The sequence below is a fragment of the Capsicum annuum genome, chromosome 8 (assembly GCF_002878395.1).
Source record: "Capsicum annuum cultivar UCD-10X-F1 chromosome 8, UCD10Xv1.1, whole genome shotgun sequence".
In the NCBI taxonomy this organism is placed as follows: Eukaryota; Viridiplantae; Streptophyta; class Magnoliopsida; order Solanales; family Solanaceae; genus Capsicum; species Capsicum annuum.
The window spans coordinates 125,311,410-125,383,498 of record NC_061118.1 but is presented as its reverse complement, the minus strand read 5'-3'; the positions used below and the strand labels follow the sequence as shown (position 1 = coordinate 125,383,498).

General features: G+C 33.2%; 1 protein-coding gene across 3 annotated transcripts; it reads left to right on the top strand.

The window, feature by feature from the left end:
- The first annotated feature begins 34,622 nt into the window (after nucleotides 1-34,622).
- On the top strand, nucleotides 34,623-41,676 carry LOC107838817 (glycolate oxidase 1). Of its 3 annotated transcripts, none has more exons than XM_016682033.2 (12): nucleotides 34,623-34,927; nucleotides 36,148-36,311; nucleotides 36,444-36,568; nucleotides 37,402-37,448; nucleotides 37,594-37,671; nucleotides 39,043-39,167; nucleotides 39,297-39,363; nucleotides 39,479-39,541; nucleotides 39,626-39,695; nucleotides 39,823-39,923; nucleotides 40,511-40,615; nucleotides 41,130-41,676. In XM_016682033.2, the coding sequence occupies exons 2-12, from the start codon at nucleotides 36,160-36,162 to the stop codon at nucleotides 41,313-41,315; spliced, it is 1,119 nt and encodes a 372-aa protein (XP_016537519.1). In that variant the 5' UTR covers nucleotides 34,623-34,927; nucleotides 36,148-36,159; the 3' UTR covers nucleotides 41,316-41,676. The 3 variants fall into 3 exon arrangements, with proteins under 3 accessions (XP_016537519.1, XP_016537521.1, XP_016537520.1); XM_016682035.2 differs by having other exon boundaries at nucleotides 34,768-34,927; nucleotides 36,155-36,311; XM_016682034.2 differs by having other exon boundaries at nucleotides 34,922-35,137.
- Nucleotides 41,677-72,089: the final 30,413 nt, after the last annotated feature.

Below are 72,089 nucleotides of genomic sequence, written 5' to 3'. Positions count from 1 at the left end.
GTAAAGAGAGAGCTAAAAGTTGAATTTAATGGTCTCACTAAGAGGAAAGCTCAAAAATATCCTTGCTCTTTTTCAAAAAGAAAACAATATTTTTTATTTTTCTCAAAATTATTTTTTTTCTCTTGACAATGACATTTTGAAAGTATTTTGGAACTTTTGCCTCTTTCTAAACAATTAAAGAAAAACTTAGGTGAATGCAAGGCAATATTATTATTACACTTCATGGATTCTTTGCTCACAACTTACCTTATTATCCATTTAGCTTGTAAAAAACTCATGGCCCCAATAGAAATGCAAACTACCCTATGGTGTCACCCAATCTATCATAGGGAAAGGCAAGCATTCATATCTCTCGGGTTACTTAGACTTCACATGGGGATGCTATGATACGCACATTAATCGATCAAACCATGGACGCAACCTTCATCAACAATTTCAATCAAAAACCACGGTTATCAAATATTTAAGACCAATTGGACTCAAAACTATGCTCCAAAAATGATCACATAACACCCCTAGAAAGTTTACATTAACCTTTACAAACATATAAGGCATTTCTCTCTTATTAATATTTTAACAAATACATGGTGTGCATGAAAGGTAGGAGCTTGAAAAATAGAATAACAACATATGTGTACAAGATCAATGCACCAATTCATCACCAAACACATCATTTGTAATCTTACTAACCCAATTAAATCACCCACCACTCATTTAAGCAAACAAACTATAAGTGGATGTTTTCTCAAACACATGGTGTGCACTAGATTATGGAATCAAGAATTTTTCAATTGAGCATTTGAAACAAGACCCACATTCAAAAAATTTCATCCAACAACTACATTCAACAAAATTAAGCTCAAATGAATTAAATTTAAACCAAAAGAAATCATTGAATGTGATCACTATTCATAATTTAAAGAAAACTTAACTAAGGATCATACCTTCTTTAAGAGAGGAAAATAATAAAATGAAAGTCCAATATACTTATCCATGGTTTCATTCTTGAGATACCCTTTTCAACTTATGCTATAACCTACAAACACCCAAAAATAAGCTAAAAATTAAATCAAAAACATTAGAAAACATCAAGAAAAATTCCTTGGGTTGCCTCCCAAGAAGAGCCTTAGTTAAAGTCGTGGCACGACATCTTTTGACTATCATTTATGTCTCCATTTAGAAGATTTGAATATTTTACCGAACTTTTGATCAACACATCTTCGAGATACTTTGGGTAAAAATAAGGGCACAATGATACATATTCTATCTCTCCACTATGAAGACTTGAACCTTTTACCTAAATTTACATCAAACTTCATAGTAGGCTCATTGGATATTGGTGAGAATATCAAAAATACACTTGTCAAATATTGGATTTTGCATTTATTGACCTTCAAGTGAGGGACGTCATGTCACCCTTTTGGAATGACAAATTCCAAAATATAAGGATTTTGTAATTTGCTTGAGTTGTTCGACTTTCATCATATCCACCAAGCATAATATCAAAAAGTGGTTGGAATAAAGTTGTCTTCCCAATTCTGAAGTCATATTCTTCTTAAAATTCTCACTTGGAAATGAACTAGAACCATCACAAAGGATTTTATTGGCTTTTTCATTTGACGCTAGTATCATTTCATCAATTTTGGCATTCATCACTATTTTTGGTTCGGTTGGTTGGCAATTCACTGAGAATGCTTCGACATTAAGCTCACCATCAACTACATGGCTTGATATCTTTTCCTTATCAACCCCATTTTGAAGATTGGACATATTCATGATACTTGAAATATTGGCCACCTCACCCACTTCTTTTTTTCACTCTTCTCCAAATACCGTCATGGATTGATGCAAGCAATGCACATCCTTGTCCATTACAGTCACCCACTCCAAGAAAGTTAGAAGTATTTCTTATGTTAGCCTCCAAAGTTTATGTTTTAATAATGACAAACTAACAAGTGAATCTTTGCAGGATATTGAAGACTACAGATAAAGGAAGCCGGCTCCAGGAATAGAAGGACATCAATCTACGATTCACGACATTAAATAAAATCAATTAGGATGAGAACAAATGGAAGAAAAATCTCAGTCCCATTAGTGTTGACAAATTAGATCAATCATGAAGAATCTCTGTCCCAAAAGCCTCAACAAATCAGATCAATTATGACTAAATAAAAAGAAGAAAAGATCACTAGCACATTTTGAAAGGCATCAATCTATACAAGACCAAAAGAAAAATAGATCATGGACATATCTAATATGGATGTGATCCAAAAAGTATATGAACATATCTGATATGAACGTGATCGAAAGTTCTATATGGACATATCTGATATAGACATATCACATAGCTATATTTCTCAATCAAGAAATCAATTTAAATCAATGATTGAGAAGAAATCTATTGTATTTCCTTATGAAGAGTAGCAGCCAAAGACTATAAAAGATGAAGACTGAAGATAAACACAGGTTACGCAACTTCAAGGAGAAAAATCAAAGCGTCTTAATCTTAGTCTCACAAGGCTTTGTAACTATTAGTTTACAATTGTTATATAAAGAGTAGAACTGAGTCAACTTTGTAATATCAACTGAAGTTATGCCACAAGATCTGAAGATCAAAATAAGTCTTTAGAACTTGTTTCCTTTTATTATACTCGAATCTGACATTGAACAAACTAAGGAAACTTTAAAACCTAAGGGGACTGGAAGTAGGCACCACATTGGTGTTCCAAAATAAGATAAATCTTTGTGTCTTTACTTTATGTTTAAATATTTTTTTGCTTAATTGTGTTAAATCTAATCTATTTTGTGAAGTGTACTGATCTGCAGGCGAGTCGACTATAAGGACTCAATAGTCCACTCACAAAATTTTTTAATTAACCCCCCTCTTGAATTTCAATTGGTATCAGAGCAGGTCTCACCAACATCATTGCTTAACCGCGAGTGATAAAGTTCAAATGTCCAATTATCAAATTCTCAGTGCTCTTCTTCAATATGGTCACTCCTCCACAATACCACCATACTTTAATGGACAATATTACTCTTACTAGAAGAATAAGTTCAGTATCTTTATCCAATCAAACGCCTTCCAAGCCTAGGTTGTCATCAATAAGGGTCAAAAATTGATTCAAGGACTCAAAGAAAAGTCAAAGGACAAAGACAAAGAATCTAGCAGTTCTGACATAAAAGACCTTGAAAACTTCAAGGTCACCAAAGAACAGCAAGAGGTAATTCAAACTAATGTATGTGCTATAAGTTTACTTTTATGTGTAGTTAGCAGGGAAGAGTAGAACATGATATAAACTTATGAAACTGCAAAAGAAATGTGCGACAAATTGGAGGTAACCTATGAAGAAACCTCCAGAGTCAAGAAGTCAAAGATTGCAGCCCAGGTCAATGAATATAAGTTGTTCAAAATAAAAGAGAATGAGAACATTGAAACAATGTTTGCCAGATTCAGTAAGATTGTATGCGAACTGAAATCACTGGGGATGACCTATCTACATAGCCTACAAGTACAGAATCTGGTCCGAAGTCTTCCAAAGATATGGGAACTAAGGCCTCCATTATGAAAGAAGGAGATCTACACAACATAACATATTACAAACTACGAGGTAACCTTATTGCATATAAAAGAAATTATATAAAAAGGTACCACAATGATGAAAAGAAAAAATAGTATCCTTCAATGTTGTTCCAACTGAAGAGGAGGGTATTCTGGAAGATGCTAATAGCAAAGAAATAGCCCTCATTAATCTTGGAGTAAGGGAAATCATGAGATAGAGATACCAAAGATCCTAAGGAGCCACAAATAATGACTCCAATAGAAATGATGATCGTTGTTATTACTGTGGAAAGCCTAGCCACTTCAAATAAAATTGTCCAGAATTAAGAAGAAAAACATCTAGGAAGAATCAAAATATTGGAGCCTGGAGTGATGAAGATAAAATCAAAGAAGAAATAGAAGTGTTTAACATATAATTCATGGCAATAAGTGAATCTAGCAAAGTAAGAAAACATAACTGTCATAACTGTGATATTCTTGAATCCAACTTGGATATGATAACCGACGAGCTTCAAAAAGTCATAGATGAATATAACAAACTAGCTCAAGAGAAGAAAAGTTATGAATCATGGTTTAAATAAAAACTCAAAGAGGAACGACAAAACTGGAATATAGAAATTGAAGCATGTCAAGTTAAAATTGACCTACTTCATAAAGTGCTTCATGATGCAAAAATAAAACTAAATAGTTTTAAGACATCCCAAAGCCACAGTTTTGTAAGATCAAATTCTTTCAAAAAATATTCTAGTTTCTCATCAAGGTTGTTTAAATTAGCTAAGACCTTTTTCTCCCCTTGAGGACCCATCTGTTTTATCTGTGGACAAAGAGGGCACAAATCCTACAGGTGCAGGCATAAGCCTAAAAGTGTGTGGCTTTAGAAACCCAAATAAATCACATATAACCCATAAGGACCCAAGATTACTTAGGTACCTAAGCAGAATTAATCTTCTCATATTACAGGAACATGTCCACAAAAATCATAAAAAGGAAATATGGGCTCCTAATGGGGGATGTTCCAAATATATGACTGGAAAGAAAGAAATATCCTCTGCTTTGAAGAATGTAGGTGAAGGAACAATCAAATTCAGTGACAACGCCAGAGGTAGTGTCACCAAAGTTAACTCAGTAAAGCTCAGCTTCTCATATAAATCTACCAAAGTATGTCTGATAGATGGACTCAGGTATAACCCACTCAATATCGGTCAGCGGTGTGACGACTAGTTTGTAATCTCCCTAAAACAAAAAATAGTTCATCAAATATGATAACATTGGTATCTATCTCTTTGGTGAATGCCAAAAATGGGAATGAGAACACGCAGCATGTCACATCATCAATAGATGTTTCATCCAAAACAATGTAGTGATAAAAAACTGGTAAGTTATTTATAATTAGGAGATGATGCTCACATAATCTTTGAGCCTTCACAAGATGAGTCGACTATACCCTCTTTAGAGTCAAATTCTAAATCTAAAATAATGAGACTAAAATAAAGATAGGTATATAGCTCAAGGTGATCCCTCCAAGAAGGTACTGACTTCAATAAAATCTTTGTGACAAGGTTAGAGTTAATATGAATTATCATTATCAGTTGTTGGCCTCAAATGGTTTTAAACTGCTAAAGCACTCCATAGTCTCAAGCGAGCTCCAAAGGCTTGGCATGAGAAATTGAGTACTTCCCTAATTTTTTTTTAAAAAAAGGTAATGTTGATACAATTCTAAGTCCTAAAGAAAAAAAATTAGACTTCTTACCATACATGTTTTAATATTGTTCCTGATAATTCTAACATATTCTTGTGAGAATTTTTCTATTCTGAAGAAAGTTTTTGTCACATGAGTGATGTCCCAAGTTCATAACTCAACAAGGAGAAAACTTTAGATGACTCTCCATCAACTAAAGTAATATTCACAGCCTTTGGAAGTTGTTGTACTTAAATTCTATGAATCATACATCAACTACTTGATTTTAATGTGTCTTTTGAGTCAGTTCCCAAATTGTGTGACAATACTAGTGTTGTTAGTCTATCTAAATGTTTTGTGCATCTAGGGATAAGCATATGGACATTAAGCATCATTTAATTCATGATCATGTAGAAAGTGGAGATTTTCTTTAGAATTTGTTGACTCTAAAAATCAGCTGGCAGATTGTTTTTTCAACCATTGTTAGAAGAAAGATCTTGTTTTCACAGAAAAAGATTTGGCATTAATGATTTATGAGTTATATTTTCGGACATAAATCAATTTACTTAGTCCAATCGTATTTTTACAAAACTATTGCTAGTAGAAAGATTTTGTTTTCTCAAAAAAGATTTGGCATTAATGATTTATGAGTCATATTTTTTGACATAATCTTTTTACTTAGTTCAAATTTACCTATTTTACCAAATAAAAAAGTTTTTTTAAAGGGAGTCATTATTAACCTCACCGTTTCCCACGCCTCCTCTTCCGCCCTTTTCCCTTCTACACGCAATGTCCTTTCACCTCAATTAGTCTACTTTCACTTAACGCCCCTTCACTTTCCTTTTTTATCCCTTCTAAATAGTCACCTCTTACCCACTTGCTTCTAATATCTTCATAGGTTCTTCCCCTCCCCTTCTCATCTTTTAAATCACATCCTCTCACTCTCACTCATGATAAAGACTCGCTCTATGGCTAACGTATCTAGAATATCTTTTGATGATCTCGTTCTTTTCTTTGAGTCCTCAGACAAATCCTTCTCTCAATCCACTCTCCTCAGGAGATGACGACACTCTTCCATCCTGATCTCTTCTACCAAAAAACCTTGTCCAAATCCTTTTAACTCTCTCCCTCCATAAAAGATATATCAATTCTAGACAAACTCTCACAAAGAAAAATTCCTCTCGTTTAAAAATCGCTTTATTGTACCTGGTCGCATTATTAGTCTCAATCAATTAAAAGATGCCTCTTGCAATGTTAGTCACTTTTTTAAATTTCAAGATCTGTCCTTGCTTTTTTGCCTCTGTGGACTTCTAGTTTATGGAGACCCTATCCGCATGTTTTATGCTAATCTCTAATTTTCCCCAGACAATGGTGAATTCAAGACTCTTGTGCTAGAAACAAGAATTTTTTTGAACAACTTCCTGTTTGAAAACATTTTTGATACTAAGTTTTCTTGTGTGGTCCCTTTTATAAAGTATAACTGGCCCAAGTATTTTAAAGTAGTCTTTAAGGAGTCCAAGAAATTTTTGTTTAACACTAACTCTGTGTCAACCAACTTTGGTCCATTGTCTTTATTTATTAAGTTTTGCATCATGGGCCATATCATTGCTACCACTCTGATTCTGCGAAAAGGATCCCTAAGTAATATTACTTGTCGTGATGTCTTCGTGTTGTACTGTCTGGTCAAAAGGATCAAAATTGATTGATCAACCTAGATATGAGAGTACATACTAGATAGTGCAAGAAAAGTCCATGCCTCTGCCAGTTTGCCATACGGGCTACTCATCACCCTGATCCTTCTATTCTACTTCATTTATCTCTCTATTTATCCCCGGTAGAATTTGCTGTAACTTATGATTCAAGAACGTTTGGTAGCATGGGGTATGTCTGGTTGGAAGATGAATGGTGCAATAAAGAGTCTGCTCGTGCTAAGGTCGAACCACCAAATGTAAGTAAATCTATTTCTAAACCCTCTTCTCTTTGTTGAAGGAACTCGAAGAACTCCAGAAGCGGTTCAAATCCATTGAGGAAGGTTTCATGCAACTCCAGGAGTCTACTACCAAACTCTTAGACCTTGGGAAAAGTATAAGCTTTGAAAGAAGTGTGGTCTGGCTGGCACTCAATGGGCTTAAACAAGAAGGAGTCAAGTTGTTCTCTTGAGTGCTCTCTCTCATGGACTCATTCAAATCCCAAGTCTCTTCCTCGAATGATGATCTGGTTATTTCTATTCTAACCTCCTACCCTTCTTTGTCAAATATGTTGAAAAAATCTTTGACAAGTTTTGTCATAATATGCATAATACCCTAACCTACTTTTTGGCAAAATGGTAAATTATGAATTTTTATTCAAAAGGGGGTCCTGTCCCTTATGTTGATGGTTTGTAAGATCAAAAGCATATTTGGAAAAATTGATCATAAAAGAAAAAAAAAAGAAAAGATCACAAGCACATTTAGAAAGACATCAATCTATACAAGACCAAAAGAAAAAATAGATCACGAACATATCTGATATGCATATGATCCAAAGTCGTATATGGATATATCTGATATGGACATATCATACGACTACATTGTTCGATCAAGGAATCAATTTAAATCCTTGATTGAGAATAAATCTCTTGAGTTTATTTATAAAGAGTAGCAGTCGAAGACTATAAGACATGAAGACTAAACACAGACACGGCTTACGGAACTTCAAAAAGAAAAATCAAAGTGTCTCAATCTTAGTCTCATAAGGTTTTGTAACTTTTAGTTTACAATTGTTAAATAAAGAGTAGGATGAGTCAACTTTGTAATATCAACTGAAGTTGTGTCTCAAGATCTGAAGAGAAAAATAGGTCTATAGAACATGTTTCCTTTCATTGTACTCAAGCCCGACATTGAATGATCTAATGAAACATTGAAACCCAAGGGGACTGGAAGTAGGCACCACATTGGTGTTCCGAACCAGGATAAATCTTTGTGTCTTTACTTTATGTTTAATAATTTATTTTCTTAATTATGTTAAGTCTAATATATTTTGTGAAGTGTACTAATTTTTAGGTGATTCAACTGTGAGGAGTCAGTAGTCGACTCACAATTTTTTTCAATTCCCCCACCCCTCTTGAATTTCAGCTTCAACACCATTATTTTCGGCACATTGTTCTTCCTTTATTACATCATGAGACCTATCAAACTCATAAGAAAAACTAGCATATTTTTTAGCATAACTAGGGGAGGAGACATTTGAACGATCACTCCAATGTCCATCTTGACCACCACATAAAGAACAATCATACTCCCAATAGAATTGAGATGGTGCACACACCTCTTTTTGGGGAGCATATTAACAATTTTTTCAAAAGTGGGGTCCACCACAATATGGACATGAATCATCAAGATAAGATTTGCAACCACCAAACTCATATTCATTCCAAGATGCCATAGTAACAAGCAAACAAAAATAAAAATCTACCTAACACAAGAAACAAAAGAAAATCATAAACAAATATTTACAAGTTTGAATCCAAACAAGTAAGTTAAAATTTCAAACTAACTCAATATGCTAAATTATTTCCCAACAAAGGTGCCATTTTTGGTAACGCTCAACTTACACATCAAATTAAGTACAAGGCGATCATAGTCAATACAAACCCAACAAGAGTCGGGTTCGAATTCATGAGAAACAATGTGAATGGTGATCGAGCAAGTTCAAAATGGAAGTTTCTTTCTAAATTCAAACCTAAGATACAAATATTTGGGATTTTGAATGTTTTTGAAAATTTCACAATTTTGGGGCTTCTAGAAGACAAATTCGAGGCTAAGAATAATTAGAGTGTAATCAATTAGGAACAGATCTTGGGGTGATGCCATTCTAGGTGCAAACTCATACATGGGTAATTGAAGATTTATCCAAATTTATCTATAATCATAGGTAGGCTAGATTTAGAGGTATTAGCATCAATCTTCCAATAAAACACTAAATTTCATTCGTGGGTTCTTTCAAACACCTTATGAATATGGCCAAAGAACTAATCCCAGTACCTCAATTAGCACTCTTATTTCTAAGATGGTATTATCAAATGAGTTAACTCAAACAACACCCTTATTTCTAAGATATGCCATCCCACAAGCTAACTCAAGTTATTGTTTGTAAATTCCCTTCACCCAATACCCCTCTTTCAAGGATGGTATGAGATCCTAAATAATTGGGGTTTTCGCCCACAATTCTTAGTTCAAGTATGGAGTAAAAGCAAAACCCACAATAAATAGCTAACTAGATAGATAAATTAATAACGTCCAAGCACTATTCACAACCAATTCAAGCATTACCCGAAGAGGAAGAACTAGCAACTCATAAAGATAATACATAAAAATATATCAAAATTTCCCTTAAATAGATTCATGAAACATAAAGAGAATGTCAAACCACACTTTAAATTTCAATAAATCTTCAATGTAGTTTGTCAATTCTTCACTTAGGAGTTACTCTAATGTATTTTTAGCTCAAGATTAGTGTTAATTTTTGCTCCAAGCTCCCAAAACATAGGATAAAAGGTAAAAGAAAAGATAGGATAAGAGGTGGATGTTAATTATAAACCCTATTTTCTGCCCTAATTTCATATTTGACAAATATTACAAAAATACCACCTTGCTCTATTTCTGCCTTTTTATGATCGCCATCTTTTAACTGCGATCGTGATACCGCAATCGCGGTGATCATCTCGCGATCACCATTGGTTGACTTAATTGTTGATCGTGATCGTGACCCTCAGGCCATGATCACGGTAATTGAGGATCGATTCTTGGGCCTAATTTTCAGCATTTGCCTCTTTTCTACCATATTTCATCTCTTTTACCTTTTTCTCGGCTCATTTTTATTAAGTTTTCTGGTTCATCTTCTCGTTTCACATTTTACCTACACCAATGAGCATTTAGTGAGAAATTAATGACAAATCAATGGAAAAGCATGATTATTTAGGCTTGAAAGATACTAGTAAGTTGTCAAATTAATGACTCATAACTCTTTAACACATGAAGTTCTTTTGCAAAAAAATTTGTATGCTTTGCTTGTTGAGAAGTAGCCTACTATCAATCATCATGTCCTAACAATCTCTATGAGAGTCCTTGTTCTTTTTTCAACAACCTATTTTGTTGAGGAATCCTTGGGGCAGAGAAGTTATGACTGATTCTATTTTCAGCACCGAATCCTGCAACTCATGAGTTCTCATATTCAGTTCTATGATCAGATTTGAATTTAGAAATCTTACAATTCAGCTTCATTTGAATTTTCTTGGCAAAGGTAACTAGAACTTTGTAGGTTTTATCCTTTTTTCTCAAGAATATTGTCCAAGTGAACCTTGAGTAGTCATCTACAATCACGAACACATACTTTTTTCCTCTTATACTTTAGACTTTAACAGGTCCACATAGATCCATATGCAACATCTCAAGGAGTCTAGAAGTACTCAACTGCTTCTTCAGCTTAAAGGAAGACCTGATTTTTTTGCCCTAAACATAGGCATTACAAACCCTGTTGTCTGGAAATTTCAACTTTGGTATTAATGACGTCAAACTACACCTCTTCTCAAAATATGATACAGTCGTTGTCAAAATATAGTAACCCAATAAAGGTTGGGGTTGAATCCCAAGGGAACATATAGAATCGTGGGTCTCAGGAGTTATAGTCAGCGAGCAGAACAAGGAAAGTAAATGCAAAGTTTTGATGAAGTAATCTCGAGCAAGTAACTATATTAACTTTGGTTGAAATCAGTAGTAAGTGAACACTAAGATTGTGTTCCCCCTGGCTTCTAAATTTCATAGACTTATCATGTTTTGTTGAACCAACCCAATACTTTGCATGTAAAATCGATAAGTTATGTACCTTCTGCAGTCTTTTGGATGAGCAGAAGGATTTCAGCCTTTACCTTTCGAGTCTCAAGATATTGCATTACTAAACCTTATCTTGATCCCAAATAACTATTATCTTTTGAGTCTCTAGTTATTATACTAATCTAACCATCTTACTTAGATATAACCTACAAGCGTGGATCAATAGGTAAACTCTATCACTATTGTCTTTATCTTTTCCTAGTCATTATTCCTCTTTTGGAGTGAGTAGCAATATCTAGGTGGGATCCTAATGTGTCCATCCATTATTAAAACTATTATAATGAAGATAAAGCAATGCATGCATAGGTATCAGTTCAAAACAACAACAGCACTTCCCCTACTTTGTTAATCTGATAGGGTTTCCACAACCCTAGATATGGCTTTTAGTTGCTCATGCTTGTAAAGAAATCAATAACATTTGTAATCAAAAGAATGTATGAAATAATAATAAGAAGAAGTATAAAAACCCACAATTGTAACTAAATTAATCAACTAAAGTCAATATAAGAGAATACCAACATCAAAATTGATCTTGGAATCAAAATATGTTTTTGAGTATCAAAAGTGCATAACTCCTACTAAAAACACATAAAAGGTATTTATAGTACATAAGTAAACCCTAAAACCAAAGCCCAAATGAAATAGGAAAAAATAGGATCGGTGGCCACATATGGTTTGTACTTGCGCCCTGACCCTGGGCACAGGTAGTACCTACAGTCAGTAGGGTAAGTGCAGGTACAGGGGGCATGTATTGGATGGAAAAAAATCCAACAATTCAGCTCTCAATATTTTGGACTTTCGGCACTTGCTTTGCCTACTTACAGTTCGTAGGTTGACTTAGTAAGTGCTAGGAGTCATTTTTTCAGTTCTTCTTCAATTCTCAAACATGTTTTGATCACGCACAAGCTAAAAAGTGTCCCGAGCATCCATAATTTCTCCATAAAGTAGCCAAAAACACCTTTTCTACCTTTTTCATGAACTTAGAATCCTAAATATGACTTCCTGGAAAACATACCCAAAACGCATCATATCTAACAAACTAACCTCAGAAACTTGCAAATTTTCCTAGTTTTATGCGTCGAAAGTGCTATATTTGTATAGCACATCAACACCCTCAACTTAGAATGTTTGCATATCCTCATACAATAAAATAAAGCAAAAACAAAAGCAACGCTTAACTAGGAGAATCTAAGCTATTCAAGGTAGTCAGTCAACACTTAAATCTCAAAACATAACACCCTCTCCAATCTTATTTTTCAAAACCAACTGTGTATGAACATAGAGCATAACAATGTGACACAATGGGATCAAGGTATGGCAATTACATTAGTAATAGACAACCACTCATATATGCAAGTAACACAACCCGAAATAAACAAATAGTTAGCAATGTAACTCAAGTGCCCTCACAACAAAGCCCACTCACTAATATGAGATAATGCATGTCAATGTAGGGATGATCAAGAGACACTCACACTCAGAAGAGAATTTTAAATCAATGTACATCAAATACCATAGGCTTGCCCTTAGTTTCTTTACCTTAGCATTCAAATATTCAAGTTAGGATCACTATAGGATTTTTCTCGACTAGTAATGTAGACTTAGGGGCTGGTATCATACATATGGCCATATCAAGTAACTAAGCCTCCTTGGAACTATACTAACCTCGGGTTCTTACTTACTAGACAATTTTCTTTTAATTCCCCCCTTATTTCTCCTTTTTTATTCTTTAGTGAACATTCAGGTTGGGTGTGGTCTTTTATTCTTTCTTTTTCTCTTTTTCACAATTTTTCTTTTCTTTTTCTTTTTTTTTTTCTACCACACCTATCCCTACTAACTTTTTTCTCCTATTTTACCCTTCTCCAAACCCATTTTACATGATAGTCACCCTTAACTTAGGTATTTTACCTGAGTTGAGGTGTACTATGTCTAAGGAGGATCAAGGCCAAAACAGGTTTATTGTAATATAAATAAGAAGGTGAATGGTAAAACAAGAATAATAGGCTTATAAGGCTCAAAATAAGGATCAGGGGATATAGTTCACATATGGAAGGTTATTTAGGCTAAAAGTGGACTAACATAAAAATGGCCTATGATCCTTTCCTAACCGACTATCCTTCAACCTAGGCAATACTAACCAGGCAAGTTCTGAATTCAACAAACAAAGAAAACTAGGTAGTAGCTCACAAATACATGTCACAGAGTCAATATTACCAACTACTACCTAACCAGTTCATGCAATTGTTACCAAGAAATTATCTATCCCTAATCATAATGCCATAAAAAGATCCACAATGTTCACACATATATACATTCACATAGTTCCCAAACACAAAATTTTGGAGGGGTATCAAAAATTATTTAAAACATGACTACTACCCTAAATACTTTTAAAATCTCCTAATTACATAAAAGCAAAATATAGTATGAAGTAAAACACAATACGACACAAAATTATCTTAGACATGCCAGTTCTACAACCATACCATGGCCAACAGGAAAAAAGAAGCATGGCAAAAAAAACCCAGGGCGGCATGGTATGCCCCTAACTAAAAACTGCATACTGTTCTTAATGCACTAAAGCAAAGTAAAATGGAGGAAAGTGAGAACATACCTAGGATGCACTATGCGCCTGAATCATAAGCATCTACAGATGGGGGCATATCAGCTAGTGAAGGCAATGGCGGTGGTGGTGCATTACTCGATAATGCACTCACTTCTATAGATATATGTCTCTGCCTATCGATGAATACAGACTCTATCAAATCATATCTATCCTTTTTAACAGCCTGGTCATATAAAAAATTAGGGTCCTACAAGTCATCTATATGACCTCTCTTGTCCTCAACTGTTGGGACCTCTTCAACATCCTCTACGAAGAAGTCAAACTATCTTAGTGAGTGCAGAGGTGATATCTAGACCAAAGAGGGTATAACTAAGGGAGTGACTTCTACATGCCTCTCTATGAGATAGATTACCTCTGCTCATAATATATAAAACTCCTCTCTCATCTTAGCTAGATCTATCATATCTATCTTTGTGAATAGGTCTATAACCCATATATCAAACTCATCAAACCATATTTGGAAATCAGCATGTACCTCGAATAGTGTATCTTTTGGTGTAGACTCCCATCTTTCTTCTACCTACTCGAATCTAGTCCAACCCCTGATCTCATTTGCTCGTAAAAGGTAGTTATCTCAATCTTAATAACCCTTAACCTAGAATCGATGGCCTCTAGATATCCTCTAAGCTCAGCAAAAACTCGCTAGATATAGTAATCATACCTGAAGTAGGAGTTATAGTAGATGGGTGAGTAGGCTCTGAAGGTACACTCATTATATCTAAGGTTAAAGTCGAGGCTGAAGAAGAAGTAGCTAGCGTCCCCTCGCCCTACTTACTAGAGTCGAGAGCGTCTCTCTGCTCCCCTATCTATATATTAATACTAATACCAGCATCACTCGATGTGCCTTATTAGGCTCTGTGGAAACTGTTGGTCCCTCAGTCTGGGCCCAAAGAACTGTTGCCTGATATCTCGATCTGTAATACCCAGCATTTATGGGCTAGTTTTTGAACTGTCATTTCTACATGTAAAAGTTATAATACAAATGATTCTCATGTGAATATAAGTTTCATGATCTTTATCCTTATGTTTTATGTGCTTTCGAGGTGAAAAATATTCATAAAAATCACTTAGAACAAAGATGAGCTAAGAGCCTTTGATTCATCTAAATTTCGTATTCGATTCTATAGAGGTCTACTTTGAATGTGTATAACTTTGTATATATATAGAGTTTTGTAGCTCAAGACCCACCAAATTATAGATAATTGAGTCGTCTTTCCAAAGATACCAATTTTGCCTTAATCTGATACCCAAGTGAAAAGTTATGGCATTTTTTGTGTGAGGCAGTAAGTCGACACGATTGGGGAACAATGCACTCCCCGATGCAATGAGTGATGTGATGTGTTGCTTTCCCTAGTATGATATACGATGCGATATAGAGCTCTTTCATACACTGTTTTAGCTCCTAAAGGGTTTAGGGGCACTTTGGTTACTTTTCCTCACCCAAATCCATCCATAACACATAATTTCAGCCCCCAAAAGCATTAGATAAATTCTTATTCATCTTTTTCTCTCTAAGAAAACCCTATACCCCTCAAGAATACCAAGAAATTCATCAAATTTTCTTTAAGACAATCAAGAAACTAAGGTTCCTAATCCAAGAAGTTCAAGAAAAGCATTCAAGAACATTCCAAGGCTTTCAAGTCAAGCTTTCAATTTCAAAGTCAAGCTTTCTACATCAAATTCATGATTTCTTCAAGAATCCATCCAATTAAGGTATGTGGGAGTTCATCCATGGGTCCCTTTTCACCCATGGAGCCCAAAAACCCATTTTTAAGTTTAAAATTTTGATCTTTACATATTAATATAAATTATATCCATTAAACCTCCGTGAATTACGATTATGTGTCATGTTTACAAATGGTTTCATTGAAATTGCCTTGATATGTCCAAATGGGGATTTTCACATATTAAATCCTTAACCCATGTTTTTAATATTGAAATTTATGTGATTTTTATGGTTTAACTACTCCCATGTTTTAACTCATGATTCTCATGTGTTTAATTAATTTCCCCATGTTAAAGTCTTAATCTCCATGTGTTTGATGAAATGCCAAAATGATGGGTTTCCTTGAATAATGCTTTCTTACTAGGGTTTTGAAGCTTTAGTATGTCTCTGTTGTTATTGCTATCTAGTCTTGGGGGATATGAATACCCAACATTGAATTTTGACCTAGATGCCTTCAATCCTATAGATTTTTCCCTTAGACATGATCACATGAGGTTGTTCATGATTGCGGCTAATGCGATCGTAGTGGTGCTTCCGTGATCGCATTCTCTTAACCCTCTTGACTGATCGTGATCGCAGCCTATGGCCCGCAATCATGGTAACTGAGGATGATGACTGCTCCAAGTCTTTAATTACACTCATTTTCATCTATGTGATCTCTTTTAGCTCCAATCCACATCTTTCCATCTTACCAACTCTATTCCTGCTAAATGTGGATATTAGTGCATTCAATCACAATTATGTCTCATTTATTTATACAAAACATGGTAGTGTGCACGAATTTTAAGTACAAATGAGTGATAAAATGACCACTCATCAACACCCCCAACTTATAACCTTGCTTGTTCTCAAGCAACACCACCCCTTATTATGAGACAATTTCACATGTATGCCTACATTCTATTACCCAATGATCATGATGACTTTAATTTATTTTGTGATTTAATTTTGGCATTTTATTGATTAATAGAAAAAACAATAAAAAGTCTTTACAAATTGGGCCTACATATTAAAATTGCATGACTAAACTAAGACTTTAGACACCAACAAGATAGGCCCATTCCAAATCGGTCCAAATCACTAACTTGGCCTGTGTTGTTTATTACATATACCCTTATAAATAGGGTTTGTGTTTCCTAAAACTCCTTCCGCCACTTGAGCTCCACCTGAATAATGTTGTCAACTCCACTGATGAACTTAAGCTTCGTTTTAAATATGTTGTGGATCATTAATTCTGTGTCATGGCCATGTTGTAGACTAGCTCATATATCAGCTATTAGAAGTAAGTATTCTGTTCTCTTTTCCATCACTCCATTCTCTATTTTTAACTTTTTAGTATTTTCCCAGCTGTGTTCTCCGGTTGTTGGGATTATCCAATGTTTTGGTGCTTGATTGAAGGGTTTGGATCCCTGATAGTGCATGAACATACAGGTAAACCCCATTCTAATACTTTTTTTCTGATCCATGTTCTCTATTTCAATATATAAATAGTGTGTTGCTTCCTGTAGCCACTGATGGAAGGGAGATAACAAGAAGCTCGGACCCGCATATGGCTGTTCTGTGTGTATCTCTTCAGGTGTTTCATTTGAAGATCTGATAAAACCCTTTCTTTACACTGTGAGTCCTTTTTGTTGGCTGTAATAGTATAGGCTACATAGCTTTGTACAGCTTTTATGATTGTATTTTTGTATATATTGTTTTGCTCACTTGAAACTTTTGCCTGGACAACCCTCTTACCCCTACGATGGTGAAATCCTCATATTAGGACACTGTAGTTTGTCACTATTTAAAATTCCCTTTTCTTTGGCCTGTAGTTATTGGAAGCTTGTAAATATGAACTCCCTTTATCAATTGCCTGATTTGCAAGATGATTTGCTAATTGGTTACCCTCCCTCAGTATATGTTGTACTTGAATATGCTTGTTACTTGTTAATCTCCATATCTGCTCCAAATAATTTTCTAGATACCATGGGCATGCCCAATCCTTATTGATTATCTTCTATACAAATAGTGAGTTTGTTTGAAATATTATTTTATCATAACCTGAATTACAGCAATGCCTTACTGCTTGTAAGATGGCCATGATTTCTGCCTCCACATTAGATGTATCCTCAATTTTGGATCCTTGGGCATAGATTAGATCTCCCTTAGTTTCTTTTAGGCAGAATGCATATAAACTCACCCCAGGGTTTCCCCTAGATGCTCCATCAGTGTTGTACTTCATCCAACCTTCTTCAGGAAATCTTCATAGTACTCTAGTGATCTTCATTCTGATTTTTCTCTGCTCCAATGTTGTCACAATGTCTGGGCAGGATATAGGATATTGTTGAGCTGGTCTTCTAACTTTTAGTAACATACCAATGCTTCTATTGACATTGTATATTAGTTCATTCTTGATAGAATTCCTTCTTTACCACAATTCCTACATAATCATGCTTGGGACTGCCATATAATATGTTTTTGCTCTTTTTTAAATCTGCACATTCCACCAAGCAAGTATGGTTTCCCTGACACTTAATCCATTCATAGCAATACCTGTAAAAGAAACAAAATAGGACCAAGTCCTGTTAGCATGTGGAGCCTTTAGAAACACATGTGAAATAGTTTCTTGCTCCGGATTAGTGCAACACCAACACATAGTAGGTCCCTGCATACCCCATCTTCTCAAGTATTCATCTACTGGAACCTTTCCTTTTCAAATCCTCCACATTAGAAATGCCATTTTGAAAGGTGGTTCTTTTATCCAAATGCATTTAAAACATTGTTCTTTGATTCTCTTTGTTTGAAATACTACCATGTTGACCTTACAGTAAAGTCCGTTGTAGATTCCAACATCCAAATAGGTCTATCAGTTCCCGCACTTCTGCTTGGAGGCTGTATTTTATCAATGATCATATCTTTGACATCTTTATTCACCAACTGATCTAGTAATTGCTCATTCCAGCTAATATCACTCACTAAATCTTTCACTTTTTGATATCTGGGATCCCACTCTCTACTCTGATCAGATATGGTATACAAATTACCATATCTAATCCAATTATCAAACCATATACTAGATTCTCTATCTTTGATCTTCCATAAAATCTAATTTTCAATCAAATCCCTTGCCTAAAGCATTTTCTTCCAAACCTGTGATCCATTGCCTATCTTCCACATCACTTCATTAGGGCGATCATTCCTACAATACTTATTATGCATATAAGTGCTCCATATCGACTCTTTGGTCCTAAAGTTCCACCATAATTTATACAACAGGGCCATTGATACATCTTTAATCCTTCTGAATCCCAATCCACCTTCATCTTCAGGTAGGCATAAAGAACTCCATCTAACCCAATGCCTACTTTTTCCACGTATATGACTACTCCAAAAAAATTGAGCAAACATCATTTGAATAGTAGTCATAACATTTAAAGGGGATTCATTACTAATAAACAATGAATAGGAATGCTCTGTAATACATGCTTAATTATAATTGCTCTCCCACCATAAGAAAAAATCTTACCTTTCCACCCTTGAAGCTTAGACCTGACTTTATTCATCAATGCTTGGTAAAAGAGTTTATTCTTCCTCATGTAAAATATAGGACAACCTAGATAGATGAAGGGAAATTCCTTCCAGAAAATACCTAGTGCCACCTCTGCTCTGAGAATTGTGCCTTGAGATACTCCCTTGTGCAAATAAATTGCACTTTTTTCTTTATTCACTTTCTACTAGGATACCCTTTTATATCTTTCCAATGTTCTTGCCACTATTTTCATAGTACCTAGTTCACCCAAAGTCGCCTAAAGTCCTATGTGGATGTAAGGTAAAGAGACTTGGAGTTTGACATGGATGATTTGGTATTCTTGAAGGTGTCTCCCATGAATGGAGTGATGCGGTTTGGAAAGAAAGGAAAGCTCAGTCCCCAGTATGTTGGTTTATTTCGTATTTTGAGCTGAGTGGGCAATGTGGCTTATGAGTTGGAATTACCTTCGAGTATGAGTTCTATTTATCCGGTCTTCCGTGTGTTAATATTGAGAAAGAGTGTGTAAGCGATTCTTCCTTGATTGTTCCTTTGGAAAGAGTAGGTGTCTTGGATTCCTTGTCCAATAAGGAAATCTCGATAAAGATTTTGGATCGACAAGTTCATCGGTTGCATAATAAGGATGTAGCTTTGGTAAAGGTTCAATGGAGGAATCAAAAGGTTGAAGAGGCCACTTGGGAAGCTGAAGAGGACACGAAGTCCAAGTACCCATTCTTGTTTCCTTCTTCGGATAATCGTGCAAAAGGGATGTGTATTGCATAACATCTTTGTTTTTTGACATTGTTAAAGGGAATTGTGATTTCCTTAATATCTTTGTTTTTTCTCTTTATTTAAGGCAAGTGTGGTTGTGTTTTGTGTTAAATCATGCCAATCAATGCTCCTATCATTTGAGGACAAATGATACTAAGGGGGTAGAATGAAACACCCAAGGTTCTTGGAAAAATTTTCTGAAATTTTACTCTCACTGTCCTGATACGACTTACCCTACGAGTCATAGGGTGACTATACGGGTCATAAAAACCCAGTTGTAAGGTGGCCAGTGATATTTTCTTGAGTTACTATTTTGGTGAAGACTTGGGGGTAATGAGTTGTAATGACTCCATATGAGTCGTAAAGGGGGCAGTCGTAGTGTGTCCAGTGTGAAGTCCAAAGGTTACTGTCCTGAGTACAAGAGGCGGGTATGAGTCGTGAGGACTGGATATGAGTTGTATGGTATGACTTATAGTCAAACTAGTATCGAGACCTGGTGACTCTATCTTGACTATGACTCATGGAGATGAGTCATAAGGAGTCCTAACGAGTCATTAATAGACCCGTAACGACTGGAGGCATTTTTCAGTCTCTTAATTAAGGGTGCCTTGGTAATTTCCCTCTTTATCCAGTTAGACTGCACGTCCATAAGACACCTTAGGGGCATTATTTTAACACTTTAACAAATTAAGAACCCTCTTTACTCACTCAAATTCCTTCAACCAAAGCAAGCTAGGGTTTTCTTATGGTTAAGCATCTAGGGGTCAATTCAAGGTTTTTTCTCCATAATTGAGAACCCTTTAAACTTGTTACTCTTCCCTAATTGCTACTTCGTTAAAATCATGTGATTTAAAGTATTATTCATATGGTTTTGATGTTGGTTTTCAAACATGGTTTGAGGATTTTGAATGTTTGATTTGAACAATGTTTTCCCATGGTTTACATATGATTGTTCATGCTTTAATTATGGTTTTAAACTTGTGGGGTGCATGGGTATGGTGAATAAAATAGGGGATTGTGATTTCGCTCAATTCGTGAATATTGACAATTGAAGTGGTAATGACCTCAACCCCTATTATGAAATTTATTTTGAATATGAAAAGTATGCACATTGAACTGCTCTTGAACTATGGCATAATGTGAAAAGTTAATGAAGCATAATGATTTTGAATTGAACCATATGGGTTTGTATAATTCTCTAATCTAATATATATTTGAACCAAAAGGGTTGTAAATTTTACTTAATAATGATAATTGGTTTGGCATGTTGATGTTACCTTGAAAGTGTAGTTGGTATGAAAATACCAACAATGTATGCCAAAATATGTATCACCGTTCAATCAATGGAAATATGTGTGAAATATTTTAATTGAGCTTTAAAAAGGGTTGTGTAGCTGAGTCGTAAATGTAGAGGTCCCAAAGGACCAATAGTAGAAACCGCGGTTGCCGACGTAGGGGTTTATATGATCGGGTGGTTTGAGTCCCCCTTATTATTATCATATGATTGAGAGGTTTGAGTCCCTCGCATTATATTACATGATTAGGTGCTTCAGTCGCCTTGGTATGCCGAGAGGTTTGAGTCCTCACCTTTCATATGTATGTCCTCTGGTTTGTGTGGCTACATGTACTGGGGCCCTTCCAAACAGGGGGGAGTTTGGCCCATATATCCCATGGGTGCCTTCTTATGTTATGATTGTTGAGCTACACAATCCAGGCTAAAGTTTTAAAGCTCATGTTAAGCCTTGTTCCCATTCCCAAAATATTATTTATGTAAGTATATGATGATGTGCACATAGTTTTGGTTTGGATTTGACTTGGCTTTATTTTACATGTTACATGCTAGTGCTCAATCCACTAACCATCTCCGAACGTTGTATCCTCACATGATTCAGGCCCCGGAGATACTTCTACTTTTCTTGCATAGTGTTAGATAGATTGGCTCGAGTCGTTGGTGGTGAAGAGGTGAGCTTTCATTATCCAAAAGACTTAGAACTTTCACCAATTTTTCTTCTTAGATTAGCATTGAGAATTTACATTATCATTAACATTATCATTGTCATTGTCATGGTTGGGGGTATGTCCCAAAACTTAATTGATTTTGGTTTTATTTAGAAGGCTTTGTGGATTACTGTGGACTTGGGTGATGTTAGTTGGTTGTTTTTGGTCGGTTATTAAAGAGTGAAAAATTTACCACTCATTTATACCCAAATTATTGCACATTACTATGATTAAATTGTATAAATGAGGCTAATTATCCATTGGAATGCATTAATTTTGAGTGTTGTGATCTTGCAGGTCCTATGGTAAAAATGAGTTGAAATCAACCTGAAAAGAAAGGAAAAAGGACAAAAAGGAGCAAGAACTAGAGATCAGGAAGATCAAGCAGCCCTCAATTACTGTGATCGCGGTCCAAGGATCATGATCGCGACCAGAGTCATGAGATCGCAGAAGTCCTATCACGATCCAAAATAGCGCGATCGAATAAGGCAGAAAAGTTTAGGGGCAAGAATGTAATTTCACAGAGTTGAGACCCAAATCTTAAGGGGTTAAAACCCTTTCACAAGAGGATTTTTTTATGTTTAATCTTTCATCTTCAATTTTTAGCTTATCACTTGGAGCTTGGAGAAAAAAAATTACCAATCTTGAGCTAAGAAGACATTAAAGTAACTTCGAAGTGTATAATTTTCAAATTCCATTACAGATTTATTGGAATTTAAAGTGTGGATTGACATTTTCCTTATCTTTCATGAATCAATTTGATAGAGATTTTGGTATATTTTTGTTTATTATCTTTATAAGTTGCTAGTTCCTTCTCCTAGGGTTATGCTTGAATAGGTTGTGATGTATGCATGGGTGTTGTTTATGTATTTACCTAATTAGCTATTTGTTGTGGGTTTTTCTATTACTCCAAATTGAATAAGATTTGTGGGTGAAAACCCCAAATTGACTTGGATCCTATATCATCCTTGAAAGAGGGATGTGGGTGATGAATAACTGTGAACAACTATTTGATACTAGTTATTTACTTAGCATTAACTTAGAAATAAGGATGTTAAGTTATTTAACTAGCTTGATAGGCATCATCCTAGAAATAGGGATGCTAAGTTAAGGTTTTGGATTGGTAAGTAAGGCATGCTCATGAGATATTCAAAAGAATCCATGAGTGCAATTTAGTGTTTTCTTGAAAGACTAATGCTAATACTTTAAATCTAGCCTACCCACGACTCCGAGCTAAATTTGGATAAATTCTCAATTACCCATGTATGAATTCACACCTATAATGGCATGGCCCTAAGATCCATTCCTAATTGATTGTACTCCAATAATTCTTAGCCTCGAGTTAGTTTTCTAGAAGCCAACAATTATGATATTTTTAAAAACATTCAAAACCCCTAAATATTTATATCCTAAGTTTTAATTTAGCAAGTAACTTTCATTTCAAACTTACTCGATCACCATTCATATTGTTCCTCATAGATTCAACCCCAACTCAAAGTTGGGTATTATACTGACAACGATCACCTTGCAATTATATCAATGTGTAAGTTGAGCTTTATCAAAAATGGCATTGTTGTTGAGGAATAATTTGGTGTATTAAGTTAGTTTGGAATTTTAGCTTACTTGCTTTGATTCAAACTTGTAAATATTTATTTGTGAGTTTCTTTTATTTCTTATGTTAGGTCGATTTTTGTTTTTGTTTACTTGTCACTATAGCATCTTGGAATGAATATGAGTTTGGTGATTGCAAATCTTATCTTGATTATCTATGTCCATATTGTGGTTACCCCACTTTTGGCAAAATTATAAATATGCTCCCCGGAAAGAGGTGTGTGCACCATCTTGATCCTATTGGGAGTATGATTTCTCTTTATGTGGTAGTTGAGATGGACATTGGAGTGATTGTCCAAATGCCCTCTCCCCTAGCTATGCTAAAAAAAATGTTAGTTCTTCTTATGAGTTCGATAGGTTTCATGATGCGATAAAGGAAGAACAACGTGTCAGATACAATAGTATTAAAGCAATATTTCTAACTATCTTGGATCAGGTGACTACAACAGGGGAGAACACGCATCAATCCATGGGGGCATGTGGAAAATAAAGTGAAAAAAAAAGTGGGAGAGAGGGTTGATCTTCCAAGTACCATAAATATGCCCAATCTTCAAAATAAGGTTGATAAGGAAAAGATATCAAGCCATGTGGTCGATGGTGAGCTTAGTGTTGAAGAATTCTTTGTGATTTGCCAACCAACCAAACCAAAAATAATGAAGGATGCAAAAATTGAAGAAATAGCACAAGAGTTGAACAAAAAAGCCAAGCAAATCCTTTTTGGAGGCTCTAATTCATTTTGGGGTGAGAATGTCAAGAAGAATGCAACTCCGAAATTAGGAAGACGGCCTCATTCCAATCACTTTTCAACATAATACTTGGTGGATGTGATGGAAATTGAACCAGCCAAGCAAAAGATGAATGTTGGAAATGAGGAACAAAATTCTTACATTTTGGAGTTTTTCATTCCAAAAGGGCGAAATGACGTCCCTCACTTGAAGGATAATAAGTACAAAATCCTATGTTTTACTAGTGGCTTATTGATGTTCTCATCAATACCCAACAAGTCTATTCGAAAGTTTGATGTGAAGTTGAGTAAAAAGTTTAAGTCTTCAAAGTTGTGGGATAGAAGTAGTATCGATGAGCCCCCACCTTGGAACAGACTCCATTGAGAAGATTTAAATCATCAGCCCAACTTTTGATTAATACGTATTGATCAAAAGTTGAGCCGTTGATTCGAATTCGCTAAGTGGAGACATAAATTCCATAATTTTAGAATGGTGTTGTGCCTCGATATTAAATCAAATGCTTGATGGGAGGCGACCCATCGTTTTTATGTTTGAACCATGTATTTTTTAATAAGTCATATAATTTTGATGCCTTGTAGTTGTTTTGGACAGATTTGGAGCCAAAAATTAGGGCAATACCAAGTTTAGAAGTGTGGAAGCCATGAAAAAAAATAGGGAAAGATAGGGGAGCAGAATTCCTCAGGTATCACAATCGCGGCCTGAGGATTATGATCGCGGTATCGTGATCGCGATAGTATGTCTAGCCTGCACATTGGTTCTCGATGCAGTTTCAGGGAGCCCTTTGACCCTTCTTATGCTTTTATGTTATGTAGTAAGGACATTATAAGTCTTGAAGTTGGGGGTGTATTTCCCTTGTGTGCGTGCACATTGATTTGCAATATTTAAATTTTGGTTTACAATACTTGAGCTTAGCTCACCCTAATCATGGAGATTTTATGAATTAACTATTTTATTTTTAGCTTTATATTTCATTTAATTAATGATGTTGGATGAGCCTCTCCCTATGATAGATTGAGTGACATCATTCTTAAGGAAAAATTATCATGCTAGGATTTTGAGTCATAGATGCAGGGGAAGTCTAAGTAACTGTAGCATTATAGAGTTGGGATTGCTGATATTCCTATGGCGAAGTTTAGTAGCCAGATGGTATGCCCTTGTGAGAGCCTAAATATGATATAACGGCTTGATTTGGTGCTAACGATAGCAATATTGCATAGTAAAATACGAAACACACATCCCCTCCAACCAAAAATTTTTGTGAAAACCAAGGGCACGGACGTGAACATTGTTGTAACAACACTTTTTCTTTTTTTGTGACTCCAAAGTCTTTAGTTGGTACTGTATAGTAAATAGCTTCTTTTGTCTTTAGTAAGAAAGGCAAGTGAGCCTCCTTGAAAAGTTTACATGTCGTGTGCGGTGAGCTTAGTTGTTTAACTCTCATGCTTACTTGTATCATCTAGAACTTGTCCCGTTAGTCTCTCAAAGCTACTTGTGATTATTATTGGTTGGTGAAATGATCTTAGGCCTTCTTTGTGAACATGAAAATACACTTTAACCTAAAAAGCCTACCCGTACATAAATTGTATCTCTAGTTACCCACTTAGAGCCTTTGAACCTTTCTTTGGCAACCACATTACAAGCCATAAGCCATTTTACTTTTATCCCTCTTTTGAACCCTACCCTTCGTGAACTTGAAAGTGCAACTTGAGGCTAAAAGCCTAAGTTAGGGATGGTAAATCTTGGAAGAGGTAACTCTGGGCAACGGAATTGTAAGTGAGTGCCTAAGAGCTAAACAATGAGAAAAATGAATAGCAAAAAAAAACAATTCAATAAAGGAAAGAAATACATAAATTGTTCAAAGAAAAAAAGATGAGAATAAAATGCTTTCAAAATATGGGTGAATCAAGGTAGTAAAAGTAGGCACATGTGTAAAGTTGGAAACAAATGAAGTGGTCCATGTTCCAAAGTTTGATTTAATAGAGTCATGTCGATGTTCAAGGAGGGTGTAGTCAGTTTGTTCCCAAATGATATCATACCCTTCCCCGAGCAGACATTACAAGCTTGAAAAGGTCCTTCGAGATCTCCAATCAAGTATATTCATAGTAGTGACAATTAAAAATAAGGACAAGCATACAGTATGATACTTGTTTGCATTGAGAGATTCTTTGTGAGAGAGAGTGTTTGCACTTAAATCCCTTGTTGCATGATATATAATTTGGTGTTGGATTTTATTTTTTAAGGAAGCATGTAGACTAATTGAGGCAGGTGAAATTGGCATCTTCCAACAATAAGGCAAAGGAGTATAGTTGAGTCACTATCGATGGGGAGTCACTTCTAGAGAGTTAGTGGTTGTTTCTTAGTTGTTCTTTAAAGTCTTTGCATCCTTGAAAGTGTGATCTATTTTGAGGGAAGTTGTGAGAATAACTTTTCCCATGCTTGATGGCTAATTGTTGGTGCTAATTGAGTTCGACATCATTGTGATCATTTGATTGTATGAATGGGCTTATAATTACATGGTCTCAAAGAGTAAAGAGTAGTGTTTCTGGAGGACAAGAAAATATTTAAATTGGGGATGTTGATGAGTGACAAATTTACCACTCATTTATACCCAAATTATTGCACATTACTATGATAAAATTGTATAAATGAGGCTAATTCTCTATTGGAATAAGTTAATTTTTAGTTTTTGTGATCTTGCATGTCTTGTGATGAAAATGAGTTAAAATCAAGATGAAAGGAAAGGAAAATGGATAAAAAGGAGCAAGAACTATAGATCAGGCAGATCAGGCAACCCTCAGTTAACACAATCGCAGTCCAAGGATCGCGATTGCAACTAGAGTTATGCGATCGTGATAAGACGGAAAATTTTAGGGAAAAGAATGTAATTTCACAAAGTTGAGTCTCAAATCTTAATGGGGTTAAAACCCTTTCACAAGAGAATTTTTTTAATCTTTTATCTTCAATTTTTAGCTTATCACTTACAGCTTGGAGCAAAATTTTGTACTAATCTTGAGATAAGAAAACATTAGAGTAACTCCAAAGTAAAGAATTGGCAAATTCCATTAAACATTTTTTGGAATTTAAAGTGTGGATTGACATTCTCCTTATCTTTCATGAATCAATTTGATGGAGATTTTGGTATATTTTTGTTTATTATCTTTATGAGTTTCTAGTTTTCCTCTTGGAGTTATACTTGTATAGGTTGTGATTTATATATGGATATTGTTTATGTATCTTCCTAATTAGCTATTTGTTATGGGTTTTTCTAATACTCCAAATTGAATGAGATTTGTGGGTGAAAACCCCAAATTGACTTGGATCTCACATCATCCTTGAAAGAGAGATATGGGTGATAAATAATTGTGAACAACTATTTGATACTAGTTATTTCCTTAGAATTATCTTTGAAATAAGGATGTTATATGATTTAGCTAGCTTGATGGGCCTCATTCTGCAAATAGGGATGCTAAGTTGAGATTTTGGATTGGTAAGTTTGGCATGCTCATGAGGTATTCGAAAGAATCCATGAGTGTAATTTAGTGTTTTGTTGAAAGACTAGTGCTAACAATTTAAATCTATCCTACCCATGACTCCTAGCTAAATTTGAATAAATTCTCAATTATCCATGTTTGAATTCACACCTAGAATGGCATAACCCCAAATATTTGTATCCTAGGTTTGAATTTAGCAAGTAACTTTCATTTCGAACTTACTCAATCACCATTCACATTATTCCTTATGGATTTGACCCCAACTCAAAGTTGGGTATTATATTGACAATGATCACCTTGCACTTATATCAATATGTAAGTTGAGTGTTATCAGTTATCGGCTATAGACATACCTTAAATTCCTTGAGCTTATCTTATGCTATTTTATTATATGTTTGGAATTCGTCCGATGTTGGGTGGTATTATGTTTTGTATGTGTAAAACCCCGCAAAAGTTCCCTCATAGTCTGAGCCTTAGAGCGTGTCAAGTGTAGTGTAATTTCGGCCCTAAAAGATTGAGAAGTGACTTCCCAAGTAATTAGTGTTTTAATCTTGATTTAATTTTCCTAAAAATGACTTTCTATCATATGGAAAATTGAATTATCTTTTCAATGATACCAATTTCGTCCAAATCCGGTATTGGGGTGAGAAGTTATGGTCGTTTTACTAATAGCTATCGAAACCGTCCAGGTGCAACGGGTAGGTTGACGGACCGTTGAGCTTGCGACAGACCGTCGCCTAGACCGTCGCAACCTAAGCAGTAACTCCCTCTTCTAGCCCAAGTGCGACGACCAAGATGATAGACTATTAAGCTAGCGACGGACCATCGCTAAGACCATCGCAACTGATGCAGTGTAGCCTTTTTCTGACCAACATGCAATGGATGATCTGACGGGCTGTCAGACTAGCGACAGACTATCACTCTGACCCTCACAAATCCCGTTCATTATTTTTAAGTCATTTTAAAAGGACTTTTTAGCCTTTTTCCCCTTTTAACACTTAGATATATGCAAAACGAAGCATATAACTTCATTATCTCCCAAAACATCCAAAGGCTAGGGTTTCTTCCTCAAGAACAAACCCAAAACCCTTCTCCAAGAAATTCAAGAACTCACCATAGATTCTACAAATTGAGTTGAGATTTGAGTTTCCCAAGTCCAAGTCTTCAAGAACCCTCTCTCAAAGAGTAAGAAAAAAGTTTCAACTAAGCTTGTTTATCTAGTTTTACAATTTAAGGTATGTGGGGTTTGAACAAGGACAATTCTTTCATCCTTGTGCCCAAAATTTATTTTAAATTACAAAGATATATGACTTTATGAGTTTTTCTATGAATTTGAAGTGTGGGTTCATACCCAATATTACTATGCGTGAGATTTTGAGATTTGCCAATGTTCTAGAAATTGAAGTACAGAGTATGTTGAAATTTTAAGACAAATTGTTGAACATTCCAGATTTCTATATGATTTTTATATCCTTATGACATCTAGTATGCATTTTGATAAATCTTAACTTAAGATTGGATTATAGGTCATTAAACCCTACTTGAGATTTCAGTTTTTATGAACTTTTGTGCTATAAGCACCCATGGTTTGAGTATTTTGAGATCATTGAGAAAGTTTTGACCTTTTTTGACCTTAATGGTTATAGTAGCTTTGAAATCCACTTTACCAAATGAGATTACAAATTTTATAGTTGGGTTCTTATGAACCATGAGATTATTTTAAAGTGGATTTCCCTGATATGAGCGTAGCTAACTAAAGAGAGTAGTATTTAGCACCGAGTTGGGTAAGTTACTATAATTTCATACCCCAGAACTATGTGCTACTGTAAGATTGAGATTTATAGGCCTAAGGCCGAGATAAGTGATCACTGAGTTGAGGTTATACTCCCGGGCAAGAGTATGATGTCTCTCCCCAATGTGAGGTTTTTTCCTTAGGAGGACAAGATGTTGGACGCCATGTAGCTTGCATGGTTTATGTCGGTTAAGATAACCTCCCTGAAGCTTTGAGATAAGTGATTTTCCTAATAGTAAAGTTTGCAGATTTGCTTCCTAAAGTATTTTCCCTTGAGATGAGATGTTTTTCTTAAGAGAAGTTATTTTTTCCCTACTAGTAAATAGTAAATAAACAGCTTATGAGTATTTTTCTCTATTAGTAAGATTTTTCAAAATAGTTTCTTGAAGTAAAATTTTCCAAGAAGAAAGTAGTTTTATCTACTAGTAAGAGTTATATAATTTTGAGTTCCAAGTGTCTTGATTTAAAAGAAGTTCTAATCTCCATGAGATATATCATGAGTTGAAAGTATTGTTTAAAGCTTCTTCAGCCTTCAAGTAAAGAGAATAAGAGGAGAGTATAGATTTTAAAGCTAAAGTATAATGACTCATGAGATTTGTGTTACAGGATTCATTCTACATGATTTATGAGCTTATTATATTAGACTTATTCAAGCTACGTGAGTCATTCATATTTGCATGCATGAATTCATTAAAAAGAATGGATATTGTTTTATGTACATGCATACACCCCCCATATACTCAGTACATTCTCAAGTGCTGATCCACATATACGTCTATGTGCTACATTGTCTTACAATAAAGGTTCAGGTGCTCAGTCCCAGCCTCGTCAGTGATTTCCAAGTACCTTTGTCTACATCTCTACAGTGGTGAGTCCTCATGGTTCGAGGACCTATCTTCAAACATTTCAGTATTGTTAGTAGACATATTATTGCTTTCAGTTCAGTTTGAGTTAGTTGGAGACCTGTCTCAATGGCTCTCTAGTAGACTTGAGTAGTAGAGGCTTTGTCAGACTAGTTATCAGATTGTTAGTATGTTGAGATTTCTAGTATTGTGGTCGTTTGGACCAAGTATTTTCTTTGTATTTTTTATCATTTGATACAACAATGCTAGTGTTTTTTTATTTCTTCTCAAAATGAGTTATTTTATGTAGTGACAGGCTCAAAGGGTTAGATTGGGGCTACTTGTAGCCTTCAGCACCGTGTGACATCCTGGGAGTAGATTTTGGATCGTTACAGTATGGTTAGGTGCAGGAGGTGGTCTCCAGTTCTCGTTGGACTTGAGATACACATCACGGCCAGACCCTGGTTCGAATCGTGACACCGGGTCAGGTAGTGGCTTTATTGGGTCGAATAGTGAGTTAGAGTTAATTATTTGAGATTAAAAAATTAAAATAAAAAAGAAACAAATATACCCCCAAACTAAATGAAACGTATATACCCTTTGTCATATTTTGGGTTCACATATGCTCCTACCGTTAGTGTGAGGGGCATATATGTCCATTTCATTAATGGTAGAGACATATTTTTATCCAAAATATGATGGAGGGTATATAGATACCATTTATCATAGTTCAGAAATGTATTTGTCCCTTTATCATATTTGTATATTCAATTAAGGAAAAATGGTCAAATTTACCCATCTAGTTTGAAAAATTTGCTAAATATATCCTTCGTCTTACTTTGGGATCAAATTTATCCTTGTTGTCATACTTTGGGGCCAAATTTACCTTCTTACATTGACAAATTGGATAAACATATCTTTCGTCATACTTGGGCCAAATTTACCATCGATATCATACTTTGAGGTCAAATTTATCCTCATTGTTAAGAAACTTTTCACATGTACCTTTTCTTTAATAAAAAAATCAAATCAACATTAAATGCCTCTCTTTTAAAAATAAAACACATTCTAATCTGAATCGTCCGACCCGACTCGAGTCATAAAAAAGACACAAATAAATATACTTTCTCGGTTATGTTGGTCAAATTTTTTCAATGAGATTAAGCTACTGAATATTGTAAGTGCATAGCTCATAAAAAATGGGTCTGCATCAGTGCAAATATAAATAAACATACCACTCTCTGAGTTCATGGATCTGTATTAATACAGAGCTCATGAAAAATGGCATTTAACTGTCAAATCCAACAGAATAGACCAACTGAATATTTCTCTAGATGATTGAGTCAAGAGGTCCCCTATGTGCCAATCGTGACATCTCTTCATTCTTATATATTTATATATAATTTGTAGCTATATAAATTTTTCATCGTGTCATTGCTCAAAAAACTTATCCGCCAATTCTAGAATCTAGATACACATAGAATTGTATACCAAATTTTGAAATTGAGAAAAGACATCAAATACACTTTGAATTTATCCCGAAAAGTCGATGACAAACTTAAACTATTGTTACGACCTATTACATACATATTCTACTTGAAAGTGAATTTACTTCCACCGTAAAAGCTGATGTGACACAAAAAATAAAAACATGACCGTTTATTAAAATTTATTTGTGTTATTTTTAACTTCCAAATCATTTTATATTTTCTCTTTCTTTACTTATCTTCAGCATCACTTTGTCTCGCTTCTTCAACACCCATGAACCACCATTTCAAATATTTAGATTCAAAAAGTTCCATTTCTTCACTCCTTTCATTTAATATTATTTCAAATTTTCATATGTACTTAATCATTAGATATTCCATCTTCATTCTTATTTTTTTTCATGAAAATTTATATATCCATTTCACGAAAAAAAAATGAAACAAACTAAAGTTATTAATAAATCACAGGTTAAGAAAATATAGCTTTTAGTGATGGAGAATCGTTGTTTTATTGGAAAAGTATAAATTTTTCAACAGTCCTTTTATGAGATTTTTATTTTTTTACAGACCCAATTCAATGAAATTTTATTTTTTTGGCATATCCTGTTCAACGAAATAATTTTCATCAACTCCATGGTCGAGTACCTTTGTATTATTGATATAATTTCTCTAAATATGTAAAATTCTGATAAAAAACGACATAGATCTAAATAAAAAGAAAAATTGAGGTACTAAGAACAAGTAAACACTGATGACAATTTTGTGATGGTGTTGTTGTAAATGTTTGGTTGTGGATGGTGAAGAAGAAGAAATCAGAGATGGTGAGGAAGAAATCGAAAGTGACTTTTGACGGCGATGATGGTGATTTCAATGATAGATTTGATTATGGGTGTTGAATTTTGTGGTATTGCTTTTCATTTTTTGTGGTGACAATAGTGATGGTGTAATTTCAATGGTGATTTTATTGCAATGGCTGAAATTTGTGGTGATTACTTTTGTGTTTTATGCTGAAATATATGAATTTAGTGATGGTATGGCAGCAATGATGATGGTTTTATGGTGGCTTTGTGGTGTAGAATGAAGAAGAAGCAATTAGGTGATGTGGAGAGGAAAAAAAAACTTGAAATATGACATAGCATCTGATGTGGCAGTTCCCATCATGTGACTGGTTATATATGCGTTATGGTGAAAATAAATTCAGTTCAAAATAGCATATGTGTGTAATAGGTCGTCATTATTATTTGAGTGTGTCATCGACATTTCGGGACACGTTTAGGTGTATTTGATGCATGTCTTTTCCCTTTTGAAAGTTGAACATAATTAAAACAAGAGCAGAGTTTGTAATAGACATTTTCTCTAGTTTCATGCTTCTTCGTTATCTCATTCCATTTTACTTTTTCTTCATTCGTAAGCAATCTATCAACACTATACATTAAAGAGAGAAGTATATTTGTTTGTTGGAAAATTCGCCCAACAAAACTGAGGGAGGGGTACATTTGTTTTTATATTTTTGGTGGGTCGGATCAGGTGGGTTAGACTATGATGTGTTTTATTTTTAAAAAAAGAGTTATTTAGTATTGATTTGGATTTTTCTGTTAAAAGAAGAGTACAAATGAAAAGTTTCTTAACAACAAGGGTAAATTTGATCCTAAAGTATGACATTGAAGGCAAAATTGACCCCAAAATATGAACAAATATATTTAGTCAATTTTTCAATGTAGAAAGGTAAATTTGATCCTAACATATGATGGTGAAAATAAATTTAACCTCAAAATATAATTAAAATATATACTTAATTAATTTTTTAAAATAGATGGATACATTTCACCCTTTTCCTTTCAATTAATGAGTGAGACAAGCAAAGCAAACTAATGCAGAGATATATATAAAAACAGTTGAAGAATAAATCCGTGCGAATGTCTGTCAGCAGCATGACTGTAACTAACGCATGTGAATAAATTAAGTGAACATGAATATAAAGTAAGAGAAATCAGATACCATTTTGGATCTCGAGAAAATACATCAGATATAAGTAGTAGTACATATTTAATGGGAAATTTTCATATAATAGCCACTCTTTAAGCAAAGGACGTTCTTAGTCCAATTTTAAAAATTATCATCTATTGTTAATGTATTAACTATAGTATATTTGATATAAAATATAAATATCGTAAAATTTGATTGATTGTATTCAATTAAATGACTGTAAAATTCAGCCAACGTATCAACTTTATACAACTGTATTTATAAGTGGTACATTTGTAATTTTATCATTTGATAAAAATATTAGTGTATTATATACAAATGAAAATATATCATTTAATGCAAATGTATCATTTGTATCTGAATGTTTCAATTTACATTAAACATACAAAAGAAAAGGACAGGCCATACAATTTATACATATAATACCACTAATATTATAGGCACATTCAGTATGCATACACAGTGGCGAAGTCAGATTTTCATTGAGGGAATTCAGAAGTAAATATACGAATTAGTTGAAGGGGGTTCAATATCTATTATATATACATAAAAATATTTTTAATCATATAAATATAGTATAATTTTCCGACGAAGGAGATTCGGATGACCCACTAATACATTTAGATCCAATAATGAATATATACATATACATACATACAAATAGAATGTGAATACAATGTAGCAAATACATAGCCAATGTGAAATGTGAAATTCAACAACAAAATTAGTTCAATTGAAACCATACATAGCCAAAATTCTAAGGCAGAAACACATGGCTACACTTATATGAAACAACTAGTATGAAATTGAGCTACAAATTAGGAGCCTTATGTTTTTTTAAGATATATAGTTATTCTTTCAAAATAAGGTGATTTTAAAATTTTGATCAAATAAACTATATATTTATTGTGAACCGCTTTATTTGGGCGAATATAGTTTTAACAAAACATTTATTACGTTTCATCTGAACACGTGGGAATTTAACTAGCCCAAAATAAATAATTCCTCTGTTTTAAAAAGAATAATCTATTTGCAGTCATTTTTTTTTTAAAACGAGGGAGTATAGGCGAAAGCAAATATATTTGTCCACGTAATCAAATAATTTCGGGTTGAGTATTTTTTTGTTGGAGTTTTCCAATTCTGAGTTACTTTGGAAAAGCCACACCGTTTACGAATTCCATGCAAGTGCAACCCCTTTTTGCCTAAGCCTGAAGTCATCAGACAGCTATCACGGTCCATTCTTGTTTTGTTTCTTTGCTAAGATTCAGTGTTCTGTTGAATTTTTGTTTTTTCTTTTTAATATTAATCAGTATCTGATGTGATTGATAAGTGATGTTTCATTAATTCCTTCTTGGATTTGGAAAACAGAGAAAGTCTTTTAGTCTGATTCTGTTTGTTGGATTGGAGTTTAGGTTTTGACCTCTGGTGATCTGGATTAAAACGGTGACTTTTTTAGATTTCTATAGATCAACAATCCATTATACCATTCCTCTGTTTTTTCAAGTGTCATTTGATCATCCTTATTGGAAAACAAGATATTGATTTCTTATAAACTATCTGTAGAATTATGTGTTAGAATATGTGTATGCTACATTATACACCGATGGTTTGTTGCAGATGGAAACCTTGATCAGCTTATAAGTTAATAGTATATACTATAATCTAATATCTGTAGAATTTTGGAATGTCCATGATAGTATAATAGTTAAATAGAGAAAATGATATGTCATTTGCTTTTTAGATGATCATATCATGTTGTACTTGGAGGGAGCCTTGGAGTAACTGTAAAGTTGCTGCCATATGACCTAGAGCTCATTGGCTCAAGCCGTGGAAACAGTCTCTTGCAGAAATATAAATGTGAAGTAAATCCAGCCTCCTGATGTAAATGTAAATGTAAACAGCTCCTGTGTGTACAATAGACCCTTGTAGTCGGTCCTTTCCCAGACTCCACGCATAGCCGGAGCTGTAGTGCGGTTGCCATTTTTATATCATCTTGTACTTCTTGTACTATAATCTCTTCCAAATTTTTATCAATATCATTGGTTGGATATGAGATTAATGAGCATTGCGATCAATTACGAGATTACATGAGGAATTGTAGGCCCGTTGTATTTTTTCTTTGCTAGCAGTATCAGCCAAGTTATGATTCTGCTGCGTTAGGAAGTGAGCCTAAACTAGTCTTTGCACTGAACTGGGGAGCCATTTTAGTGTTAGTGCTTTTATGTTTATGCACACACATTTTCCTAATTGTTTGAATGTTTTCATTTTCTTCATCTGTACTTCTGTTCATTTTATATTCTTTTCGTTTTCTGAATTTAAACATGTATTACTCTTTTCTGTTCCTTCTCATGATCTCCTAAATCATTGTTTCGCATGATCTTTCTTGATTTTCCTGTCAAATGATTTAAATACCAGCCTTATTGATCTGAAGTTGATTATGGTATTTGCTTCAGTAAACAGCATTAATGTTCCATAAAATGGAGAGTGTTACCAATGTCATGGAGTATGAGACCCTAGCAAAGGAGAAACTACCCAAAATGATATACGATTATTATGCCTCTGGTTCAGAGGACCAGTGGACACTCCAAGAGAATCGAAATGCTTTCTCTAGGATTTTGTAAGTATTTCTATAAACATGTTGATATTGTTAATGTTCTGTTGACCTGAATCATTTGAAAATGTCAAAGTATAGCAAATTTGAAAAGAATTTCTTCTATATGCTACTGAAATTTCCTCTTATTCCAAACAGGTTTAGGCCCCGTATTCTTGTAGATGTAAACAACATTGATACAACCACAAGTGTCTTGGGATTTAAGGTTTCAATGCCCATCATGGTTGCACCGAGTGCAATGCAGAAAATGGCCCATCCCGAAGGTATCTGCTATTGTTTGTTTGAATTATGGCATAGAGAGCTGGTTGAGTTCCATCCATCCTAGTGATTCTACGTTTGTGATTAGGAGATGTATGAGACTTCATTCTAGTAGAGGAGCTAGATTCTGCTGTTCTTCCTTTCTTTCGTTTGGACAGGATGATTACATATCGATACTAAAATGATGTACATAAAGAAAGTTTGGGCGGTAAAACATTGTTTATTTTGAAGGGGAAACAGTCGTGAAAAGTCAGAATTTGAAATAGTTGTACATTGCTGTTTAGAGTATGGAATGCTACAAAGAGAAATTATTCCAAATTGTTCACTTGCAAGTGCTTCACATCCTATCTTGTATCGTACAGTTGTGAGCTCTGACTGAGCACATCTCATGGAAAATATAGCAAGTGAGCTCTTTTTTTAAGAGTTCTTTTTTGTTACAAAAACTCTAGGGGTTCACATCAGAAGCTTTAACTTGTTTGTTTGCTTTAATAGCTTTACATATAGGTAGACAACTGTTTGAATGTGATAGCTTCAGTTAATAGCAAATTCAAAGCTAAATAACTGTCAACTTCAGACAAACTTGGCACATGGTTAATACTGCGAATTTTGAGATTGTATGTGATACTCGCTGGAATAGCAGCATATTTTCTCTTATTTTCACTAGATTGCAGGAACTTTTTTTGCATTTCTTCTTGGACTCTGTATTTGGTTCATTCAAATATCGGAAGTTTTCAAATTATTTTTGGTTTAAAAAAAAGAAGTTTTACAAATTGCTTAAGTGACCATAATCTTGTGGTGATCAGCGACGCTTGTCTTAGAATCCAATACTTTGATGCAGGAGAGAACGCAACAGCTCGAGCAGCATCAGCTGCTGGCACCATCATGGTTTGGATTTCTATACCTTCACCCCAGATCCCCTCCCAAAGTGATTAAGCGTTAGCTAAGTGCTATGCTTTTTGCCCTAAATCCATTATTACAAATTTACAATGCATATTCCTGCTATCAAGTGAAAATTAATTGGTAATTGTAGACATTATCCTCATGGGGTACTTCCAGTGTAGAAGAGGTTGCTTCAACCGGACCAGGCTTTCGCTTTTTCCAACTCTATGTGAGTTTTCTGTTCATTGTTCTATTAACTCTTATCTATTTTGTGAAACATAGATCAAAAAGTAGGAAGTTTTTTTTTTTCTTCCTTCAGTGGGTTAATTTTGTTGCTTTTCTACATGTCCATCATAATTCATATTACAGAAGCAAATCATGGGTATGTATTAATATTGTTCTATCGTGTAATTAAACACTGCAAGAAGAGAAGAAATAACATATGAAATGTCTTAAGATTTGGCTCATTAATAGCGTGCAGTAGTTTGAGCTAAGTGAAATTAGGAAGTTCCCAAATTAAAAGGACATGCTCTACTATTTATTAAGAATATTGAATAAAATATTCTTAGTGATTCTCTTGACTTTCAGCATGCTCATTAAGAATTTTCTATGGAATGCTTCTAGTGGTTCTCTACTTTAAGCATGATGCTTCAAACTTGAGGTAGTAAAGCAACTTAAGGACGCAACTTAAGTCAAGTTGAGTATGTCACAGAAAGTAGCTAATGATCAAAGAAGCATTCATTAGGCTAGTATTTGTCTAAAAGTATTGTAGTTGGAAATAATTCACTTGATGCTTCCATGACAAAATTTAATTGTGGTTCTGTGAAACTTACTTGGTTGTGTTGAATCCATGAGTTAGGATTTGCATGCTACTAGTTTGACTAGATAACAAAGAAAAATTGGCTGCCAACCTGACCAAATTCTGAAAAACAAGATTTGGCACTGACTGGGGGATGGTTTGATGATGACATGACTGAACAATGACAGTGTTGATTTTGCAATAATGTATCGCTGACTGGACAAAAGTTAATTGATGACTTGACAGGTCAGTTGGTGTGAATAGATAATATTAAAGATAAGACATTCAAAAAAGGTTTGCCATTGGAGTGGTGATTGAAAATAACCAGAATAGTAAAACGAGAAAGGAAAATGATATTGGTCAGGTGGGCAGCGTATGCGACCATCTCATATGCAGAATCTGTCTAGATCTCTACCAAAATCGTGGAGGCTCTTATACCATATGAGAAGAGAAGAAATAAGAGAGTTTCTTATAAATTGGTTCTTAAGCCTTTCTTTGTGTCTTCACAAAATCTTTCGTCATGCTTTCTCTGGTTAATTTTGTAATTCTGCTTTTTCCTGTGATATTGTACACAACTAGCCATAAAGAACAACAACATCACACCCAGTGTAATCCAGAAGTGGGGTCATGGAAGGGTGGTATGTACGTAGTCTTATCCTACCTTGTGAAGATAGAGAGCACATCTAGCCATAACTACCAGAAGTTTATGTGAAAACGGATTTGCCATGTTTTCCATTTTTGGCTGAGGTTATTATCTAGAACACAACCTGGAAACCTTTAGTTTTTCATTATGTATTTTAGGTATATAAAGACAGGAATGTTGTTCTGCAACTCGTGAAAAGAGCGGAAAGGGCGGGTTTTAAGGCAATTGCCCTTACTGTGGATACGCCAAGACTTGGCCGTAGGGAAGCTGATATTAAGAACAGGTATTCAGCAAAAGTATTTATTTTGGCCGTTCATGATCTGAAGGTTCTGATTGTTAAATTTGGTCGTCAGCTAGTCTTTTGCATAAGCAGAGTTTATTGATATGGTACTTTCCATTTGGCTTCTGACAGGTTTGTTTTGCCACCGCACTTAAGGCTGAAGAACTTTGAAGGACTGGATCTTGGAAAGATACATAAAGTAAATGATCTTAAAATCTGACATAATTGAAATCTTAAAATCTGACATAATTGATACTAAGTTTTTTAAGTTGTGCAATTTTTATTGACTGTAGATTTGTTTGGTAATCCTGCAGACTGATGACTCTGGACTTGCTTCATATGTTGCCGGGCAAGTTGATCGGTCTCTTAGCTGGAAGGTATGCTACTGGTTTACCTCATTCTTGCAGGAATTACAAATGTATACTCATCATCATATGAAACCTCTCGTTGAATTTTAATAGGATGTGAAATGGCTTCAGAAAATAACACACTTACCAATCCTACTGAAGGGTGTATTAACTGCAGAAGATGGTATGCCAAAATAACATACGTGAACACTCTGGTTTTTCTTTTTTTCTATAAGCCTCCCTCTTTCTTTATACCTCAAGTTTCTTCTGGCCGACTGCATTTAGTGATTTCCCTTTGTTGACAAGTTTAGCAAGGCTAGGTGTAGAAGCTGGAGCAGCCGGAATTATTGTGTCTAACCATGGGGCTCGACAACTTGATTATGCTCCCGCAACAGTTATGGCTTTGGAAGAGGTTAGCTTACTAGTGTACTGAAACTTTGATGCCTTCCTCCATTGCAACTTAGTCGAATTACACTGCTCAACTGCCACTACATTGATGCATATAACAGTTCTTTAATATAATTGCTGTGCTTTCTTATTTCCCCTCGTCTATATAAGCATGTGGAGACTTATCATCTCCACCAAGCAATGCATGTAGAGAAGAACATATAAGTTAAACTAATGGTGCTTCTCTCTGTGCTTCCTTTATTCCCCCTGTTAAAAATGGACGGTTGGTGTGGGGGATAAAAGGAAGAGAATGCAAATTGTGCGCCATGTGGGATTTTATGTTTCTTGTTGCTTGTTCTTTAGCAAATATCTATTGCTAATAAACTTGTGAACCTTTAGATAGCCTCTTCTCTAGACATTCTCTTATCAAATCTTTGTTGTAATTTTCTATTCTTTTATGACAAATAGTTTGCTTCATTTGAGCTGTCGTCGCATAATGCATGTAAAGGGGATGGGGCTTTTCCGCACGACCTCTTTTAAAGGAGCGTCTGAGGTCATAATCTCCAGTAGTGTTTCGCATGAGATTGATTTTTGCTTCTTAAAAACTTGCAGGTCGTCGAAGCAGTCAACGGAAGAATTCCTGTTTTTCTTGATGGTGGAATTCGCCGTGGGACAGATGTCTTTAAAGCACTGGCTCTGGGAGCATCTGGTGTATTTGTAAGTAGAGTTATCACATCATGCGTCACCAATTCTAGAGCGTACCTACTTCAAAAAGGGGGAAGGGGAGCCTTAGAGTAACTAGTAAAATTGTTGCCATGTGACTCAAAGATCACGGCTTCAAGCCGTGGAAACAACCTCTTGCAGAAATGTGGGGTAAGGTTTCTATAAGAAACATTGAGGCTTGACCCTTCCTCGAACCCTGCGTATAGCGGGAGATTTAGTGCACTGGGATGTCCTTTTCTTTTACCTACTTCAAAAAGGGACCAACTTACCCGTGTTTCCACTTAATTCACCGAAAAATCCATTCTTTCTCCCAGGACAAATTTCCTTTTTCTCCACCCTACTCTTCTCTCATCACCTCTTACGCACAGAATACAAATAATACCGTGGCTTGAAGGTCAATTCATCTGTACATAAATCCAACGTTCAAATTTTACGAAATCATTAGGACAAAAGAGATCATTTATGTGGAGGTGATCACAACTGACTATTTTGCTTGATAAATTTACAGATTGGAAGACCAGTTGTGTTTTCATTGGCTGTCGATGGGGAGGCAGGCGTTCGGAAAGTACTTCAGATGCTCCATGATGAGTTTGAACTAACAATGGCATTAAGTGGTTGTCGCTCAATCAAGGAAATTACTCGTAATCATATCACAACTCCTTGGGATCCACCTCGCATCACACCCCGGTTATAAGCTGCTTTCTCAGTTTCATGCGCGCAATGATCCATACTTACTTTAAAATAAAGTTGCCCCTTATGAGAATAATGACCATCGGTTGATGGTCTTTTTTTGACCATCGGTTCATGGTCTTTTATCACAATGAAAAAAAGACCCTATGTAGCACTTTCTAAATGAATATATTGCATTTAGCAACTTGAAATTGTATTGGAGACGGACATTTGGTTCAGATTACAGCAGCAAGGATTCATTACTTAGCAGTTCTGTTAAAAATGTATCTGCCAAAATGCAGTCTCTGAACTCTTTTTGATATCTGTTACGTTCATATAAGGCAACCCGCCATACTTATCATATTGAATTACAACCATTTACAGCCTGTTTGGATGGTGGTTTGCCATAGTTTCATAATGTATGGTACAGTATGATATGGTATGGTACAGTATGGTTTGTACCATGTTTGGATGGACTGTATCGTTCACTGTGGTTTAATAATAATTTTTTTGTTTGGATCGATGGTATGGTATTGTATGTTAACGGGTAATTTTACTAAAATACCCCTACTTGTTATAAATTTTCAATGAGGGTATTGATGACGTCGTTTTCTCTATCAGCTACGTTGAGCTCATCGACCCACCTCCTTCTTCCACTTCCCACCGTCCCCGTCGTGTCGTGGTCGGCCTCGCAAAATACTTATACCTATATCTATTCTACCCGAAAATTCTAATCCCGAAAGTGGAGAAATCCTAAAAGGCGTCAATGGGATAGCAGCGTCTCTTATTTCTTTTGAGGATACTACTATGTTAAATGCTAGGGTGGTGCCGGAGATGGATGTTGTAGTGAAGAAGAGAGTATATAAAGTTAAGAAGAGTAAAAGGGTATAATGGGTTTTAATAAAATTATATAAGGGCAAAGTTGGAAAAAAAAGGGAGAACCATGCCACACCATTAAATTGATGGTTCAAGAAATTGCCTCATTCCATGGTTATCAAACCATGAAATAGTAATACCATACTATCATTTTTAGAAAATTATGGAAACAAACATGTTTCTCATGATAATCATATCATACCATGGCAAATCACCATCCAAACAGTCTGTTAAAGGATGCGGAGTGGATGGTGCAAGTCTTTATTTCGTAATTGAGAACTGTTTCTTGGTTTTTTATGGGAAAAGGACATGGCTGGCCACTCAAAAAATTGGCCCACATTTGGCCTATGGACGCTCTATGGCCTGTCGGTCCAAACTATTATCATCAAATGATCATTGGTAAGGGTGGCAATTGATTGTTTGGGCTGAATTTGGGCGGGTTTAAATGGACTGATGCCCAACCTTGCTTAAATGTATTTGGATCAAGATGAGCTAAACTATGGGTCATGGATTATAACTTAATCTGATCAAATGCAAATCTTTATAATATTTTTTACTAAAAATTATATAAATACACAAATTATATTTTTAATATTACAAAATATTTTAACTTCCTAAATATATTACAAAAATCTCAATATATACACAGAATGTTATATATATGTCGACTATGTTATGTATATTATTAGGGAGAGAGTAAAGTAATTAAAAAAGTAGAAGAGAATGTAATTACTTCCAAAAGGATTGGTATTTATGTTATTTATACTATTCTCTCCGTTTCAAAAAGAATGACTTATTTTTCTTTTTAGTCTGTTTAAAAAAGAATGACTCATTTTCCTTTTTAACAACTTTTAAATTTTACACATTACATGTTTAAGACCACAAGATTGAAGAATATTTTGGTACATTTGACATATCTTTAATTTAACACCACAAGATTCAAAAATATTCTTTATTTTCTTAAACTCCGTGCCAAGTTAAATTAGGTCATTTTTTTTAAATGGAGGTAGTATTTTTTATTTTTATTCTTCTATAGCAAAAGTCATATGATTGCAAACATACATTATAATCCACAACTTATCTTTACTAAATTACATAAAATTTCTATCTTTTTTATTAATTATCTAATTTTTTTTTTCTTAAAACAATCAGATACATTCATAAACCCATAAATTTTTGGATACATAAGTTTAATTAGGTATCTTCCTTTGGTCTAGTTAATTTATTATATATTTCGATCAAATAATTTCAGAAATGAATGTATTCCAATAATCAAAATTATGTATCTTAACTTCAAAATTATGTATCCAAATGCTAATTATATATTCGAAAATTACAAAAATAAGAGATTATTGATAATTTAGAAAAAAGTATGAATAAAAAGTAATTAAAGGTAAACTTATTAGGATTTATGTAAGTTTTACTTATAATAATGCAATCAAATGTACTAATGTAAAATTGGCACATTCAATCCATATGTTACCTTGTGGTGACGACTAAATTACTCTCTGTACAAATTTTTTTTATTCGATTGTTTTATGACGTAACTTTACCAATGAATTTTGATTATAAAATCAAAAGTATAATTCATTAGTATTATCGCACTATTAACTATCAAATCAAACAAAATTTACTTTTCAGAACAATCAAATAAGTCTAAAAATCATTGCACACTTTCCAACTCAACCAAATCATTAGCCATTAAAATTCAAAGTAAGTTGAACATAAATTCCAATAAATTTACCCATATTTACACCTTAATTTTATGTTTTTAAGATACATATAAGTTAAATGAGATACAAGTTGATGATACATTTTAAAAATCAACTAATTAGCTGAAATTAAGAAATATAATGGTAACTACAACATTAAAGTAGCAATTTACTCAATCAATCATCTAATTAACTAAAAAAATCTCCTAAAAGACGACATTATGTTACTAATTCAATTTTTTTTTTTAAATATTCATCTCCATAATTAATTTATAGATTCATTCTTCTTCTTTTTTTTTTCTTCAACATCAGGGATATCAGATCTTCTAGTAGAATTGTCTAGGTTAGGTGTTTCAAATTTGTCTTTCAAGATACCAAGATCAGTAGCAAGGTTGATAGAGAAAAGCTTGAGCAATTCATCAAGAATCTAAGAGAAAGTAAACCATATTTCACAAACAACATACATTCCCCCACAACCAAACTGCATCATTGTTGGGATGCTTAGAACAATGATCAATAGTCTGAATGTACAGTTCCATGACATACAACTCATGACTCATGCACACATGTCTCATAGTATTCTCATGTATTCATGATGCATCCTTGGTGACAAGTGAAATCACAACTCATCATGTATGTTCTCAGATCAGATCTTTTGAACAAGTTCGTTCATATTATAATTTATCCCTCAATTTCTAGTTGAGTGTCAAAGTTACGTAAATTCTTAAATCAAAGATTTTACAACATCCCTTTTATTCCAGATTCTCGGATTTTATTTCTTCAATGATCCTTTTTTATTCTTTGATGGTGATATTGATGGTAGTTTAGTGATAGGCTTGAATAATTTGTTCATATACCTGGGGATAATGATTTTGGTAGTTAGATCATTAAAAGCGATCAAAAGTCTGAATATACACTTTCAGAGGGACTTGAGATTGATGCGGGCATTTTGGAGTATTTTTTACAAAATCACCACCCTGATTTCGAACTCATGGGACGAGGGGATGACGACGACGATGATGATAATGAATAAATGGATGATGTGAGTTTTTGTAATTTAACATCACGATTTTTTTCTTTACAAGTGATTAATGTATGTATGTTTATCTTTGATTGTCCTTATTTAAGTAGTTTTACTACAGTTCTTTGTATAGAAGTTTGAGAGTTGCATAATACCTTGTGGATGTAACAGTGTTCTTTAAAGAATTTGTTGTTGATGGTTATACTGTTGTGATAGTAGAGATGCACACATGTGTTAATAAGAGATACATAACACATTTGAATAAACAAATGTTTATTTTTTTACAGATTAGGGCATCGTCACCTGTGTAATCTAACAATTAACAGATACATATTGTTGTAAAAGATTAATATATGAGAACGTGCGGTGCATATTTATCCTAAGTTATTTAATACAAATTTTGAATTGCTAATGATATATTTTAGATGATACATATATTTTTACGAAACAAAAATAAGACATACAAAAAAGTAACAACTCTAATTTAAGTTAAATATTTGTAGACCTAAATATGCATAAAGTATAACTACGAAAATCTCATTTTGTGTAATAATCGTTGATCGATTTGGTGTGATCCTATCATTATCTACATACTATTAATAAATAAATAAAAGGAGAAAAATATCACAGAACAAAAAAAAATAATGTCAAAAACTACATGGAAGACACTAAACAAGGCATATGCACTTACAATTTGATCTGGAGAAAACGATATCGTGTTTGACATTTCAAGTTTGTAGTTCTTCCACAATTTTTTCATGAAAGTATATCTAGATTGGATGGCGTATAAAATAAAAGGTGTATCTATGCTTACAAACATAAAAAGATGATTCATTATTCTTGCTTGATAAAATTAACGTAATAGAAACAGAAATTTGAAATCTAGAAATCACAAAGTTATATCCAAGACTCAAGAATAAAAGCTACAAACATAAAAAGATGATTTATTATTCATGATCAATAAAATTAACATAATAAAAAGAAAATCTAAAATCTGAACACCACAAAGTTACGTTAGAGACTCAATAACAAAAGTTATGCTCACAAAATTTTATAACCCATAAAAGTAAACGTAAGATTAAAAAAAGACTCCTACAACTAATTAGTGTTACAAATTAAACAATCCATTGATTACTACACTAATCCATTCACTGGGCTATCTCTGAATGGAGTCCACATTGGATGGTTCCTGAGGTATTCTGAAGCTACTTTCTAATAGTGGTGAGCTGTTATCTTTTTTGCTTGTTCTTGACGTTTTCTTCTTTTTGTCTCGTGCAGGTAGTATCGTTAAAATTAATCCAAAAATTCAAAATTATTTTCTAATTTTTTTAATTATATATTTCAAGACTTTTTTTCATGTATACAAGGAAAAAGAAAATCCACCAACATCAATTTATCATATATATTTTGTTATTATCATATATTTTAGAAATTTTTAATAATTAATTAATAATTGAAGAAAATAAGTGAAAAGATAATTTTGTCTATTGCAAAGTATTTTAATAAAGAGCAAAAAATTTAAATAATATTTCTAAATCCCTTCACACTTTTAACCGCACGTGTTTTGCACATGCAACGTTTGATTATTTAAAATTGAATAATTTTATCTATTGAAGAGATTTTTAATGAAGTGTAAAAAAGTTTAAATTACTTTTCAAAGATCCTTTACACTTTAATGTAAACATAAATATATATTTTAGTGTAAGCACATATATATATCTTACCACCAGAAGTTTCAAGTGGTTGGTAGCTCATCATTTTTGCGTTTGTCATGCAGTACTTCTTTCTCTTGCTTCTAGAGGCTAAGAGAGATACATCAATTTGAACCATATTTGTGGTACACTTATTTTTTTATATATTTAAAAGCTTTCCTTATTTTTAAAGTCAAATATTTACAAAATCATTTTTAAAATTAAATCTTCACAATATCATTGATTACATTCTTATTACGTACTTAAAACTTTAACAAAATTTGGTATTTCTTAAATTTTTCTTATCCTAACGTGTTTATATTTGTTTCTAGATTTTCACATCTTTTTAAAATCAAATTTAGTTGATTTAGAATTCTAATGGAAAAAGTATGAGTTATCATTGATTCTGATGATTTCTAATTAGGAAAGGTTTTATCATAAATATATTTAATTTTTTCAGATCTTTTTAAAATCAAATTTAGTTGATTTAGAATTCCAATGAAAAAAATATTAGTCGTCATTAATTCCAATGACATCTAATTAGGAAAAGTTTTACCATAAATATATTTAATTAATTTTCAACGTTTAATTATTAAAAAAGTAGTGAAAAAATGATTTCATCTAAAACAGAGATTTTTAATAAAGAGCAAAAAATTCAAATAATATTTTTAAAGCCCTTTACATTTTTAATATAGTATAGATAGATATTTATAGGAATGTGCGTGCACGTTTGTCCTTGCTATATTAAAAAATTTATGCTTCACTAATTTCATGACGGTAGTTGTTTATCGCATATTATTTTTTGTAAATATAATAGATCTTGTATATATTGGTTAATGGATTTATATTTGCATCCAAAAAAAAAAATTAAAAATACAGTGATTTCAAATGTAATTTTCTAGGCTTTATATAGTTCAATTCTCACAGACTTTGAACTTCCTTTTCATGATTGACTTTCTATATTAAGTATTACTAAGAACTGGGGTATACAAAAATCGAATCGATCGATAAATCGAATCAATAAAAATGTTATTGGATTATTGATATTGAGTTATTGGATTAACGATTTTTTATTGATTTTATAAAAAAATTTATTGAGTAAATGGTTCGGTTTCGATTTTAGCTTATTGAGTTATCGGTTAAATCGATAACTCAAAAAGAATAACTCAATAAGAATACACTACGTTATTGTTTTATCCTTATTTATGTTATATATATAAATCTCTCTCTCTCACTCACTCACTCTATCTATCTATCTCTATAGAGAGAGAGATATGTGTATGTATATATATTATATGCACTATTTATTCACAATTCAGTGATTCACAAAGTATTAACTTATTCAGGGCAACAAAGGCACAATATAAAGCTCGGCTATTATCGTATTGAAAAGCTTGAAGCATTTATAGCTTCCAACAATTAGGACTTAATTTTTTTTCTAACTAACATTCAGTTCAAATTTGAAGATTCTTGTAAATTAAAATGCATTGCGTAGGATTTTAATTTGGTGGTAGCTAAGATTTCGTTGTTTTATGTTAGTTGTTACTATTTCTATTTTATAAGTATTTGCTTATTGGTTAACCGAAAACCGAACCATTAAGGACAAAAAATCGATAAATCGAAACCAATAAGAAAATATCTTATCGGTTGGTTATTGATTTTACATATTTAAAAACCGAAAATCGATAAATCGAACCAATAACACATAAAATTAAACCGCACCAACCGATGCACACCCCTACTCAAAACTCTAAACTGAATCCTTTGATAAAAGAAGAAACATTCTCATTCAATGCACCGTATTCTTGGGTGATTGTGCTTGTTACTTGCCCTGCAATAGAAATGGCAACGGGGCAAGGCAGTTGTAGGGAAAACCCACAAAATCTCACGATAACTTCAACCTCTCAACCCCGCTACAAACCCACCCATTGCCTCGTCTTTTTACCTTTTTCTAATAGTTAATACTTGAAAACTAATTCAATATATAGGAATGTCCAAATTAAAAATCAAAAACTAAAACCCTTCCCCGAAGTTAAAGAACAATCGTCCTTTTGTTTTTTAAAAACTTTCTTAATTTTAAAGTCCTAAAATAAAAATAAATAAAAACCCTTCCCTAAAATTACTAAGAGAACATCTTTCACTTTATCTATAATCTATATTTATATCTATATTATATTAAAAATATGAAGGATATTAGAAATATTATTTGAACTTTTTGCGCTTCATTAAATATCTCCGCTTTAGATAAAATTGTCTTTTTATTATTTTTTTAATATTTAAAAATTAAAAATTAATTAAATATTTATAGTAAAACTTTTCCTTATTATAAGTGATTAGAATTAACGACAACTAATACCTCCTTTACTTATTTGAATTATGTACCTAAATTTTAGGAAATAAAAGTCAATTAAATTTTTACCTCAAGTAAATCATTTAAAAGAAAGTAATGAATTGATAATATACATTGTCATACGTTTTTTTTTTTGAGTGTTCGTATTCAATTAAATTTTTAACTTAAGTAAATCTTTAAAAAATTCAATTAATTAATAGTACCTCTTTTTCATACGTTCTTTTAGATTTTGGATAAAGTTTTGTTTACAATTAATTTTGTCGGCGACTTCTTTAATTTATAATTTTTTAATTTAGGTAAGAAATCATAATAAACATAACTTTACCTTATATAAAACAAATTCTATAATTCTATATAAATAATATTTACACCAAAATTTACAAAAAACATGCATACGCTCTACTTCTACTTTTCCCTCTTACTTTGGTATTGATAATGAATTCTCTCCTATAATTTCTCCTGTTTCTTTTTTAGTTGGAAATTTTTGATCAAAAAATTGAAAGAAATAAGCATGTCATCGTCAAATGAAGTGGTAAAAAAAATCAAAGTTTTATCTTCCTTTTTCTTTCTTTTTTTATTTAAGTGTCTTAGTTTTGATTATGTTGTTTGACGATATCTTGAAATATTATTCATTAGTATTATAGTTGAATCTTTAATTAAACTTATTATTAGTTGAGTTTGAAATATTATGTTATCATAAAGTGTTCTTAATATCCATAACTTTTATTTGAATCATTAGTAGTATAGTTGAATCTTTAATTAAACTTATTATTAATTGAGTTTGAAATATTACGTTATCATAAAGTGTCGAATCTTAATACCCATAACTTTTATTTGAATGATGAATCTATTAAGTTTTTCATTCACATAGAGGGAAAAGGCACCGTTTTCACCCCAAACTATACCCGAAAAGTCGAAGCCACACCTAAACTATACTAGTGACCTATTACACACCTAAACTATAAAAAAGTGAAACTATTTACACCCTAGATCTGACGTGGAAATAAAATTAAATTAAAAAGAAAAAAGGCACGTCTAAAGCCAAAGTTATTGTTTAAAACCCCCACCCCAGCACCCAGCCCCACACAGATTCTCTCTCCTTCAACCCCATTTTTATTTTTTTTCTATTTCTCTCTCAATCTTCTTTCTTCTTCATTTTTTTTCAATTCACAACCACTGTTTCTTGTGGTTGACGAAAATGATTTTTTCGTAGTAGTTTTTGTAGAGAAAAAGAGAAGTTGAATCACTGAATCGGCGTGTTGAAGTGAGAAGAAGGTTCACTGAACGCTGTTGAACTATTGCTTTCTAAATTCAATTCATCTTATTGATGTACTTTCAAATTAATCTGTTCATGAGAGAAGAAGTTCAATTCAATTTGGTGATACTTGTACTTTCAAAATTTTTACTCATATTGTTGAAAATCATTGAAATTAAAAAAAAAAGTCTATCAAAATTTCTTTTTGATGAGACTTGTAAAGATAGGAGAAAACTTATTGGAGAAAAAGAAGAAGAATATGAAATTAAATTTGAATTAAGTTGTTACTGGGTGTATTGATTTTATATCAACAATGGAAGAAGAAGACGACATTATGGTCATTGGGAAATTGAAGAAAAAGAAGAAGATGGTTTTGAACACTAAAAAAATTGAAGAAAAAGAAGAAGAAGATGACATTGAATTTGAATGAAGTTGTTGCTTGGCTGTATTGATTTTATATCATCTTCCCGTTAAGAATATGATCTCGTTTAATTTATTTTTTCTTTTTGGTAAGTGAAGAAAAAGAAGAAGATGGTTTTGGACATTGAAGAATTTATTGAAGAAAAAAAAAAGAAGAAGAAGGTTTTGGACATTGAAGAAGATGATTTTGGACATTGAAGAATACCTGCACTTTCATGGTTTTGGACATTAAAGGAAAAACATAATTATTTAAATAAAAAAAATTATGAAGAAGAAAGAAAGAAAGAAAAAGGATTTAAATTAAAAAGAAGAAAGAAAAAAGAAGAATTAATGAAAATAATAAATTTATTATTTTTTCGGATGATGCTGACGTGGCGCTGATGTGGTGTTGATGTAACACCACACCACATGCAAGTGGTGTAATATCTGACAGGGTGTAAAAAGTATCACTTTTTTTATAGTTAAGGTGTGTAATAGGTTACTAGTATAGTTTAGGTGTGGATTAGACTTTTTGGGTATAGTTTGGGATGGAAACAATGTTTTTTCCCTTCACATAGATAAAAGTTGTTGTGTGCCACATACATGACACAAATTTTGAGTTTTCCTCTTATCGATGTGCATCCATCCAAATCGCTAAGAGATTTAACTAGGAGTTTTCCTCTAAACCTGAGAGAAGAGAAAGTTCTATTCCTACCTAGATTCTCAATCAATATACGTACGTACAATTAAATTAAAATTATAAAGGGCCTTAGAAATATTGTTTGCACTTTTTGCCCCTCACTAAAAGTCTCTGCTTTAGAAAAAATCATCTTTTTTTTTATTTTTTTAATATTTAAGAGTTAAAAATTAATTAAATATTTTATAGAAACTTTTCCTTATTAGAAGTCATCAAAATTAATGACAACTAATACCTTTTTCATTAGTTTAAGAATTATAAATCAACTAAATTTGATTTTACGAAGATTTAAAAAATTTAGAAATAAATATGAAAGCGTTAGAATAAGAAAAATATAAGAAATACCAAATTTTTAAAAGTTTTAAGTAATCAAAGATTTTCTAAGAATTTAAAGTTAAAAATAAGAAAAGATTTCAAATATAGAAAAAAATAAAAGAAATAATCATACTACAAATATGGTTCAACTCGATGCGTCATTATTAGCCTCTAGCAGCAAGGAAAAGAGGTATTACATGGAAAATACAAAAGTGATGATCTATTAATCACTTGAAACTTCTGGTGGTAAAATATATATGTGCTTACAATAAAATATATGTTATGTTTATATTATTTTATTAAAGTGTGACGATCTTTGAGAAGTGATTTAAACTTTTTGCACTTCATAAAAAATCTTTGCAATAGACAAAATCGTCTAATTTTAAATAATCAATTGTTACACGTGCGGGGCATGTGGAGTTGAACTAGTCTATATCTATATCTATATCTATATCTATATCTATATCTATAATATATTAAAACTGTGAAGGAACTTAGAAATATTGTTTGAACTTTTTGCCCTTCATTAAAAGACTCCGCTTTAGACAAAGTCGTCTTTTTATAATTTTTTAAATTATTATTTTATTAAATTAAGGACTCCTAAATTATAAGGGATGAACCTTAATAAAATAAATATATGGAAATAAATAAATATATAAGTTCTAAAATATATGGAAAGAAATTAAAGTTCACATATAATATATATATAGAATTAAAAGTTCAGTTGCGTGATTTGTAATTTTGTTTAAAAAGGGAATAGAAGTAAAATTCTAATCAAATTCTATCTTTGAATTTTGATGTCTACATAAGATGGACTTCTAATTCTTTGTACTCACCATTGTTATTTGAGGTCTTATTTTTATGCCGGGGCTATATATTTCTTTCAAATTTCTCGTGGGAGCTTGAAAGAAGATTAAGATGAATAATCTATTAAACACATTATTGAAATTTTATTTTAATTATTTTTCTTTTTATGTGGTATTTCATGTTATAATCTGATGTTAGATTCATTATTAAAAATTAATTTTAAGTACTTTTTCTTTAATGTGTTTTTTCATGTTCGAAGCATCGATGAGATCTATAATTGAAACAAAAAATAGAAGACATTTTATGATGAGATGAGCATATCTAACTACTTTTTTTTTATGTAGTTTTTCATGCTCGAAACGCCAAGGGGATCTACAATTAAAACTGATAGCTAATTGATGGAGATCAAAAAGAATATTGTTTGCTGGGATTGAGGCTCCACGCCACCGGCCATTGCTTCATCGAGTAATTGTCAAATATGGCAAATTTGCTCAAGCAACTTATGATGCATTAGATTTGACTCAGTTTGAAAGTTGCATGTGCAGCAGTCATAAATTGTTTGACAAGTTAGGCCTTAGCAAGAGTTGTACAAAGTTAACAAGTACATCTATGCCCCAATGACTTGGAAGGTGAAAATTGGCATACACATGAGCAAAGATTCAAATTGAAATGGTTTGTAGCAGTTTGCGATAATGAAGAATTGTGATGAATTAAAAAGAAAGAATTATTCTCTCATGGAGAGGCATTGTGACACCTCCAGAATGGTTTGAAAATATGCATGCAGAGGAAATTAAGAGTCGATTGGGCGTATGAACTCAAAAGAAATTAGAGTCGACTGGGCATATGAACTCAAAAGTGTAACATGATTTTTTAAGTATTCACATATCTTAAGAGCGATTCAACTAGGTACAACAAATCAATTGTCTCAGGATGAGTCATGAAAGAATTGAAAACATTGGTTGATTCTTACAAACTCAATGGTAAAGAAAATCCAATGCCTCAATCTTCATACCCATTTATTGAGTTGGATTTCTACGAAACATTTTGCTTATATACCTTTTTTAATCATATCAATTAGCATGTTGACGGGAAGATCAAAAAAATATTTTTATGACTGACAATTGTGTCGGAAGCTTCTTTGTTCAAAAATTGTATTCACTATTTAATATTATTTTTCTTGTTTGAAAAAACTGTAAAAGATAAAAAAAAGTTTTATATTAATATAAATTATTATTAATAGATAATTGCATCAGCAAATTGGCGGATCGCCAGAGGTAAACTTCTTCGTCAATCCTCTAATACTTAATTATCGTATTCACGAAGCTATTTTTTTTTATTTGACATTGCATGTCTTTTTTATGTACTTTAAATATATTTAATTTAGTGTCTCCCTTCATTTTTATTAAAATTGTGAAATAATAGGAATTGAAGTTTTTTTTCCACCAAATATGAATTGAAATTGAAATAGACATTTGTGACAAGGTGATAGAAACATGAGATGTCAAGCTAGTGAAAATTAAGACGCTGTATCGAAATTTTAAACATAGAATTAAAATTATAAAAATACGTCGAGTAAGCTATTAAACAAGATTGTCCAGTTAACACAACACTTACCTCTAATTCTTTAAAATTAAATCACAAGGTAGATTTGTGTTATGAGACCAAATCTGGAGGGTGACTGAATAAATAAAAATGGCAAAGGTGGGCCAAACGACCAAACCTCTTTTAATTTTACATGACCTCCCTCCTTTGTCCTAATATAAAATAAATTTTTAAATTAAAAAGTTCCTATCCAAAATACATTCCACAAAGTTAAGAAAATAATAAGACTAAACATATTTCAAGTTGCAAAAAAGTATTCTAAAGTAGAGCAAAATCCAAAAAGAATAATAATTCTTAACACAAAAAGTCTAAGAGCCCGTTTGGATAGGGTTTAAAAAAAAAGCTTTTTAGCTTAGGTGATTAAAAACTTAAAATAAGTGCTTATAAATTAAGCAGATAAGTGTTTGGACAGAAATGCTGAAACTCAAAAAATGTTGTTGATGTGTTTGGTTAACAAGTGATGTTAAACACTTTTTTGCTGTTAAAATGACATAAATGTCCTTAAAGTTGTTAACAGTATAAAAGGGAAGAGATGAAGCGAAGTGACAAAGAGAAAAAAAAATATATATTTAAGGGCTACAAGTTTAGAATATTGTTGAAATTGGAGAAAAATATAAGGGATGAAAAGGTAAATATTTTGGTCAAACCTAAAAGAATTTTAATCTAAAAAGCAAAAAGCTGAGGGTACCCAGCTTCTCACTTTTTAATTCTTTTAATCATTTTTAGCCTTTTTCAAGCACTTTTCAATTTTACCAAACACCTTAAAAAGCTAAAAAAGAGATTAAAAGCTGGTTTGACCATATTAATCATATCCGAATGGGCTCTTAATATTACTGATCGACTTTTATGTCCTTAATAAAATTGTAAAGTAACGATAAAGTATACCCAATTTATTTTTGGATAGGATTTTCAATTTATATATGGTAAACTAATAATCTAAAATTTTGTTGATAAAATTATAATTTATATCTATATTTATCTCTATCTATATCTATAATCTATAATCTATAATCTATAATCTATAACTATAGTCTATATCTATATCTATAATCTATAATATATTAAAAGTGTGAAGGATCTTAAAAATGTTGTTTGAACTTTTTGCCCTTCATTAAAAGTCCTTACTGTAGACAAAATCATCTTTTTACTATTTTTTTCCTAATATTTAAGAGTTAAAAATTAATTAAGTACATTTTTGGTGAAACATTTTCTTATTAGAAGCCATCAGAAGTTCAATATTTTTTTTCTAATTTAAGAGTTGAAAATTAATTAAATATATTTATGGTAAAACCTTTCCTTATTAGAAGTCATCAAAATTAATGACAACTGACATTTTTTCTATTAGTTTAAGAATTCTAAATCAACTAAATTTTATTTTAAAAAGATTTGAAAAATCTAGAAATAAATATAAAACTATTAGAATAAGAAAAATCTAAAAAGTACTAGATTTTTAAAAGTTTTAAGTACGTAATAAGAATGTAATTAATGATTTTGTAAGATTTGACTTAAAAATAAGAAAAAATTTTAAATATAAAAAAATAAAAATAATTGTAACACAAATATGATTCAAATTGATGCGTTTCTCTTAGCATGTTTCAACAATGGAAAGAGGTACCATATGACAAACACAAAAATAATGATCCATCAACCACTTGAAACTTTTGGTGGTAAAACATATATGTGTATATGTTTATGTTTACGTTATTATATTAAAGTATGAAAAATTTTGAAAAGTGATTTAAACTTTTACACTTTAACAAAAATATTCGCAATGGATAAAATTATTTAATTTTAAATAATCAAACGTTACACGTGTGAGGCACGTGAGACTAAACTAGTATATTAAAAGTGTGAAGCCCCTTATAAAAGTGATTTGAACTTTTTGTCCTTCATTAAAATACTTCGCTTTAGACAAAATCATCTTTTCACCTTTTCCCTATTATTTAAGTAATATCAAATATTGACTATATTACCAAAAAAAGAAAATCTCTCCTCACAAGAATATAATTCCTTCTCCGCAAACCTAATCATACCCAAAAAACAAAAAATAAAAAAAATAAAAAGATTTCCCTGCCATAAAAAAAGTAATAAACGACGCTCCCTCCCTTGAAATCCCGAACATGAAATGAGAAAAATGGTGGTAAGAAAAAAAACCATCCCCCAACATGTAAACCAAAAAAGAAATATAATGATAAAAAAATTGTAATTAAAAAAAATTACTTTCCAACGTGAAACTCATAAAATAATATATTAATAAAAATTCAAAAATCCTTCCCATCTTCCATCAAAGTTGTGTTAACAATTGATTTTAGTTATAACTTCTTTTGATTTGATTATTTAATTTAAGTAAGAATTCATAATGTTTAACACTTCTAAATCATGTCACCTTACATAAAAAATAAAAAGAATTTCTACAATTCTATTTAACTTCTATTTTAGATCAAAATTTACTAGATACATACCTCTACCTTTACTTTTTCTTCTTATTTTATTATTAATTTAAATTGTCTTTTTTTGTGTGTGTATACATTATTATCATCTTCTCCATCTTTCTTTATTTCTGTATTCATTATTATATCTTCTCCATCTTTCTTTATTTATTTTAGTTAATAACGATTATATATAAATTATGACTAAATAATTAACAAAACAATGAATTCTCCTTTTTTTTTTTTTTATAATCTCTTATGTTTCTTTTTTAGTTGGAAATTTTTGATCAAAAATTGAAAGAAATAAGCAAGTCGTCACCAAATGAAGTGGTCAAAAACATCAAAGGTTTGTCTCTTTCTTCTTTTTTATTCCTTTCTTTGTTTAATTGTAGCTTTGTTTTGATTATGTTATTTAATTATTTCCTTAGTGTTATAGTTGAATCTTTAATTAAACTTGCTAGTTGAGAAAATTGAAGGAAAGGTGTCTTTTAAGTCTTGAATGAAGGATTAGTGATATTGACCAACAGATAGGGTCAAACCTCATTAGGAAACATGATTAAGTTAATTGTGGACTTGATTAATATTTTCAAAACTTTTTATTTTTTTCAAAAATACAAATCAACCCGACCCACACCCCTCTTCAATTCAAATCAATCACTCTCTCCCCTCTCTCGATAGCTTCTCTCAACTCTCTCCCAACCAATAATTCTACAAAATTTCTCCCTTCAACCCTCGACGACTTCTACTTCCGGCGATAAATAGTTGGATTTTGAGTTCCCCTCTTTTCTCCCTTCAACCCCCGACGACTTCTACCTTCGGCGACAAATAGTTGAGCTTCGAGTTTCCCTCTTTAATTTAAATCAACCTGTCTCTTATCCCTCTCTTGATAGCTTCTCTCAACTCTCTCCCAACCAACTGTTCTGTAAATTTCTCATTTCAATCCCGGCGACTTCAACATCCGACTACAAATAGTTGGGATTCAAGTTTCTTTTTGACTTCAACCTTCAATCAACGTGACAACCTTGCTCTCCGGCCACAACAACTTCGAATTCTTCATCGTTCCTTTTCTTCTTTCACAGGTAAAAATTTATGGCCTTTTTAGTTTTAAAGAAAACGAGGAACTTGAGCCAACTTCTCTTATAGTATTGGTTAATAATTTCAATATTTGTTGCATTAATTTGAAATGCGGTTTGAATAAAAACCTAATTTTTGGTATTTTTTCTCTTCTCTTTTCGAAGTGAATTATGATATTTTGTTGTTTGTTGCATTTTTTTGAAGTTTGATTTTTATTGTTTGTGTTTATAAAAATAAAACGACAATTTGGGTTGATTTTTTCTGTTCTTATTCTTGGTAAAAATAGTGAAATTGTTATTTTTTTGTTGAACAAAATCGTGCTATTATTTTTTATTTCCTCCGACAGATTACCCATCTGGTGCAACATATTAACTATCTGATGTAACAGATTTATCATATGATGCAACAGATCAACCATCTGATGCACCAGAGGAACTATCAGATTATAATTTTGATGCAACAGATTAATAATCTGATACAACAGATTAACTATCTGATGCAACAACTTTACCATATGTTGCAATAAATTAAGCATCAGATAAAAAATCTGATGCAACTAATTAACCATCTGGTGCAAAGGAAGAACCATCAGATTAATGATCTGATGCAACAGATGAACTTCCTGTTGGATAAAATCCTATCAACTCTTCCTACAGGAAATGTCCAAGATTTAATTTTTCCAACTGATCATTCATCTGCCACGATAGATAATCCTATGTTGGAAGAAATCTAAATAATATTTACCATTTATAACTGGTCCAATAGATCACTCATGCGTTGCAACAGATGTGTGAAATATTGCACAGATCATTCATCTTTCTCAATAGATGAGTGATATTTTTTGTATTATCGCAATAGATTACTCAGCCGTTGCTGCAAGTTAGTTAACTGCTCTGACAGATCACTTATATGTTACAACAGATGTGTGATCTGTTGTACAAACCATTCATCTTTCTCAATAGATGAGTGATATATTTTGTATTATCGCAACAGATTACTCAGCCGTTGTTATGGATTATTTAACTGTTCCAACATATCACTCATATGTTGCAACAGATGATGTCACAATAGTTGTGTGATCTGTTGTACAGACCATTCATCTGTCTTAAAAGATGAGTGATATATTTTGTATTATTGCAACAGATTACTCATCCACTGCAACGTTATATGCTGCGATAGATATACTACCTGGTGCAACAGATCGGTGATCTATTTTAACTGTTATTTTACCATTTTGCTTGTTTGATTTATTATTATCCTTTTTAATGATGCATTAATCAATAATAATATATTATTTTATTTTCTTGTTAATTTTAGATAATATGGTACCTAAAAGAACAGAAATCGAATTAAGTCTAAGTAAAGGAACAAGTAAAGTAGCTAGGCTACATCCACTACTCTATGAGCTTGCTTTACAAGTGTTATCTCAATCGGGAGCAGAATATGCTGAACACGGGGAGGAAAAATGTTTCAAAAGAGATGATGCAGATGCTAATAGCCCTTCTACCGAAGAGTTGGTCAAATCCTTTAGTATTGATCGTTATTCTGTGAGAATGCAGTAATGGTGTTGCAGATTTAATGGGTGATTTCATGGTTAAGTCAGTCATGGAAAAATCTTTCTACGCCTTCAGAAAAATACTTCGAGAAAAAAAATTGAATGCTTATTTTAGGGACAGCTGCTTTGGGAAATATTTTAATTTGTTGGAGGACAACAATGATCGTTTCCAAATGAAAATAGTATGTGAACTTCTCAAGCGTAGGTTTATGTATGAAAACAAAGGTAAGATGGATGAGGTGTGGATAAATTACTGTGGCATGCCTGTTTGATTTGGTTGGAAGGAGTTTTTCATAGTTACTGGACTAAAATGTTATCCTCCTTCTCAAGTTATACCTATTCTAACCCCAAAAAGCACCCCGCACACCCAAAAAAGGCAAAGAAAAGTCGTGTGATCATGATGACCTGGTGTTCGTTGTTGGTCCAAGCTTCAAAAATAAAAATTTGATAGAAGCATTGAAAGGTAAAAGACTTTCAAAGAAGCACAAGCAGTCATTGTGCTTGATTTGGTTTGTACATAATATTTTTTGGGCGAGAGACGTTAGCAACAACATAAGCCTCAATTTAATAAAGCTCTCCGAGGATCTTGAGGTGTTTAACAGCTATTCTTGGGGGGTATGAAAGCTTCAAAATGACTGTTAAATATTTGTTGACTCCGTTAGCGCTAAAGACAGTCAACTTATATGGCTTTCTATGGGCTTTCATGGTAAATATTTATTTCTTCTATTATGATATCATTCATGTTTTTTCACTCAATAATGGTTTTGATTTATTGGCGTTATTTTATAGGCTTGGGCATTTGAAGCCATTCCTTATTTGGGACAACAAGTGAACTACCAGGAAGGAGTTTTCTGTCCAAGAATCTTGAGATGGTTGTCGGCCAAAACTTATAAAAATGAAAATTTTTTTGATCTCTTCAACTCCCCGAAGGATGCAGTAAGTATAATTATAATTAATTTTTCTTTTAATTAATGATTTTATTTGAATGATCTAATATCATTCTAATATATGTAATGATTTATGTTAGATTGTGCATCCGTCGCTAGTTTTAACCAATTGAGAGTTGAAGATGTCATTTTTTCTTACTTTACGGTCTGTTCAAACTTTATCGGACCCTAAGGTTATCGACAGAATAAAAATGGAATTGTTTGGAGCAACAACCATTACAAGAAAAATAATTGAGGGTGGGCTTGTTGTTGTTGATGGTCTTAGTGGTGATGAAGCTGTTGGTGGTGGTAATGGTGCTGCTGTTGGTGCTAATGATGCTCTTCTTACAGTATTTAAAGCAAACCATTATGAGTATGATTATACTGGTTATACATATTTGCCTCTCCCAGTGAATGTTTTCATCCAAATGTCAAGACTGCAGGGCGAAACGTGATGTAATGATTAATGGATTAATGCATTAACTGCTTCTGTAAAGGAATTGACATCTAAGAGGGGTCTCATTCCATCAAAGAGAATTTTATTTCCATCCGCTCCATTTGATATTAGGGCTAAGAGGAGAAGAAAAGTGATTTCCATGGTATTTTCAAGCATCCAAAAAGTAAAATTGCAACTCCTCTGTCTATGTGTTTCATTGAGGAGAGCAGCATGAGCTGAAGAATGTGAATATATTATATGTCTTCCAACTGATAAAACAAACAGACACATAAATATTTTAACAGATAACACAGCTGCTGAAAATTATCAAACAGATATATACATCTATTGCAACAGTTGACTAACCCATTGCACCAGATAAACATATGTCTCGTCTATTTTAGAAAATCAAACAGCTCTTCTTACCTCTTTTATTTATACCAATAGACGACCTATCTGCTGAAACAGATGATTTATATGTTGCAACGGATGGTTCATCCGTTGAAAATTATCATATAGGATCTTCCTCATGTAGAAATTTGTCCCAACAGTTGATTCATTATTGCAACAGAAATATAATCTATTTGGGATAATTTAAAATGGAAGGAAGACCTGTTTGATTTGCTAGAAGAGATGAGTTATCATTTTTCGTTTTGTTGTATCTCCGTGATTAGCATTGACCAATTTTGGCTTTCCATGTGATTGTAGAAGAAGCTACTGCTGAACAACATTGACAATATACAACTCTTTTTATGGAAATACGAAGAACAGAAAGTGCAGAAACTGTACGTAAGCGACAATAAAGATCCACGATGAGCAAAGCCAAATTCCATAGCATCGGATGAAGAACAACTTATCCATACTGAGTAGATATTTATAGCTTAAGCCTGTCAAAACAATCCTTGGCAGTATACTTAAATTGTTGTTGATGTATTTGTTGAGATCTGTACCAAGAACAATTTTTTTACATTTCATTTATTTGTTGACTTATTTCAGCTAATTTATGAAGGTTTCGATTTATTTTATTTTCTCTATGAATTTTATTTATTTCTTAGATTTGAAGTTATTAATTAAAAAGGAATAATAGATTCAAATATTGCAACAGATAATGTATTTGTTACAACAGATGACACATCTATTGGAAAAATCAAACAGATTTAGACATATGTTGCAACAGGTAGGTGATCTGTTAGAATTTATCAAACAGGTCTTCCTACTATTGCAATAGATGGTCTTAGATAAAAACATCAAGATAATGCAATAGATAACCAACCTATTGCAACAGTTAAACTACATGTCAGAACAGGTAGAAGAACTTTTACAACGGATGGAGAATCTGTTGCATTATAAGAATTCAACTTTCATTGGACATAAAAAATTGCCATTACATGTAAAAAGGTTAAAGTGAATCGAATTGAAATAAAAAAGGCACAACCCATCGACGGTGTTCAGTTCAAACACCTAAAATAAAATAGGCATCAAGAAGACAGTGTTAATTTTAAACACGTAAAATCAAATAGGCATTAAATATGCCAGTCTGGCACATTTAGCTGACTTGCCATCACTTGGCCCCCAACAGTCATTTTTTTCCCTCCATTGTCTTATATATTCATCTTCCTCCTAAAATTTAACCCTAAATTCCCAAATCTTCTTCTTCATCGTTATCTTCTTTTATCTATCCAAATTCTTCAAATTATATCTTTCATTTTTTCCAACTGAGCTTGACAATGTCGAGCGCATTTTCCACTATTTTTTATGATAAAGATTTTCGATATTGTAAGTGTGGTTATGAAACTCTGTTAAAGACTTCTTGGACTCAACAAAATCCAGGTCATAGGTTTTTTACTTGTAAGATTTCAAAGGTAATATTTTTTTATTTAATTAGTTGATTAATTATTGACTTGTAATTATTTTGTAATTTGTGTTCTCTTTTTAATAGAAATTGGGTGGATGCGATTACTTTGATTGATATGAAGAATGACACCCTTCACAAGCAAATTGAACAAAGTCAAGGCTTCTGAAGAGAAATAAAATCGAGCAAGAAGATACTACATTTTTGCCGTTATTGCTACTGGTTTAGTGTTGTTGGGCACATGAATATTCAAGCCTAATTGATGAAATTTTCATGGTGGTGTGTGTATTTGCTACTGGTTTGGTGTTGTCGAGCACATGAATATTCAAGCGTAACTATTGGAAAATATCATAAAGATTTAGGCATTTGTTGTAAAATTTAAGTCATCTATTGGAAATTATCAAACAGGTCTTCCCACTGTTACAATAGATTAGACTTAGATTATTAGATTATTCATAGAAATAACATCAGCGTAATTCAACAGATGACCAACCTATTGCAACAGATAAACTATCTGCCAGAACGGATTAAATATATTTTAAAATAGATTGACAATCTAATCTATTGCATTATAAAAAACTCAACTTTCATCAGAAAAAAATTATTGCCACTACATATACATGTAATAATAAAGTAAAGGGTGACTTGAAATTAAAAATTTCTATTTCACAGGCTCTTCTATATACACAGGCTTCAAGCGTCCAGTTAGTACCCCATAAGCCCAGACCTCTTGCAGGTTTGCCACAACATTGTCGTACAAAAAAGTCATTGGCTCAGCTATTTTTGTGCCGGTCAGCAAACATTTGATGTGTGCAAGCCGCTCGCTTTAGCGACATCATCTTTTGGAAGGATCATTCCCTTGTTTCGACTTTCAAAATCTCATGATTTCTTTATCAATACTTCCTTTGACAAATGATTCATTAGTTTACTCTCCCTCAACAAGATGGGCAACATCACCATCAGTGGCTCCATAAGGAGAAAAAGATCAAAATCGTCGATGAGAGGTACGTTGAAGTCATAAACATTGATATTTCCCTCTTCGAGTAGTATCTCAATATCCCAATAATGTATTCTATTCATGCTAATGACTGTAAGAATCCTTTTTGCCTCGGTCCAGCTCTTGCTGTGTGGATTTGGCCTATCCCCTCTAACATATTTTATCATTTCTTCTTCATTTAAGACCAACGTAAGAACTAGGAAATCAAGTACCATGCTAAGGGCTAACATCTCCCCATTGAGTTGATCGTACCTATCATTGAGGTTCTTGTAGAAGTCAAGGTCCATTATCCTATCGGCAGCATCATAAGCTTTTCGGTACGTTAAATGCCTTCTCCTCATAAGACAGAGAATTATATCAACATGCTGTGAGATAAGAAGTTAATTTTTAAATAGGTTAGTAATAGTAAAGATACAACGGATGGTCCATTTGTTGCATAGGGTCCATCCAATGCAACTTATGCAACAGATGGATAATAAGTTGCAACAGAACCACTACCAGTTGCACCAGTATACCCAGATGTTGCAACAGATGCGAAATTTGTTGCGTAGCTTATTTTTCATGAGGTAGATTAGAAGGTCTAGGTTTGTAAAAGTAAACTTGCCTTTTCCTCGTACGGTATACGTATATCAGTCATAGTCTGGAAGTCTTAGGGGGAAAAGGGAGGCCTGGGGTAATCTGGTGCACCTGGCTTGGCATTCTTGGCCTATCACAGATCCCTCTTCTCTTCAGCGCCAAGTTCCACGTATATGTCCACCTTCTTGACTGGCCCCTGAACTTTAACAGCTTTTGGAGAGGGAGGAATCATAATTTCTTTGGATTTTTGACTGGAGAGTACGTCTCTAATTGATCTTTTCTTTCTCCTAACCAACACTGTAGGAGTGTATAGCTCCCTCACCTTCTTAGATGGTATGACACACCTCTTGGATTTGAATTCCTCGATAGCTTTAGAGATAGCCTCTACTTTTTCAAAAAGTTTATCCTGTCTGTCCTGGTACTTTTTGCATTTGCAATGAGAACACGAGGGTGAAGAGGGGTGAGAGGACCTGTGTAAGGGCAAAAAGAGGCATTTTTAAACATATTTATTCTTTCTTGAGAATCAACATGCTCATCATCACGAGTGGTAGCATCATCATCATGCTTTCCACCAACACCAACAACTCCACCAGAAGAAGCACCCGGATCTGCCTTAGTAAAAGGTTGGTCATGAAGAGCCTCAACATTAGGCCGACCTCGCCTAACTGCTCTCATTAGGCCGACCTCGCCTAACTGCTCTTCTTATCTCTGTTGCTCTAGCCAATTCTTTCTTTATTAACTTCACTGTTGGGTCTGCTATAGTATCAACATGACCTAGAGTAATATAAGAAGTCATCACCGACTCCTCCTCAGTAGGCACGATTAATGGATGCACAACCTATAAAAAAGAAAAAAAATGACAGATGCATTTAAATCATATAATATAATAATTTTCACAGTTGGTCTACATTTAAAAAAAAAGACCCATCTGTTGCATAGTTTGTAGTATATGGTTAAAATCCATTTGAGTCTGGTTCAGAGAAACAGAGAAAAACATGGATAATCTGATGCAAAATATCAATCATCCGTTGCAACAGTTGCACAAGACGGGTAATCTGTTATGCAACAGATAATCTGAACATCACAACAGATGAATAATATGTTATAAGATTACACACTTGTTGCATAATTTGCAGTAGATGGTTAATCTTTTAGGAATCGGGTTCATAGAACCAAAGCAATAGATGGGTAATCTGATGCAAGATATACCCTGTCGTAATAGATGTCCCATCTGGTGCATCAGATATAACATCTGTTGCACCAGATATAACATCTGTTCAATATCTTTCTTATCTTTCAGTAGAATTATTTTACTTGCAAAAGACGTACTGCATTACCTGAAGGGTTAAAGAGATCAGCCTCCTTAATATTGGTGTTGCTCTTTGTAGCTAACCACCTAAACATCCTTGGATGAGAAACCTCATTTGGGTAATCCATTAACTGCTTTCGGAGGGGAGGAATGGCTTCAAGTTCCCAAGCCTAAAAAATATAAACAGGAAGCAAGCCAAAAAAAGGCCATAATAACTATATTCAATATAAATTAATGGATGAGTAAAATTAGTGATTAATTTTATCATGAAAGCCCAAGGAAAGTCCTATAATGTGGTCGTCCCTGAGGATAGCTTTGTTAGTAAATATTGGATAGTCAAGTAGAAGCTGTCATATCCCCAGGGATAATTGTTGAATTATCAAAATCCTCAGCACGCGCCAATAAATTATCTTCTTTGACCTTGTTGACGTCTCTTGCCAATATAACCAAATGGGCAAACCAAACTAAGCATAATTGCTCCCTGTACTGCTCTGGTATAGTTTTATCCTTGAGATCTGTTAACAAATTCGATGCTTTGTAGCCACGTCGAGCAATGTCAAACAACCCATCTATTTTTTCCTTGCATTTTCTTGCCCGTATGTCATGCCAAAACATACGGGCATGCCACAGTAGTTGATCCAGATTTCATCCATCTTTTTTTTGCCCCCCTTCTCCAAATCTTTATCTTTCCCTGCGTACTTGATCCTGCGCTTGAGAAGACTATATACCATTGTCATAGAAAAATGGATACGGGCAGAGGGGTCCTCAGGCAGCTTAAGAAAGCGTCCAAGGCAGCTCTTCTTAAAAAGTCCGCCTATATTTTTGTGCTTCATAATTTTCATAAAATGTTCAAAATTTTTCCCCATCTAACATTTAAGTACAATTTGACCAGTTAGTTGTTTTCCTTCTGGGCCATTTATCGATATCGTAACTTGAAACCTGTCAATATTAAAAGTTTTGACATGATCATGCTGGGATGTCGATATTAATTCATGCCCCATCGGTGATCCATTATCATCATGCTGATGATTATCCTCTTTCTCTTTCTTACTCTCCAATTCCTCTTCTTTCTCACTTTTATTTTTTCATCACCATCTACGGACCCTTGTCTACTTCCCTTAACGTTGTTTTTACATCTCTTCTTAGCTTCACTTTTTCCCTGACTGAGATTGTTCAGGAAGTTCCTCCGAATCCCTCTGTACTGTAGCATTTTTTGAGTGGTTAGACGTTGATCCACTTTCACTTTCTTTTCTTTTGGGAGACATGTTTTACCTGTAAATAAAGAAAAATAAAAATTACATTACAATTGATGTATGCATAGATTTTAAAAAATACATTACAGAAACCACGAATACTAATACACTAATAGCCATCACCACAAATACTACCAACCAATACCAATAAATAAACAAACACCACGAATACCGACACCATCGACAACCACCATAAACACCATCAACCAATGCCACCACTAGTGCCACCACGATGACCACAAACCCCACCACCACCACTACCACCAATACCACAAATACCATCCAACAATACCACGACAGTCAATGGAATATTGCGATGGAAACTAGGGATTTCTCGAGTTCTTCCTACGATTTTACCATCAAAACTTAAAATTGTAAACCCTTTCTCGAAGATAATAGAACTAAAAGTTTTATTTTTCATCATTAACTTAAAAGCCCTTATTTTTTAGAAAAAAAACAAATATAGAGCTCTTCTCAAACTCTGTTGCTTACGAAGACAAATAAAATGACTGATATAAGCAAGAATTAAGTCAAAAATAACACCTGTGTAGTTGGAAATAAAAAGAAAAGCGATCTGTTGTGGAGGGTTGAGAAAATTTGTTGAGCAGTTGTTGTCTGTACTGTATTGTTGAGTGAGAATGAGAGAGAAAGAGCGAGACCTCGAGATTTAAAATAATGAAACATTTTGTATGGGTTGATTTGTATTTTGGAAAAGAATGACACGTAGTTTTGAAAATGTTAATTTGGTCCGAATTGATCTTAATTATTTTTAAAATCATAAAATATATGCATAATTTTTAACCCTCTCATCATGCAATTGCCAAAAGAGTAATTCAATTGAAATTATATAAAAATAATTGAAGTTGTAGTTGACCGAGTACTCTAGTTGACCCTATGATAACTCACCCCTGGTCCTAGATTAATTAATTTAGGTACTATTAGTCTAACATATGAACTCAATTGAAATTGTAAAATACAAATGTTCAACATGTTGCGTCAGATTTCTCATCTGTTATAAATTATTAATCAGATTAGGTAACAACAGATTACGAATCTGTTGTAAATTATCAAACAGATTAAGTCATCTGTTATGATAGATTACCCATCTGTTATAAATTATCAAATGGATTATCATAAGTCGCAATAGATTACCCATATGTTGTAAATCATCAAATAGGCGCTGCCATCTGTTGTGGCTGACCCTATAAGAACTCACCCCTAGTCCTAGATTAATTCATAGTTTACCTTATGAGAACTCACCCCTAGTTCCAAATTATTCGATTAAGGTATTAATACCCTAGTCCTAGATTAATCAATTAAGGTATTAGTCTAACATATGAGGTAGTAAGAATCGGTTTGACTCAGAGTTATTAATCAACGACTCTGGTCGGGAGAAATGCAGTACCGTCTAATGATGCAATTACCAATTGAAGTTGTAGTTGACCCTATGAGAACTCACATTCGATTAAGGTATTAGTCTAATATATGAAATCAATTGAATTATATATAAGAAAATGTTCAACCTGTTGCAACAGATGTATTTTCTGTTGGATCAAATCAAACAGATTATGTTATCTGTTGCAATATATTATGCATCTGTTGTAAATTATCAAACAGATTACGTCATTTGTTATGACAGATCACGAATCTTATGTAAACTATTAAACAGATTAAGTCATCTGTTGCGATAGATTACCCATCTGTTGTAAATTATCAAATACGTGCTGTCATCTATTGTAGTTGACATTATGAGAACTCACCCCTAGTCCTAAATTAATCAATTAAGGTATTATCTGAACATATAAGGTAGTAAGAATCGATTTGGCTTAGAGTGATCGATCGATGACTCTTTTCGGGAGGAACGTAGTACCGTCTCATCATGCAATTGTCAAAAGACTTAATTGAAGTTGTAGTTGACCCTTTGAAAACTCACCCCTAGTCATAAATTATTCAATTAAGGTATTAGTGTCCTAGTCCTAGATTAATCAATTAAGGTATTAGTCTAACATATGAGATAGTAAGAATCGGTTCGGCTCAGAGTTATCGATTGATGACTTTGATCGGGAGGAATGCAGTGCCATCTCATTATGCAATTGCCAAAAGACTCAATTGAAGTTGTAGTTGACCCTATGAGAACACACATTCGATTAAGGTATTAGTCTAACATATGAACTCAATTGAATTATATATAAGTAAATGTTCAACCTGTTGCAACAGATGTATTTTTTGTTGGATTAAATCAAACAGATTATGTTATCTGTTGCAATATTATTACGCATCTATTGCAAACTATCAAATAGGTTACATCATTTGTTGTGACAGATCACGAATCTATTGTAAACTATCAAATAAATTAAGTCATCTATTACGACAGATTACCCATTAATTATCAAATGGATGAAGTCATATATTGAAATAGATTACCCATCTATTGTAAATTATCAAATATGCGTTGTCATTTATTGTAGTTGACATTATAAAACTCACCCCTAGTCCTAGATTAATCAATTACGGCATTAGTTGAATATATGAGGTAGTAAGAATTGGTTTGGCTCAGTATGATCGATCGATCGACTCTTGTCGGGAGGAACGCAGTACTGTCTCATCATGCAATTCCCAAAAAACTCAATTGAAGTTATAGTTGACCCTATAATAAATTACCCCTAGTCCCAGATTATTCAATTAAGGTATTAGTACCCTAGTCCTATATTAATCAATTAAGATATTAGTCTAAAATATGAGGTAGTAAGAATCGGTTCGGCACAGAGTGATCGATCGATGACTCTAGTTGGGAGAAATGCAATACCGTCTCATCATACAATTGTCAAAAGACTCAATTAAAGCTGTATTTGACCCTATGAGAACTATATTCAATTAAGTCATTAGTCTAACATATGAACTCAATTGAAATTATATATAAACAAATGTTCAACCTGTTGCAACAGGTGTCTTTTATGTTGGATCAAATCAAATAAATTAGGTAATTTGTTGCAATATATTACGCATCTGTTATAAAATATCAAATAGATTACGTCATTTGTTGCGACAGATCATGAATCTGTTGTAAACTATCAAACAGATTAAGTTATTTTTGCACTTAAATGTTTTTAGATCATTTTTTTATAAAGAAATTTAGTTATTTCCTGTTCGAGATAAAATAGTTAAAATACTAAGGCAGTAAAAAATATTACTCGGTACTACTTAGATAACTCAAAAATCTCTTGAGTGAGTAGTCTTATCTGGTCTTTTCAATGTCACCGTCTCCCCGTGCCCCTCAAAAGTTATTAATAAATATTTAAAACCCTCCATATCTAGAACTCTCTCTCCTTTAGCCATAACATAGTCTAGACTCAACTCATCACTCTTCTTTATTCTTTATTCTCAATTATCTTTGTTGTTTTCTTTTTTCCTCTCTTTTTTCTCTTCTTTCGAATGAGGATCCTTTAGGATCTCAACCAATCAATATCTTTTCTCGACTGAACTAGATGTTCTAATCCATTTGCTTTTTTGACATTGCAGGTATGGTTTACTGTTGCTCTTTTCATCTTGTATTCTTCTTTGTATGTCATTTAAATTAGATATTTACATCTGTTGCTATTAATGATTTACCCTTTACCAGTTTCTTATTTATTGAGAAAATTGAAGAAAAGGTGACTTTTAAGTCTTGAATGAATGAACCGTTGCTTTTATTAAAATATGCGAAAAAAGTCATCTATTGGGAGAACTTAAAAAGCCTTGTTGTCAGTATAATTTTTTTTATGTCTTTTGTTTAGTACTTTGGTGGTGCTGTTATTGGGGGTGGTGGTTATGTTGGAACATATGATGTTTGTGTTGTGGATGATGTTGGAACATATGGTGTTGTTTTATTTGTTTCTTTGTTATTGATGCTGGTGGTGGTGGTGTGCAACAGTTTTCTCAACTATTGCAACTGATGAATCAGTTGTTGGAATAGACGGAGCAACTGTGTAAAGAAATCAAACTAGTAGCAAGGCTGGTTTGATTTATTCTAACAGATGACCCATCTGTTGCAACATGTCATCCATCATTTGCAATGATGCCTCATCGATTAAACAGATGGGTAATCTGTTGCATCATATTGGTCATATGTTGATTCACTCAATTTTGTGTTACCCTTTCATAATGTTCGTTTTGTTCTTCTCTTGTTTGACATCAAATGTATTTCTCTTGTTTACAGACAAAAGAAAGTGAAATTGGATCCACTTTTGCTCGGGCAGCATTAAAGGCTAGAGTAAAGATGGGTTCGAAGGAATAAGATGCTTGCAGATGGAACCACTTCATATGTAGGAGGTATGTATTATTGATCAACCTATCATGAAAACACACATCTAGTACAATGATTTTGTAAATGTTTGTTCTTTACCTATTAGGCATTAATCTTTCAAACAAGATATGATATTTCATAGTTAAGATTGTTAGGTTCAAAATGGTAAGGCTGAGGGACAAAGACGGTAGTGTCGATATCCCGTTATAATTTAATAATAGTTTATGCTTATGTTTTTGTGTCAAGTTTGGGGAAGGGTTCAAGTTTTTGGCGGTAGTATAAATATCTAATAGTGATTGGACCAGTTTTAATGGTGCAATGGACTTTTTGAAAGGCCTTCGAAACCTCGTACTACAACAAACAACGATGGATCTAATAGAAATTTCCCTGGTCCAAATTTATATAGATGGGTTATTGGAGGAGACTATTATACAGCAGAAGGTGTTTGGGAGAAAACCTGTGCAGGAATAGGGAGGTTGAGAAGGCTATATATCATCTCAGTCCTTGTTTAAGAGGACAAACAGGTTCGGAAGGAAAGTGTAGCGAAATTAGCTTATGAAATTGACATGAAAAATGAAAAAACTGGATGAGATGCGAATGTGAAAGTGTATCCCAAAATGAAAATCCATCAGTTGTTGAAGAAATAGAAGAATGGTCAAGAGGAATGAGCTAGTCACTTTGCTAGAGACTGCAACTAGCGAGTGCGGCCTCAACGAAGACCCATAAAATATAGGACTAGAACTCTAAGGAAGCAGCTTCGCGAGCATGGAAGGTGGTAAGATTGTCGGTTTGAATTGACATGTAGGTTTCAATTTTGACCAACAATCTTACCACCTTTCGTGCTCGCGAAGCTTTTTCCTTGGAGTTCTTGTCCTGCACTTTGTGAGAGTCTTCATTGAGGCCAAGCTCACTAGTTGCATTCTCGGGCAAAGTGTCCAGCTCCAGTCCTGTTGATTATTCTTTTTTCATCGATTGATGGATTTTTATATTTTGATACACTTCCACATTTGAAGCTCATCTAGTTTTTTCATTTTGTCATGTGAATTTCATTGGTCAATTTCGCTACACTTTCCTTCCTACACTGTGTTTCCTCTTAAACAAGGTTTGAAATGATATATGGCCTTCTCTACCTCCCCCTCTGTGGACAGGTATTCTCCTAAGCACCTTCTGCTATAAAAAAGTCTCCTCCACCAATCCATTCATATAAATTTGGACTAGGGGAATTTCTATTCGTTTTATCGTTTTTTCCTGCATTGTGAGGCTTTGGAGGCCTTTCAAGAAGTTCATTATGCCATTAAAACTAGTCCAATCACTATTGGATATTTACACTGCCGCCAAAAGTTTGAACCCTTCCCCAAACATGACACAAAAACATGAGCATGAAT

Excerpts from the sequence above, each read along its gene's own strand:
- LOC107838817 (XM_016682033.2), top strand. The coding sequence starts at position 36,160 with ATGTTCCATAAAATGGAGAGTGTTACCAATGTCATGGAGTATGAGACC. Across the intron at positions 39,924-40,510 it reads CAGTTATGGCTTTGGAAGAG|GTCGTCGAAGCAGTCAACGG; the intron begins GTTAGCTTACTA and ends AAAAACTTGCAG. Across the intron at positions 40,616-41,129 it reads TGGGAGCATCTGGTGTATTT|ATTGGAAGACCAGTTGTGTT; the intron begins GTAAGTAGAGTT and ends ATAAATTTACAG.